This window comes from Chenopodium album, chromosome 15 (genome assembly GCF_948465745.1).
Source record: "Chenopodium album chromosome 15, dcCheAlbu1.1, whole genome shotgun sequence".
In the NCBI taxonomy this organism is placed as follows: Eukaryota; Viridiplantae; Streptophyta; class Magnoliopsida; order Caryophyllales; family Amaranthaceae; genus Chenopodium; species Chenopodium album.
Window position 1 is genome coordinate 41,705,520 of NC_137848.1, and position 72,089 is coordinate 41,777,608.

Sequence of the window (72,089 nt, forward strand, 5' to 3'; positions counted from 1 at the left end):
GAAGTTACGATGGATTTTGCTTAATTTGTCTCAATTAAAGCTATATAATTTGAAATTTTATAATTTTTCCAATACCTAGTGAGAGATATTGTTAGTAAAAAATACAACCTCCGTTTTTTATTAGTTGACACGTTTTGACTTTAGCACTATTCACACCTCCCTTTGACCATGTTTTGTGATTTATATATAAGGAAAAATATAATCAAATGGGATCTTGTTAGATTCGTTATAATGTATATTTTCATAATATCAACTTTTTATAATTTTTGTTTATCGGTAATTAATGATATTAATGATTTAATTTGTGCATTGGCAAATTTGACTAAAGAAACGTGTCAACTAAAAAGAAACGGAGGAAATATAGATTAACAAATGTGAATATACTATAAATCTTTTTTTTTTGGGGGGGGGGGGGGGGGGGGGTTAGAGAGCTACTCCCCCCGTTTTTAAATACTTGCTCCACTTTTCTTTTCCGGCCGTTTTTAAATATTTGCTCCATTTTCTTATTTGGAAAGCTTTTACAATATTTAATTAATTTCTCCTACCAAGTAGACCCAGCAATATTAATTTCATATTCTCTCTCCTTCAATTTTCTCCACTACTTTTGGTTTTTTTTATATTTTTTTTATTCTTCTACCAACCCCACTACCTCCATATTTTATTACTTTCTCCAATTTCTCCTAAAACTCCGCGCATGGAGAAATGGAGCAAATATTTAAAAGTGGAGGGAGTATAAGCTTAGGGTGAGGGTGAGAATCAATCCTATAATCTCTTGAAGGCAAGAGGGAAGCTCTAATCACTTGAGCTATCTCTCACTCTCTGATAAAAGCCGTATTTGGTCATTAACAATCTTTTAAGAACAGTGTTACGGAGTATTTTTAAAAAAGAATAATAAAAAACCTTCCTCTTGTATTAAAACTAGTTAATGCCTGGAATTTTCATTTTTTTTAACAATAATTAAATCCTCTTGCATAGTTAGGGCCTGTTCACTTTAGCTTAATTTCAATTCAGTTCAGCTCCAATCAGTTCAGTTCAGTTTCTAATTTCCTTCTCTTATAAAATATTCATTTTAGCTCTATTCAGTTCAGTTTAGCTCCAATCAGTCCAGCTCAATTCAATTCAGTTTAGCTCAATTCAGTAAATGTAAACAAGCCCTTAGTTTATCAACAAATGGAATTATCAATACGTAACAAATTAGGTTTTTATTTTTAGTTTTTTAATTTTTTAATTTTTTTTAACTCGGTCAAATTGAATAGAGGATTGTGTATGTTAAGGTTAAAATTTTCTATCTTATCTTTTACCTTGATAAATTAACATCTAGTTACCGATTGCTTTTAAATATCAACGTCAATTGGTTCAAGCTTTAAAACTAACTTCAAATTATTCATCTAAAAAAAATAATAGCATAAAAATGTGGTTGGCGAGAAAATTTTTATGTGGTGTTAACATGTGTGACCTACGAATGATTTTTAGATTATTTTAGTATAGTAGTAAAGATAGGTACTGTATCTATCTAATAACAATTTTTCTTGTGTGAGATTCATTTGTCATGGAATGGGAAGACCCCTGTGTGCTAATTAGGGGTGTTCACATTAGGTTAACCGTACTGTTAAGTCTTAACGGTACGGTTAACCGTTAGAGCGGTTACTTAAAAACACGAACCGTAACCGTGCCATTAAGGAACAGTTAACCGCAACGATTAACCATTTCTTAACGGTATGGTTACCGGTTAACCGCTAATCAATAAATAAATTATAAATCAATACTTTTTGCCCATCCAAGAGTTTCAACTCTAATACAAATTTGGATATAAATAAGAATAAACTCCAATTAGTTGATTACAAATCAATAAAGATTATGTTCGAGTTAACTTATTTAATTATACTTCACTTTTCCCTAAAAAATATATATATAAAAGTATACTTCACTTTTAATGGTTAACCATCAGTGTAACCGTAATCGTAGTGTTATATTTTATCTCTCTAGAAACGAGAGCACCTCTCACTAAGAAAGTGAGTCCAGCTTAGCTTTGCTAAGGATATCAAAATCTTCAAGCTTATCTATCTGCATGCATGCAGATTATATTTGATCTTCTGCAATTGTATTTCAGCCTAGGTGGGTAAGATTCATTAAAATCCCTTCTAGGTAGGAGGAATCTTAATATTTTGGCTTCTGTTTTGGATTACTGATAATCCTTTTTGATAACCAAGAAACTTTCTTGTTATCACAAAACTTCTCGGCTCCCAAGTTAAAGGCTGGAACCTTTCCTAAGCATTTCTCTCCTTTCAAAAAAGCTGAGCGCCTCCTTATTTCTCATGCAACCAATCTGCTCCAAGCATTTATGTTGCTTATTTTCTACTGGTGGAATTAAACATAGCTAGAGGCGGCTAACTACATTTAGTGTTTATGCTATCTAGTGTTCTTGCTCCCCACGCTCAAACTCTCCAGCTTCCAAGAACTAAGGGTTTGGCTATAAATGAGAAGTGCAGTTCAGCAAGTTAAACTCATCTGATTATACCATTCTTCTGTCCTTCTCCCTCTCTTCTGATTTCTGTCTTTTTCTATTTTCCCCTGTTATTCTCTCTGTTACTCTATGAACAATAACAACCAATACACTAACGCTCATAATGAGCATCAAAATCTGGATCTAAGAGGGGGACCGTTAATTCCTAACCCTCGAGATTTTGAAGATGAAAACATCAACATCAATTTCAACTTGAGTGTGATAGGTCTATTTGTTGGACCACGACCTCCTTCTGTTTCATATGTGCAACACATTGTTAATTCACGATGGATAAGAAGCGGTGAAATAAGGGTCCATAGATCAGGACCTTATTTCTTGTTTGAATGCACGAATGGGGCAGATCAACAAGCATTGGTGAGGGTTAGCACTGCAGTTTTTGATGGAAGGTTTATCAACTTCCGAAGGTATCAAGTGGACTACGTTCCACACCAAATGAACTTCACTTTGACGAGGCTTTGGGTCAGAGTTTATGGCCTCCCTCTAGCTTATCTCACGCCGGGATGGGCTAGGCAGATCTTTAGACACATTGGGTATATTGAGGAACTAGATCTTGAAGGCGGAGATCTACCAATCCAAGCAGAATTGAGAGCTAGAGTGCTAGTGGATTTATCCATCCCACTAATCCCTGGGTGTTTCATACCCTTGGAGGGAAATAGGGTCATTTGGGTGTATTTGAGGTATGAAGGAATTTACAGGTTCTGTAAATCATGCGGACGTGCTGGGCATGCTACGGAGCGCTGTCGTCTTCATCCAACAATAGCAAGAAGACGAGTCAGAAGGAGACTCGACGAAGTGGAGGCAGATGGCATACAGGTTCTCTACGGACCAACTGAATACCCTTTTTATTCTAATTATATTCGTGGGTTGCCAGATATATACAGGTTTCGTAACTCAGGGGTCGATTTGAGGCATCATAATCACCCGGAAGACGATCCGGTTTTTATGAGAATGCCAAGAGAAGACATGGAGTATGAGGAAGAGCACCCACTGGAAGGGCACTCATCTTCGCCAAATAGCAGTGGCAGTGACAGGTTTCACACTGGAGAAGAGGAATTTTCGACTGATGATTCGGAAATAATCGAGTTAGAAGAAATAGATCCAATCCAACCGGATCTTGCTCTTTCTCCTGGAAGAAGGCTAGGGATAGGTCATGACCCCTACGCCGAGTTCATTGCAGCGAGGCAAGCAAACCCTAACACGGGTATTTCAACAAGTAATGTGAGAAGACAACTTTTCAACGCTGATAGTGAAGCAGGAAGGAGGAGTAATGCGGGTTTGTTTCCACCTCTGATTAGCAACCCGTCACCTCCTCCAAGGCCAAATTTTGTGGGCTCAACCTTTGAGGTTGGAGAGCCATCATCGGCGCAGCAGGCTAGGGGTCAAGCTGGTGGTCCAGGAACAATCTTCCATACCCTTGGCATTTCTGAATGGGCCGCAACAAGGGGTTTTGAGAGATATCAACCAAGTTCTGGGGATGATAGGGGCGAGCAGATCAGGCCCACAGCTCACATGGCAGCACTGATGCCGCAGCAAGGCTACTCAGACTCAACAGTTATGACAACCGTGAGAAACAATGAGGAAGATCTATCTGATGGGGAATATGCGAGTATAATGCAAGCTGGTACAATTCTTGCGCTTGGTATCCGAAGTGCGAGAAGAGTAGAAATTCAGGCTATTCATCGAACAACAAGAGGCACCACTCATCCGTATTTGCAGCTATCTCCGGAAGACCTTGGGGGGCTGCCATGCCTCCCTCTCACCGAATTTGATCCGCCAAACACACCGGTATCGCATCTTAGCTCCTTCAATTTTACTGATTTGTTTAACTATGATGATAGTGCAAACAACAAAGAAAGAATAAGAGAAGCAATAGGGCATCTTCCACACTCGTGTGATGGTGACTCGGTTAGGCAAAGTGATTCGGATCACACATGGGTGGATCGTAAGAGGCTCAAGAGGTTATATAGGTGGTCCGAGAAAGGGGGCTTCAACATTTGGAGGAAATGTGACAAAGGGGCAATGAAATTTGCCTCAAAGGCATTGTCGGATCCGGATATGGCTCGTGAAATGGGGGTGGAGATTGATGAGGATATACAGAAAAGGGGAAAGAACAAAAGGCACCAAGAGTTCTCATCATCATCCTCGGAATCGGTCAAAAGGCAAAAGAGTGAAGAGGTTACTTCGGCTCTAAGGGAAGTAACGGATGACATGGATATTGACTTGCAACTTTCTATCTTCGAATCGGTGAAGATCTCGACTAATGGTGAGGTAGCTGTACCAGATCAGCTCCCAAAAGTAATATGAAGGTGGTTACTTGGAATTGTAGGGGCTTAAATGATCCACACTCCCTTGCAATTCCTTATCTAGTGTGGCTCTATCGGTCAAAATTGCCTTTGTTTATGTTTATTTCTGAAACTAAAATGGACTATGTTAGTGCGGCTAGTAAGTTATGTAGTTTGCACCCTACTTCAATTTTTGGTTGCAATTCGGATGGAAGTAGGGGAGGGCTTTTAGTATTAGGATGGTCTAATGATGTAGTTGATTGCTTGTATGCATCAAAAAACTTTATCTTTTGTAAACTCAATGAAGCTAATGGAAGTTCTAAGTATATCTTGTTTCTTTATGGAGAGCCTCAAGTAGAAAATAGAGCTATCATTTGGGAACAACTCCAATGGTTTGTGGAGGAGTATAAAAATGTGCTTATAATGGGAGATTTCAACCAAGTGGAAAGTGGAAGTGATAAAGTAGGAGGTTTAAATCAAATTAGAGGGATTAACTCCTTCTTGGATTGGAGATTTAGCAGTAATGTTACGGAAGTTCCTTTTTCGGGGCCAAGGTTCACTTGGAGCAACAAAAGGGAAGGAAATGAACTCATTTTGGAAAGACTAGATCGGGCCTACATCACTGAAGAATGGTTTGAACACTCTCCGGATGGGAAAATAGTTCATGAACCCATTATTTGTTCTGATCATGCTGCCATTACTTACAACTCAGAAAAATGCATCCATACTTCCAACAGACCTTACCAGATTGAAAATTGGTGCCTCCGTTTTCAGGAAATTAGGAACATTGTTGAAAGGGAATGGAATGTGGAAATTCAAGGTTCCTTTATGTTCCAATTAGCAAGGAAGCTGAATGGGGTTAGAACAAAGATGCAATATTGGTGTGTGGAAAACAAAAAAGTTTGGGGGATCAACTGGAGGAAAGTCACCAAGGAGCTACATGACACGGGGATGAATATCAATTCGATTCAAGAAGGGGGTGGTTACATTCAACTCATAAATAGACTCATCCCGGAGAACCAGATTAGTTTTGAATTCTGGAAACAACGAATGAAGTCAACTTGGCTCAAATATGGTGATTGCCCCACCCCCACAATGTACAGGAAAGTGAAACAACGACAGTTACACAACGAAATTGTGACTTTAAGAAATGAGAATGAAGACTGGGTTGAGGGGCAAAAAGAGGTGGAAGAAATAATTTTAACTTCCATAAAAGGCATCTATAAGCCGGTCATGCCAAACAATCATGGGGAGAATATTGACTTGGTCATAAGGGAACTGGATATCCCTCAACTCTCTGGGGAAGACAAAGACTGGCTTGACAAGCCTTTCACAGATCAAGAAATAACAAAGGCGATGTTTGGTATTCATAAATCAAAGTCACCTGGGCCGGATGGGTTCACTGCAGATTTCTTTCACATATACTGGAAGGAGGTAGGAAAATTGGTGTTGGACAGCGTCCACCAATTCTTGAGAACTGGGAACATGCTCAAAGAATGGAATCAATCCCTGCTAGTGCTAATCCCAAAGGTCAAAGTCCCAGAGCTGGCTAATCAATTCAGACCTATTAGCCTTTGCAACACGATCTACAAGTGCATCTCTAAGTGCCTTGTAAACAGAATCAAAGTCATCCTGCCAAAGCTAATCTCAGAATACCAGCATGCCTTCATCCCAGGGAGATATATGGAAGATAACATTCTCCTAAGTCATGAACTGATGCATCTTATTAACTCAAAGAAGGGGTCAAACTTCACGGCTGTAAAGATTGATATGTCAAAAGCTTATGACAGGGTGGACTGGCTCTTTCTTCTTAAAGTCCTACAGGCTTACGGCTTCTCTTGTCACTGGATCCGAATGATCTCGCAGTGCATTTCAACAGTGAGTTACAAGACAATCATCAATAGGAAAGCAACAGATCACTTTTCCCCCAATTGTGGGTTAAGGCAAGGGGACCCACTATCCCCTTACCTCTTCATTTTTTGTATGGACATTCTATCTAGAATGTTATCTTTGGCAGAAGACATCAACCAGTTTAAAGGTTTGAGGGTCTCTAGAAGGTCTCCCTCCATCTCCCACTTGTTCTTTGCGGATGATGCCATGCTTTTCTTCAAAGCAGACGAAGGATCGTGTAAATGCATCAGGGACATTCTACACAGGTTTGGTACAGTTTCGGGCCAACAATTAAACCTCCATAAGTCCTTTGTCAAATTTTCCCCATGTGTTGATAACAATACTCGTTTAGAGCTGAAAAGGATCCTGGCTATGTCTGAAACAGATAATATGGGGATCCATTTGGGGGCACCGATTGATATTCAGGGGAAGAAGAAAGATTCGTTCCAATACTTAGTGGACAAAGTTTCGGATAGAATAGTCTCTTGGGCAGCTATGCGTCTCTCACAAGCTGCAAAACTTGTTCTCATCAACACAGTATTGGTTAGTATCTCGGCTCACGTTATGAAATGCCTTAAACTCCCCCAGAGCATTGCCAACAAGCTTGACTCGCTAATTACTAGATTCTGGTGGTCAAATAACGGAAATAAGGGTATGCACTGGGTAAGTAGGACCATCACCCAGCTCCCCAAAAGCATGGGAGGACTGGGCATTAGGGGTACAACAAGTCTAAATGATGCCCTCCTGTTCAAACAAGCAACAAGGATGCACCTAAACCCGCAGTTACTTATTTCTAGAGTGCACAAAGGATTGCAATCTTGCAGCATTTGCTCAATGGCTAGCAAATATATCAGGGTGGGAACCCCCTCAATGGGAAGAGCTAGCATTCAAAAGGTCACTTGTGCTTTCAAAGAAGGTTTTGCTTGGAAAGTTGGTAACGGGGAGGATATTAAGGCCACAAGTATGCCCTGGGTTAATGGGGAAACCCCAGTTGCTAATTCAAACCAAACTCTAAGGGCCTCGATGAACTGGAAGGTAAGTGATTTTATTGACAGGAATACGGCCACTTGGAAAGCGGGAAAGGTAAGAGAATGTTTTGATTGGGATAGTGCAAGGAATATTTTGGCCATGGAGTTACCCTCGAAAAGGGAGGATGACTTTCTTTATTGGAAATTCCATCCGTCAGGAAGATATACAGTTAAAACTGGGTACTACTATCTCACCAAGGGTAATGATTTAGGCCAAGGGGCTAGCAATGATAGAGATCAGAAGCTCATAAAACTTATTTGGGGAATGAGCATCCAGCCAAAATGGAAGATCTTTTTGTGGAAATTGTATCATGATGGTATTGCGGTTAAGGCCAACCTAGCCAATAGAGGGATAGAGATAGACGAGACCTGTGGCTATTGTGGGGTGGATTTGGAAGACAGCCAACACCTTTTTCGATTCTGTAATCTAGCAAAGGAGGTCTGGGCAAGAAGTGCCCTGGCAATCTGCTCTGATATTACTGGATTCACTTCCTTGAGAAGATGGATCCAATACTTTATCCTGCTGTTCAATAGCGAGGATGGTAAGTATAGTACCCGTATTGTTTTGTTTATTGCAACATTATGGGGACTGTGGAAAACTAGGAATGCAAGAAGCTTCAACGATGCAACGGGGGGAACAAGCATGGTGATGGAATTCATCAACCAGGCAATGCAAGATCATGAAACCTTCACCCAAGCTGTAGACTTGCAGCATAATAGAGAGAACGAGGTTATTGATGGGCCTACCCTTCCTCCTGGTTTTAATTATATTCAACTAGGAAAGGAAAAGGAGGGTTTTGACAACTTCATTGTTGAAGTTGATGGCTCGTGGGATAAGAGGACTATGAGGGCAGGGATCGGGTGGTCATCAAAGGATAATGGTGGCATAACACATGAAGGGGGAAGACATGGGGCTGCGAATTCCGCTCTTCAGTGCGAAGCTTGGGCTTGCTTGGAAGCTTTGAAATGGGCCCACATGAAAGGTATGCAAGGAATTCTAGTGCTTTTAGACTCGATCTCTCTTCTCAACAACCTTCAAGACCAATTAGGTAAGGACATTGAAATTTCATGGATGATAAAAGAAATAAAGGAAGTTGGAGCCTCCTTCAAAACCTGCACCGTTCTGAAAACCCAAAGAGACCAAATCCAGAGGGCGAATGATATTGCCAGAAACTGCCGTATTAATTTGCTTAATATTTCATAGGTTTTTGTTCCTTTGCTCTTGTCAAAAAAAAAAAAAAAAAAAAAAAAAAAAGTAACCGTAATCGTAACCGTTAACTGCTATATTTAACGGTTCGGTTAACCGTAACCGTTTATTTTTAACGGTATGGTTAATTAACCTATAAAACGAGTCGTTTATATAGGTTAACGGTTACGGTAAACGGTTATGGTTTTTTTGCACACCCCTAGTGCTAATTACATGCACAAATAACCATGTAAGCTGGCCTCGGGGTATATTCGAGAAAACCCTTTCGATGTTTAATGGATGAGCAAAGAGTGATGTGGTAATGGTTGCTAGCTTAGGAGTGCAAGTACAATAACTATGAATTAGTATTAGGTCTTGTTTGGAAATATTAACAGTAGTTGGTAGCTTTTAAGGGTTGAGTAGCGAATAGTTGTCAATTAGTAATGGGTAGAGGTTAGCTATCGAAGTAACAATTGAAAGTAACAATATGAGTATTTGGCAAAAGAAGCAGTTGCAATACTAAAATAGATTAAAATTCATTCATACTGTTTTAAAAGGTAACCAAAATTTGACAAACGCTACCCGCTTACTTTTAAAACACTACTAATTTTAACGTTTGAAAAAAGCTACCTATGTAGTAAATGTTACCTCTACCTAAACAAATACCTTGACAAACACTCTTATTTTTCTCTAATAGTATTTTGACCAAATCAAAACACTAAACGCTAAATCATACTCTATCGCCAAACAAGACCTTACATAGTGGAAAATAAGAAGGATTATCCATTCACAACATAAATTTATGAAGTTGGGCCTAACGAATTGATAAAAAACCTACTAACCCAACAATGTCAAAACCCAACAAACAACATAATTGTACAGTTTCAGCCTTTTTTCCTTTAATTTTTTCCTTCCTTTCTGTCATCTTATACCCTTCCCTTAAACCCTGAACCCTAATTCACGCCACCCTCACTCCCCTCCATTTTTATTTTCTCTCTCCTCAAATCATACAACAACAATAACAATGAGACCTCCGAGAGGCGGCGGTAGCTTCAGGGGCGCTCGCGGCGGCGGTGGTCGGGGTGACCGCGGTGGTCGTGGAGGTCGTGGCAGCTTCGGCGGTCGCGGTGGTGGTTTCGGCGGTCGTGGTGGTGGTGGTTTTCGCGATGAAGGTCCACCTTCAGAAGTTGTCGGTATTTTTTCTATCTTTCTTTGTAATGACTTGCTTTTTTGTTTGATTTGTTGAAAATGATTTGAAATTTGTTGAGTTTTTGTTGATTAATTTGTGTTTTGAGCAGAAATTTCGACGTTTGTTCATGCTTGTGAGGGAGAAGCAGTTACAAAATTGACGCATGAGAAAATTCCTTACTTTAATGCTCCTATTTACCTGCAAAATAAGACTCAGATTGGCAAAGTTGAAGAAATTTTTGGTCCAATTAATGAATCTGTAATATTTCTTTTCTTTATTTCTTGTCATTTTTATTTAATTTGGGGTTTTGATTGAATGTTTGAATGTTGCAGTTTTTTTCTGTGAAAATGATGGAAGGAATAGTTGCAACTTCATATGCTCCTGGGGATAAATTCTACATTGACCCTGCAAAGCTCTTGCCTTTGGCTAGATTTCTTCCACAGCCTAAGTATGTTGATTTTTATTTCTCATTTATAAATGTTAAATTCTGGGTATTGCTTTTATTAGACATTTGTGCATGAATTAGATTTTGGACAATTTGTATTATACTATAGCTTGATTTCGATAGATATTTTGTTTCAATTCGTAGGTTTGCGACTGAACATCTTGGTTGTATGGATGATTGGATGGTAGTATGTGTTGAAAGTCCTGAAACGAAATATGATTTTACTCCCTTGAGCATGTTAGCGGAAACAGATTAGGTTTGCTGATTGAACATCGTGGTTATATGGATGGTAGTATGCGTTGAAAGTCTTGAAACAATATATGATTTTACTCTCTTGAGCATGTTAGCGGAAACAGATTAGGTTTGCTGATTGAACATCGTGGTTATATGGATGGTAGTATGTGTTGAAAGTCCTGACACGAAATATGATTTTACTCCCTAGAGCATGTTAGCGGAAACAGATTAGGTTTGCTGATTGAACATCGTGGTTATATGGATGGTAGTATGCGTTGAAAGTCTTGAAACAATATATGATTTTACTCCCTTGAGCATGTTAGCGGAAACAGATTAGGTTTGCTGACAGAACATCGTGGTTATATGGATGGTAGTATGCGTTGGAAGTCTTGAAACGAAATATGAATTTACTCCTTAGAGTGTGTTTAGATAAGCCAAATTTAGTCCTATAGATTATAGGTCATACCCTATTGGATAATTTTAACAGAAAATTTGATTAGTTTGCTTTTTGAATGTTTAGAGCTGATGGCAACTTGAATTAGTCATTTGGCATTGAGTTGTCTTGAACATTCACAGCATTTAGTTCCCTATAGTATGCTTTGTTTTTCGTTCAATGTACAGGTGAAAGGGAAATGAGGATTTTTGGGCCTAAAAATGTACTGTATGTAATAATTTATTGGAGCAAATGCTTGATTTCTTGTGATTTTTTAAGAGTTTGCAGGTCTTAACATCTGAATGTCCAGATGCCTCACAGAACTATAGTTCTGTTCATTTCATTTTGTGAACTTGTTGTAATTGGATAGTTTGGTGTTAGAATCTTTTATTTTATCGATTTGTTTTGTTCTAATATCATATCTGAGAAAGCTGATCTGATTTTTATTATATTTTCCCAGGGGAGCTTCAAGAGGAGGTAGTCGTGGTGGTGGTTTTGGAGGCAGGGGTGGTCGTGGTGGTGGTTTTGGAGGAAGAGGTGGAGGCTTTAGAGGAAGGGGTGGCCCAAGCCGCGGTAGAGGTCCTCCAAGAGGAGGCCGTGGTGGTTTTAGGGGGGGAAGAGGAGGAAGATTTTAGACTGCTAGTGACTTTAAGTTCCAGGATTTGTCTTTCATGTCCTTGTATTTGGTATTCGTAAAAAGCTCTGAATTCTGATAAGTAGTTGAATTTTGTTTAGTGCAATCCCTTGTTTTCTATCAGCATTTGCATTGTGGTACCTTTTAGCATAATGTGATGTGTATGATTGCAAACTACCGTTGTGTTATTACCTGAGTATACTAGAGCATGAAATATTTTCAATGAAGTACTGTAAGATACAGTTACTGATGTCCCTCTTCACTTCCTAAGTCCCTAGTCTCTCGCATCAGAAACACTCTCTTTCCCCTGCTCAAATTGCCTCTTTAAAACTAGAGGTGATCAACAATGGTTTAATCTTACCTAACCTGAAAAAGTGCAGTTTCGGTAACCCTATTACTATTTTTAGCAGAGCAAATACATATTGATATCCTATATCAACCAACCGCGTTGATATAAGGGCCTTATCGTCAAATCAGTCATTAAAGTAAGGGCACGATTGGAATAGTGATATCAACCCGTTATATTTCCTCCGTTTTGGGGTGCGAGGCACGTTAACAGCAGTTAACTTCTTTCACTTTTCGTTAACGTCTTTTTCTCTCTCCTCGATATTAAAGTTTGGGGGTCTTCTCTCAGTGCAGCAACCATGGTGGACTGATGTTTTTTCAGGAGTGCAACGCCGGTGTGATAGTCGGCTCCGATCGTCTAATTTTAAAAACTTCAAATTATTCCAAAGAAGGGTCCCCTGCATTAACCAATAGTCTAATTTTAAGTGTTCATTAACAAAGATCCAATAAACGATCAATCAAATTATTCCAAAAATTAGAAAACGTTCCCACTATAAAATACAAGCAGAATTCAAATATATGTACTCAAAATCAGTTTCAAAACTACACACTAGAAAGGTAGTTATCTGTTACTGAAATTTGGAAGCATAATTAACCTAAAAGAATAATCAAGATTCACCCAAAATCCCAAAAATTCAAAATGTCCAATTAAACTACAATTATGTCTGAATTACGTCCAATATAACCAAGAAGTGACCATAAGTTAACTTAATTAGCTAATTACGGAAAGAAAAGATAAGCTATAATTACTTACCTTGAGATTTCGAGTCTAAGTGGCGAAATCTAGCATAATCTCTCTCCTGCACTCCATGTATCAAGCGAAATAATGTTGCTATTTTAGTGTTTGAGCGACGTTGGTACAGTATTATCCACCGCCGACAACCATATTTCTTCCGTATGACGAGCAGCAAGCTCTGTTATTCTCTCTCCTCATCCATCTGGGAAGTTAATTGTTCAATTAGAAGGGATGGCGTTAACTATTCGTCAAATTGCAGTACCGTTATAAGTTTATATTAAACAATTACAAAAACGGAGTCCACGTCATACTTCCACTACTGAAATTGTGGAATTCAGAAAAAGTTCGCAAATATTACAAGTTTGCCATTATATCAACAACATTTGGTTGATATAGGATATCAATGGGGTGTGGCTCTTTTTAGCAGCTGTTGAAAATTGGTCTCGAGACCGGATACGTATTCATGGTCCTTTGTTCAGAAATGAACATTTACTATAACAAAATTGAACATTTTTATATTGAACATATTTTACAATAATTTTATATTTCTTAATAATTAAATGTTAATTTTCGTGCAATATGATGTTCAATCTTATAAAATGAATGTTCATGTTCAATTAATTCCTACAAAATTTGATGGATTTGTCTACGGAAATCCCAAGAAATTCAACCCAGAAAGTATTTTAGTTGAAGCTTTCTTTGATCTTATTTGCCCAGATTCTTGTGATGCTTGGCCTCCTCTTAAACAAGCTCTTCATTTTTATGATTCTAAACTCTCCCTTGTTCATCCTTTCCCTCTTCCGTAAGTCAATCCTTTCAAATTATTTTAGTGTTTATCAATGACATTATTTTCTGAGTAGTTACTTGATTTTCAATTTGATTGGCTTTTGCTCGTGCAGTGTTATGTGTGATGCATCTTATTCATTGGGGATTAATTGTTAGATTGTGTAAATGGGTTTAATTTGAAATATATAGTCCAATAATTCCAATTACAGTACTGATTATAAAAATTGGATTGATAAATAATTGAAGTAGTACGTTGTAACAGAACAATCTTTGTTGATTATCTCACTAGGAGGAGTGTGAACTAGATGAGTCAATGTGTTGATTTATGACAATAGTGTCATCATCCGATAGTATGAACATTAATATTATAAGAATGAACATTTAATTTTGTAAGAATAAATATCCTATACCAAGAAAATATTATTTTTTGTTATATTAAATGTTCGTTTTCAAAATGAGGGACCAACCATAAATGGCTAGACTCGAGACTAGCTAAAAATTTGCGTATTTTTAGTTCAAAATCTGAGCCCAATCCCAAAGAGCTTGAAAGGCCTACTTTGGCCTAATAAGCTCAACTCCATTGGCAGGATTGGGCACAAGATTTTGCGTTAAGCTCAGCCTGATATCACCTTTATTTATAGATTAATAAGTATTTTTGTTATTTTAGGAAAGTGAAAATGAAATGGTTTAGTTTGATTAAAGGTTAATAGAAAAAAGTTTTAAAATGTCGGGAGTTTGGTCATTTAAATGTAAATGACAAAAAGGAAAAAAAAAGAAGGAAAATTTGTCAAAAATAAGCCAATCTTTACACGGTTAGCTCAAAATAAGTCAATATTTTGATTAACTAAGAATAAGTTCATTTTATCAGTTCCCAAAAAGGAAGTCGACCTTTTTCTCTCGCCTCTTCCTCTCTCCCTCTCTAAAAAACCCTAAAATTTCCGGTAGCCGCTAGGGGCTACCATCATCATCTCTTTGATGATGGTAAGCCCCAATTCTTTCTTTATTTCCTTTGTTTTCTGTTTTCTAGTCATTAATAATCCTCCTTGCTCTCTCTTTATGAGAGTTTTCTTCCCAATTTTTGGGTTTGTTATCTCCTTTTGTGAGAGTTTGGTGTTTGTCTTTCTTATCTTCCCTTATGGAAGATTGGAATTTATTTTTAGGGTTAAATATGAAAGATTGGATTCATGGGTTGTTATTCGTACAATTTTGCAATTGGCGTTGGAATTGAGGATGCGATCGACATGGTCAAGTAATGAATTTTCCCGAAAGTATTTCAAGAAGATGGACTCCCTCACAGAAGGCTGCATAATTCAGCGAACAATCGGGGACTGTGCTTCATCGTCAGATCTAGTTTCTCATCATCATAGTTTCTTTAAAGAGGATTTTTACTTGATTAATTTAGATTGTATTTTACTTTTCTATATTGCTTATTGTAGATGCCGTATGGCTTTCAATTAATGATATTTTATCTTACCCTTCAAAAAAAAAAAAAAAAGAATAAGTTCATTTTTAAAGGGTGTTTTCTTTAAGCAGACCAAATAACCTACAACCTATTAAACAAGTCATTTTCTCCTTTTTTTTTTTAATTTAAAATTATTTATTTTAATTAATTAATAAAAACTTAAAAATAAAAATTAAAAAAAAATCCCACTGCTGACTTGCTGACCAGCCGCACACCCCACCATGCTCGCCACCCCAATCCCTTTCTTTCTCTACCCTCCCATGTCGTCAGTCATCCCTCCTCACCCATGACCCGTTTCTCTTACCATCCTTAAACACCAGCGACCTTCTTTCTCCCCCACATGACCCCGTTCTCTTCCCCCTCCCTAAGCGTCAACCTTTGTCTCACACCGAAACCCACCTCAAAACCACCAACCCATCTCAAAAATAGAGAGAGGGAGGAGCAATGACGACAATGGGAGTGGAGAGAGAGAGAAAGGATCGGTGTTGGGTGGGGGATGACCGGCGGTGGCCGGCGCCGGGGGAGTGGGAGGAATGTTCTCCGTTGGGGAGGGGGATTTTCTTAAGAAAAATTAACAAAAGTAATTAAAAATTTTAATTTAATTAAAATATTGAAAGAAGCCAATCATTATTACACGTGGCATATTTAACCTAAGCAACCAGTTACCTCTTAAATTAACAAGTTAAGACTCATTTTGGGAAGATATTGTATAAAGATTGACTTATTTCTCGTTAATCAAAAGATTGACTTATTTTGAGCTAATCAAACAAAGGTTGGCTTATTTTTGACAAATTTTCCAAAAAAAAATGGAATAATGGAGTTTGTTGATTAAAAGTGAATAATAGAATTGTTGATCAAAAGTGAATAATAAAATTATTGATCAGAATTGAATAATAGTGAAAAATATATAGAGGTTAGTTGATTGAAAGTTAATATATGAAAAATATCATGTTAGGAATATTAGGAAATATTATCATATCATTGTGGTTATTATCATATATTTAGTTTTATAGGCTCAAGATAATATCTTGAATATCTTTTGATATGCTTTAGGGAACTATGTACTCTATATATTCTAATTAATTGAAGGAATGAGGGTAAGCTCGAAGCCCTACTTTGACATGGTATTAGTGGCTAGGAAACTCTAAAAAATAAAAAAATAAAAAAATAAAAAAAACCTTAAATCACCATGACCGATGATGATGTTCCACCGCCACCACCACCACGAATTGACATAACTTCTCCATATTACCTAGGTCCTCATGACAGAGCTGGGGATTTCATAAGTCAGACCCGATTTCGTGGAGAAAATTACGATGAATGGGCCGGTGATGTTCAAACCGCATTGGAAGCACGTCGTAAATTTGTTTTCCTAGACGGGACAATCACAAGTCCATCCTCTCCGGGTACTCAAACGGATTGGGAATACAATTCATGTCATGTTGATTTCGTGGCTCATGAACACTATTGATCCCGAGGTAAAAAGTACTCTATCCAAGTGCAAAGATGCGAAGAGGTTGTGGGATACTCTCAAGATGCGGTTTGCCACCGTTAATGGACCTAGAATTCAACAGTTGAAGGCCTCAATAGCGAAGTGTGAGCAATCGAAGGATATGTCTGTGCCTCCTATTTTGGTAAATTGACTGCCTTGTGGGAGGAATTGAACAATCATGAGCCAATAATTAATTGTTCCTGTTGTGTAAATTGCACAGCCAGTGTGGAACATGAAAAACGTCGTGAGACCATTCGTCTTCTTGAGTTCTTGATGGGCTTATATATTGACCACTACGCTCAGACCCGCACCAACATATTATCACAAGACCCTCTGTCGTCCCTTGATAGGGCATATCAGTTGGCTTCACAAGATGAGCAAGTTCGATCTGCTAAACACGTGCCTGATGAGCAGACCCCTGAAGCCGTCGGGTTTGCCCTTCGAACGAGTACAGGGAAGCCAAAATCCGCAGCCATGGAGGACAAACCTGATAAGTTAGGTCTGCATTGTACTTACTACAAGAAAAACGGCCACCTGGTCTCTAGTTGCTTCGAATTAAAGGGCTACCCGGAGTGGTGGCCGAATCCTTCTAAACGCGGCAAATCACAACAGTCAGGCACCAAAGGGAGACCTCAAGCTCGTGCTAACGCAACAACAGCCATGTCTTCTAATGTAGGCAACATGGACTCTTCGAGTGTTCCCTCACAAACTTTTACAACCGAACAATGGAAAGCAATCGCCGGCTTACTTGGTAATACCAAAATTCCCGATGATCGCTTGAATGGTGAGTTTAAAAACGATTTGTGGATTGTTGATACAGGTGCATCTAGGCATGTCACAAGCAATGACAAATGGTTATTTGATACTCGAATCATCTCTCATTGTCCGGTAGGACTTCCGAATGGCAAAACTGTAAACGCCACAAAGGAAGGCTCGGTTTGATTATCATCAAAAATTGTTCTTAACCATGTGTTATTTGTCCCTGATTTGTGTTGCAATTTAATTTCGGTATCTCAATTGATCGATGATATAAATTACACTGTCCATTTCAACTCTAATATGTGTGCTATATAGGACCAGTTGAGGGAGCTGATTGGAACGAGGGTTAGGCGAGATGGACTGTTTTATTTCGACGGACAAGCTTCGGTGCAACATGTGGCTGTTTCCGAATCTTCAGCATTGTTAGAGTTATGGCACAAGCGTATGGGTCATCCGTCGGAAAAAGTTGTAAAACTTCTCCTTCCAATTCTTAATTGTAGGGGTAGTTTAAATAAAGCATGTGAAGTTCGTTTTCGTGCTAAACACCCTAGATCTAGTTTTCCTTTTAAGTGAGAATAAAGCCTCTAGAATATTTGAAAAAATTCATTGTGACTTATGGGGTTCTTATAGACATGCATCGTCTTGTGGTGCTTGATATTTTTTTACTATAGTTGTTGATTTCTCTCGTGTTGTTTGGATTTATTTGCTTGTTGATAAAACAGAGGTTTTCCGTATGTTTATGTCTTTTGTGGCAATGGTGGATAGACAGTTTTCTGAAACAATTAAAATAGTTCAAAGTGACAACGACACTGAATTTAATTGTTTGCGTGATTTCTTTAATGCAACTGGCCTTTTATTTCAAACTTCATATGTTGGAACCCCGCAACAAAATGGTCGAGTTGAGAGGAAACACAAACATGATTTAAATGTAGGTAGAGCTATGAGATTTCAAGCTAATTTGCCTATATATTTTTGGGGTGAAAGTGTCCTTGCTGCCGCACATTTAATAAACCGAACTCCTTCCCCTCTCTTGCACAATAAATCTCCCTATGAAATTTTATTTGGCACAAACCCATCTGACACTACCATTCGTACGTTTGGGTGTCTTTCCAGGCGAAGTTGATATCATAATGGAGAGAAGTTGATCAAAATTAAGTTAGGAATAAAAATATCATAATAGAGGTTGGTTGATTAAAAGTAAGTTGGAAAGAAAAATTGAAGTTAGTTGATTTTAAGTGTATAAAATAAACTCCCTTTGTTTCGTTCCAAAAAAAAAAAAAAAAAAAAAAAAAAAAAAACTCCCTTTGTTTAATTGTAAGAACTTATTTTCTAAATACATATCTGCAATTTAAATGCAAGATAGGCTAAAATACGATCCCTCAACTATGGTATTAGTTGCACATTTGGTTCCTCATCTTTCAAATGAGGTAAAATGGTCCCTCTACCACCCTTGCCTCACCATTTCTAATGGAGGAACTTATGAGTCAACAAAGTTTAGGGATGTCTGCTGCCAACTAAGCAAAAGTTCAAGGACTTATCCTAGTTAGAATTTGTTTAGGGACTATGAGTCATTAAACATTTTTTTTTATCAGCTATTAATATTTATTATTTATTATGTGCAAACTTTGAGTAAAATGAAAGAAAACACACCCAAACTTTTGCTTTTTTAAAAAATTAAATATGACTTTTTTTTTTAAAAAAAAAAATGACTTACAGAATCAAAGAGGAAAATTAAATATGACTTACAAAATTAAATACTTCTTTTTTGAATAGAATAGGAAAGGGTGATTTCATTAAAAATAAAAAAAATTAAATGCTTGACTTAAAGAAATATGAAAAGGAAAAATAAAGAAAATAAAAATAAAAAACACAAACAAAGGGTCAGTCCTCTCTTCTTCTCTTTCGGTTTGGTTGCTCTAATGGGGAAACAATCCCCTACTTTTCACCTTATCAGCAATCACCATCTTTTAATTCCAGATTTATCTTGTGATTTAATCTTGGCCTCTTGATTTTATTAATTCTATACAAGCTCATGCGCAATATAGTTCGCCCGAACCGAGGGTAGATTCGCTCGAACTTTTGGACAGGTTCTTTGGAGGAATTTGGATTTCCTTGGTTTTCCTGAACCCATTAAATTCTTGTTTTGTTCTATTTTTGGGCATAAATTGCCGCTACTACTTGTGTGAATCGCTAGCTGGGATTTCGTACGGCGGAGGTGGTGGATGCTGCTAATTGTTGCTGTTGGTGCGAAGTAGGGAAGGTAGGTTGAGGTTTGTGTTGCGTGGTTGATTAGTGACGATGGTGAGGCTGCAGACTAGTGGAGATGGGGCTGTGTGTTTGTGGCATGTTGTTGTTGGTGATGTGGGGTGAGAGAAGGTGGAAAATTTTGTAGCTTTTTTTTTTATTTCTTTTTACAGAAATTCTATAGTTTTATTGATGCAAATCATAATCAAAATATTAATGTTGATGAAAAAAAAAATTAATGTCAGTTAAAAGATTCCTTTTTAAATAAAAAAAAAACTGACAAAAAAAAAATGAATCATGATCCCTAAACTTTTGCTAACTAAGACATATCCCTAAATTTTCTTTAAAATATTATTTTATTTTTTGCCACATGGGCACTTTGGTCCATAAACTTTGGTAACTCATTTTTTTTCCACCGGAAAAGTAAGTTATGGGTTGTTGAGGGACCAATTTGCTTCATTTGAAAGATGAGGGACCAAAATGCTACATATACTAAAGTTGAGGGACCAAAATGCTACATATACTAAAGTTGAGGGACAGTATTTTAGATTAACTCATTTAAATGTTGCCTGATATGTATTTGGTATTCGTGAAAAGCTCTGAATGCTAATATGTATTTGGTATTCGTAAGAAGCTCTAAATGCTGATATGTAGTTGAAATGTGTTACATGCTAACACGCTTATCATTGGAGAGAGGGAAAAAAAAAGGCAGCTATTGTGCCTAAGCAAGCTACATGCTTGATTGGAAAAGAGACGAACTAAATTTGATTCTCATATATTGACATGCTTACATGTGTACATCCATTTAATTTTTTTTTTTAATTGTATTTTATTTTTTGCAAGTTACAATATATTTTATCTCTCCATTGAAACACTTTATACCTAAAAAGGGTTGTAGCTTAAAAATTAATACATCAAATCAAACTACAAGACATTATTGTTGGGGTTTGGTGAGTCCGACTCACCGCGGAAACAACCCCTCCCAAGGAACCACTCGCAATAATTAAAATCACAAAGCATAAATAAATATTCACAAAGAAAAGATAACGAATCTTACCCTCGAAGCGAGCTTCGCCCAAAACCCGGGGCTCTTACTTGAAAGCTACTAGCACGTCAAGCGCCGCGCCTCCGACGGTATCCACCCACAAATGGGCGAACACAACTTTAAGGTCTACTACCTTGGGGTTAGCAAGGTCCGACCCAAACCCGAGTGTTATGTGAGTTTAAGAGTTTTCCCAAAAATTATGGAATGCTCTTTTTAACTCCCACTCAAGCACTTTTCTCCAAAACCCAAAGCTTGGTATTTATAGAGGAAAGTATGAGTAGGAATTTCTATCCCATCAATGTGGGATCATGAAATTCCACAAATTAATTTAAAGCTAAATTAAATTAAAATTGCAAACTAATAATAAATCTACAAGTGGCATTACCATGTGAGATGGGTTGGTGAGGACCACATGGAGAGTAGGGGACCATACTTGCTCCCCACTCAATACTCTCCTTGTGCCACATGTCCTTTCCCACTTACTCCCATATTCCAAGCTTCCCCTTTATTCATGGCCCTATGGCCCGAGCCAAGCCCGAGCCCGGCCCGCACCAGCTGCTGCTGTGCGTGGCTGCTGCTGCGGTTTGGTGCGGCTGCGGCTGCGGCTGCTGCTGTGCCTAGCCACGGCTGGCCGGGGCTGCTAGCACGGTGTGCTAGCTCGTCTTGCCCCTAGCATTCGGATGCTCGGGGCACACCGATGCTAGGGGTATTTTCGAGAATATGGTCGATTTATTATTATTTTGCGCGTCTCGTCTTTTATCATTTTAGACTCGACTTCCGACGATCGGTTTCGACGCTCTAAGCTCGAATTACCGACGTCTAAATATTTAACACTCAGGCGACGAATTAATTTCTTCCGAATTAATTCGTCGAGTTGGTTCGCATATATTTGCTTGGGTGTGACCCGAAGGGTTCAGTCAAGATTAAGCTGTAATATTAATTATATTAATATTACTGATCGGAAGCGGCCTCCACCCAGGCATTCCGATCACTTGACCTTACTGAATATATTAGCTTTCTAATAATTCTGAACCCGCTATCAGAATAATACACTTGTTCGAAGGACACCATTCCTTTCAATCTCCCACTTGTCCTTCCGGACAAGTGTGCATTTAGTGTATAGCCCTTATCCTATGTCTCTTCATGTCTCTTCATGAACTACAGAGTAAGATTACTAGTCATCTCTGTTACGTCCAGAAGTGTTTCTCGAAATCCGAGTTTGACTGTCAATAAGCAGATGATTTCTAAAATCCATCTGAGCACGGCCATGCATTTTTCACAGTCTCGCTCTTCGAGAGGCCTTGTAAACAACAAGACATGTTCCCTATTGTTAGTAGGGGGACATTTCCAGTCTTGTAATGTAGCTTCTCTTACTAAGAGGACTCACCCGCCCGATATCTGTCGTTATAATCCCCAGTTACGGCAGACGTTTGGCGGATACCAAAGCGGACCAGTACTCAAACAAGAGATCTCCCACTACTCATGGTCAAAGGAAAAGAGTTCCGATAGTAATAATGAGAAAATACTTATGACGATTTTTTAATCTCTTAAAGCATCCTCATAGGTCTGTCCAGTATGGTTCTAAACCAATACCTGTGCAAATGATTTGTATCCTCATAGAACAAGAAACGGTGCTAGAAATCATACTACACACTAATCTCTAATGGTCATTATTCGTCCACAAAATACGACCTTGATTAGGGATAATTTTCGATTAAAATATTCAACGTTCACTTAATAGGTGTTTCTTTATCCAAGCCATTGACTTGATACCCTATTTTGAATATTTATTAAAATCGAATGGACTCATTATTTAATTCTAAACCACAATTAAATAGTTTTGTGGAATATTTAGAAATATTTTATTCCACTATGAAACTTCACAATGTTTCATCTTATGATAAATGGTTTTTCCCAAATGTTTTAAGAGTAGTACTCTTCATAAAACATTCATAGAAATCACACTCATATTTGATATGCTTGATTTCTTTCATGCAATTATGAATGTTGTCGTTCACTTATTGCATAGGTTTAGTTATAATTACTTTGCAAACCTTAGCATCTTCATTATCCACCATTTCCATAATAAGATGATAAAATTTTGAGAGTGTTAATGGATTACATGTGATTCAGGATTTATTGTCCAAGCAATGGCTCCCACTCATTTTCATGATTTGAGACCTTCTACTTGACAACCTACAATCATTAATGCTCAACAACGAACCTTTCCATTTAACATCTATCTTATTATTGCCTTTAAGGCAACAATATTCTCAACATATATTTTAGTAGACTCCCCGATGATGCCTTGCTTGGGTTTCACTCCAAGCGACTCACAACGATTTAGGATACCCTAATCACTTGTGAGCATGGAAATTTTCCTTAAATTCCCGCACATCATATATGGATGCACATCCATGTTACCATTCTCAAGCCACAACGCTTCTTGCCTCGTGCTTATAAATGGTTTCCTTGCTAAGGATCTAATCCTTGTTAAGGTTTGTGCTTGCAACATCAAAACTCAAATTATATTTGTTTCCATGCGTCAAGAACTCATCCAACTACTTATCTAAGTTCTTTGGATGTTCTTGACTATAATCTAATGATCTAATACTTAGATTAACGTCGATTGGTATTATATACGTACTTCACATGCTCTAAGCAAGTAAGTCGTCTGACGATTCCATATCATAGCTTTACATGATGGATTTAATTCTAGAATGATTCTCAATTTTATTCCATCCATGTGACATTCAGCTGATACAGTTACACTGAGTCTTGCCAAATTGTTCGCTATATGATATGGTTGAAAGTCTCTTACTAGAGTCTTTCTTGTTTGATTTAGTACTTAGCCTAGCTTATACTTAGTTCAAACATTTACTTAGCTTCATACATATGGGTCGAAAGCCTTTCAAAGTCCTTCATGTTTAACATGGTAATTTCCTTTACTCATTCAAACATTTTAATTAAGTCTATACCATAGAACTTAATTCCCAACATGTACTAAGTATCGTCTTTAGCTCGGTCCATTGTCGAAAATACTTTCAAATCTAAGCATTTAGCATTTGATAGTTGTTTCACAATAGAGTTCGTAAACATCTTGTTGGACCATTACTTTTGCTCCCACTAAACTTCTTGTTCATCAGAATTTCTATGTTTCTCCATAAGTCAATCCTCTTATTAACTTTATGAGAAAACACGTTCCAATTTCTTCATGCAATGCTTTCTTTAATCCCATGACGGATTCCATGTGCTTGCTTTCAAATCTAGCATTATTTAGATTTTCAAAACCCTTAGACTATTCCATAGTCACTTCCAAAATTCCATTTTGGGAAGGCGGTTTTGGTATCTATTTTGCCATATTTCATATGCGCAATTTTGCTAGATCAATCACGAAAAGACTTGAGCATTCCGATTGGTGAATGGGATTTTATTAAAATCAACTCCTTGAAATTAATTATATCCTTTACAACCAATCTAGCTATGTATGCACATACATTTCCACATTTGTTAGTTTTCTCCTTGAAAACTTATTTGCAATCGATGGGTCTTTCACCTTTCATGCAAATTAATCAAGTTTCAAACATGATTTTCAAACATGGAGTCTATTTCGGATTTTCATGGCTTTTAACCATTATTCGGAATTTGGATTTGTCGTAGCTATCTTACAAGACATTATTCCTTTACTATCTAATAGTAAATAGTATGCTTGTAAGTCTTAGGTTTGTTTCTAAATTAATAGAAAATTTATAGGATTCAATCCAAGCCTTTGGTGAATTCTATACCTATACGGGGCAATTGCATCAAACACTGAGTTTTAAGGCGCTTTCAAAGCCCTTTTATTATGTTGATCTTACTCCAACATCTTTAATGTTTAGTGAGTAATGAATTCTCTTTTAAGGCACTTGTAAAGTCCTTTTGAGTATTCTTGATCAAGCATTCTCATGAAGTCCTTTAAGGTCTTCCGAAATTCTCAGTTCTAGTTTGTTGCTAAGCTCGATGGTCATCGAGTTCATTTTCCTCCCACTTGTCGTTTTGGAAACATGTTACTTTCCAGAAAGACACCACTTAGAGAAATAACCATTATGTTCTCAATTAGGATGTGGAGGTAATGCCCGTAGTCTCACTTGAATGCTTACAAAGAGACATGTATATTGTCTTTGGGTAAAAGTTCGTTGTGAAACAAACAGTTAGCTCCTACTTGAGCTATCTTAGTCTTTATTGAGCCATTCAGCTCCCACTGAGTCACCTAGCTCCCACTGAGCCACTTTGCTCCCACTGAGCTAGTGAACTCCCACTGAGACTAAGAGCCTTAGACATATACTTGAAAAGACTTTTAGAAGTTATTTCTATCCATAACTAAATATGGCGTCCTTTCTTAGCTTCGACATTTTGCTTAGTGTAACATTAGTCATTTGTGCAAATCTTTAAGAACTTTATAGGAAGGGTTGTGAACCATCATCGTTCAAGTCATTTTCAAATGACACCGAGGTCTCCGTGAAGACACACCATGTTCTTTGTGGAGTTATTTATGAAAATTTCTATTCATAACTTTGAGATAATCACGATTGGCTCAAGCAAACATCACTCGATCTAATCTAGACGTTTTGATATCTTGCCAAGTTGATTATGTACTTCACTGAACTCTTGAGCTACTCAAGTCAAGTTTGTTCACATTTGATGAATATAGCCATATCCTTTCAATTTTTTTGTGAAACGTTGAAGTAATTGAATCCTCTTTAGCCTTCGGAGTCAATTGTCTATACCGAGAACAATAGCTCTCTGCTTTGTCAGTTTCAACAAGTAAGACTTTCTTGTCTTAGAACGATTCCAATTCGAGAAACTATCAAGAGCCTATCTAATAGAGCCTTGAGTACGTTCTTGTTGATGTGACATTTCTAAAGATGTTTGGAACGCAAATCAAGCCCATAACTTGAGCTTAGTGAGTTTATCATGTTAGGGAAATGTTTGTTTATAATCAAGCATTCTTGACTCAACGCTTGGATAGCCATCCATTCAAATAAATCTCGCAACTATTGCTCATTATTTTGAATGTGAGTCTTTCCGTGTGTAAACGGATCAATTGCTGATTATGGAACATAATAACCATTACTTGTTCCAGCCTTTGGCTTAAAAGGTCTTTAAACAAAACATACAACCTTACAACTGATGTAGCTCTTCTTGCTTCATTCTAAGCTTGTAAGTCGATAACTTAGCTTAACTTCAATAGTTTGAGGTCATTATCATAGTGGAACACTCAAGCAGTATCCGATACTTGTGAAGATAACGAATTGCTAAGTAAACTACAATAACATGAACTCATGAGTTGAAATGAAATCTAATTCCTTTTCTTCGTTCCTTCTTTCCTATATTTCTTATCATACAATATCTCATAATCTTACTTTAAAAATTATTTCTTTAAGTACCTTGACTCTTATACTTTGTTAGGCATAATCAAGCACCTAGTGCGCCGTAAAACAAAGTTCCATCTTTTCCATTAATTCTTACTCGAATTACTACATCAATGAGTCCTACTCAAATATGTATGATGCGAAAAGATACGTTGGTTGTCAAACATTAACAATCTTGAGTTTTCAACTCAATACCTCATGTTTTATCAAAACTACCTAGTATTTTGATTACATGATGTCCAACCGTCCTTTCGGACTTAGTTATAAAAGTCATTTATGAGAATTGTATTTTAGAAATGCTTTTCCTGTCTTTGAGAACTATTCTCAAGGATTTCCTTTACCAATCATGAAAACAATATTATTTGATTTAGAGTACTATGAATATAAGTGCAAAGTATAACCATTTATCAAGAACATAATAAGTTTGAAATTTAATAGCATTCATGCAAACTTCAATCTTATTAAACGTCTTATTTACGCATAAAAATTGTCCCTATTTGGCGAAAATAAGGCGATTCCAAGATCCGAAGAAACAAAGAGTGGTTAAGCATGCTTTGGCTTGTCTTAAACACTCAATCTTCTAGGTAAGCATTGCCTTGCTAATGGCTCTAAGCCACTCTTGGTTAGACAATCGTTGCATCTAATGCATCTTTGACGATGTGTCTCTTTTGCCACGGTATGTGAGGACTCCTCACTCATACCGATGAGTTAAACCAAAACCAACGTGCACACCCGGTGTGCCTTATGCCCCTTAGAGGAGTGATGGCACCTCGCTTTGGCGTAGCCTACCATCACCATCGTCTGGATAGTAAGTGTTGTTTTGGAAAGGCAAGTTTTACTCAATATTATTAGGGACCTAGGATTTCTATGTTGGTTGATTTAAGTGAACTTAACTAATCATCGCAACATCAAGAAAACCTAAACATGCATCTAACGAATATTTCACACACATATATATAACCATAAAATATAAAGCGAAATAATAGATGCATATTGGCAACTAGCATGACCCCTTGAAATCTTCATATCTTCAAAAGGTCTTCATTTGCATTTCAAGGCTTTGTCTTCCAAGATACGTCGTCTTCAAGACTTAACCAAACTATGCAAAAACTAGTGTCTACAACTAGGAATAATCTAAATATTAAAGTACAAAAATACTTAACGGTGCGTAGACCGTATTTAGATTTACAAAAATACATAACGGCACGTAGTCCGTATTTTCTATCCTAGTCGGGTCCCACTAGTTGCCATTTCATAAAACCTGTGTGAGAGAGAGAGAGAATATATATATTTCATTCATCCATTCACTATTTGTGAATGGCCCATGCAATTTACAAAATTAACAACAAGTAAAATGCATTCAAACAACGCGCGCACTAGTAACTAATCTAGGTGGTTAATCCGATTAACACGCCTAATTAAAACTAGTCATAGTTGTTTAACCGATTATATAAATTACGTCATTAATAATTGAAGCTCCCACTAAATTCCGCATTTCCTTAATTAATCCAATTAATTAAGTCGGTAGCACCCAAACTTGTCAAAATGAAATTTTGCCAATGCTGCTAAATAAACCCGAGGCCTAGCCTCCCAAAATTTTAATTAAAAGGAACAAAATTAATTAAAATAAATAAACGGCAAAATGATTAACTTCAAGCCTAGTACGACTAGTCACCTCACCGCACCAAGCATACGCACATGCCAAGACCACGAACACACGACCCACGGCACACGGCCGCGAGCCGCTGCCACAGCACAGCCACGCGTGGCTGCTGCTGCCGTGCGTGAGCTGCTACTGTGCGTGGCTGCTGCCGCGCGTGTGGCCCACCATCGAGGCGGCGCAACCACCGTGGCAGCCACATGCGGGCTGCTGTGCAGCCCGGCTCGCCATGGTGTTGCATTGCCTCGTTTTGCGTGCCACTACCTTGGGATTTGATCCCTTTTTCCGCGAGACAAAAATAATTAATTCTAAATTAATTTTAGAACTAATTTGGTGAGCAAAATAAAATTTTAAACAAGTCTAACTTAATAAAATTTTCAAAGTGCAATAACCAAAATAATTCCAAGAACCATCTTTAATTAAATTGGTTTAGCTTGGTGCAAAATAAATTGAGGCAATTTCTCACTTTCAATTTAATCAATTTAAATTAAACTTGAGAATTTGACAAAGTAAAGGGAAGTTGGAAAAATATGAACTTTAATGTTCAAATGAAAATTCCAACATCTAAAATTTGTGAATCCTTGAAAATTATATCTTCCAACATGAAGATAACCAAATTTCTATCACAAAAATCGAAACTTTATGTTTCTAATCAACTCAAAATGATTAAAACAACAAAGTTCAACTCAAAATAACATGGAATTTAGTGGTTTTCAAAGTTTCAATCACTTATCACAAATAAAGATTGAATCTTTAACACTTAGGAAGCCTCAAAAATAAAATTTTCACACTAAAAGGCAATTAGTTTGCAATTATGTGAAAATAAATCAACCTTTAAGCATCAAATACTACCAAGTAAGTGTGCTTTAAGGAGACATAAAAGTGCAGAAAAATATGCAAATAATCAACCATATAATCAACAATTTATGCCATTAATTTCAAGGTTAGAAAAGACTTAAAATTTTTCGTCAAAAATGAAAACCCCTCGAAAAAGGCATTTCTGGTCAGAATTTGGCTAAAATCACAGTCCCAACGGGGTAAAACCATTTCCAGAACACGTTTTCCACCCAAAATTCACTAGTCTTGAGCGAAAATCTGGGTTCTGGGCCAAATTCGACATTAAAAACGGGATTAAATAAATAAAACCGAGCTACTAATCTAATTAGCAACATAAACCAGAAAAAATAAGCCAAAAAATAAACCTTGAATATCATGATTATAAAAATAAACGAGCGGGGCTCCGATACCGCTGTTGTGGTTTGGTGAGTCCGACTCACCGCGGAAACAAACCCTCCCAAGGAACCACTCGCAATAATTAAAATCACAAAGCATAAATAAATATTCACAAAGAAAAGATAACGAATCTTACCCTCGAAGCGAGCTTCGCCCAAAAACCCGGGGCTCTTACTTGAAAGCTACTAGCACGTCAAGCGTTGCGCCTCCGACGGTATCCACCCACAAATGGGCGAACACAACTTTAAGGTCTACTACCTTGGGGTTAGCAAGGTCCGACCCAAACCCGAGTGTTATGTGAGTTTAAGAGTTTTCCCAAAAATTATGGAATGCTCTTTTTAACTCCCACTCAAGCACTTTTCTCCAAAACCCAAAGCTTGGTATTTATAGAGGAAAGTATGAGTGGGAATTTCTATCCCATCAATGTGGGATCATGAAATTCCACAAATTAATTTAAAGCTAAATTAAATTAAAATTGCAAACTAATAATAAATCTACAAGTGGCATTACCATGTGAGATGGGTTGGTGAGGACCACATGGAGAGTAGGGGACCATACTTGCTCCCCACTCAATACTCTCCTTGTGCCACATGTCCTTTCCCACTTACTCCCATATTCCAAGCTTCCCCTTTATTCATGGCCCTATGGCTCGAGCCAAGCCCGAGCCCGGCCCGCACCTGGCCCGAGCCCAGCCCGCACCAGCTGCTGCTGTGCGTGGCTGCTGCTGCGGTTTGGTGCGGCTGCGGCTGCTGCTGTGCCTAGCCGCGGCTGGCCGGGGCTGCTAGCACGGTGTGCTAGCTCGTCTTGCCCCTAGCATTCGGATGCTCGGGGCACACCGATGCTAGGGGTATTTTCGGGAATATGGTCGATTTATTATTATTTTGCGCGTCTCGTCTTTTATCATTTTAGACTCGACTTCCGACGATCGGTTTCGACGCTCTAAGCTCGAATTACCGACGTCTAAATATTTAACACTCATGCGACGAATTAATTTCTTCCGAATTAATTCGTCGAGTTGGTTCGCATATATTTGCTTGGGTGTGACCCGAAGGGTTCAGTCAAGATTAAGCTGTAATATTAATTATATTAATATTACTGATCGGAAGCGGCCTCCACCCAGGCATTCCGATCACTTGACCTTACTGAATATATTAGCTTTCTAATAATTCTGAACCCGCTATCAGAATAATACACTTGTTCGAAGGACACCATTCCTTTCAATTATAGCTTACCATTAGAGATGCTCTAATATAGTTTGTCACTTTATCAAACCATATAGGGTTTGGTGGAGTTTGTTCATATGATAATCAGTTTTAATTGGTAAATTTATTATAATCCAATAATTTTATTTACTTTTTTATTTTGGAAAATTCTCTATAGTAACCATCAATTTCTTCTTTTGTAAATTGGATAAATACTTACCTTTTTTTTTTTTTATACTTACAACACTTCTCTTTGCCAATATATTATTTCAATCGTTAATATCTTTAATTACCAATATGTAAAAAATTATACATATGATATTAAAATAATCCCTCCATTACATATTACCCGCAACAAAGGAATATTTTATGTCTCACAATAATACCCTTTTGTTGCGAGTAATATGTATCGGAGGGAGTAGTATCAATCGAGTCGAATCTAACAAGATCTCGCTTGATTATAATTTTGCTTAGCTATAAATCATCAAACTAGTCAGAGTGAAACATATGAATAGTGAACAGTCAAACTGTTGCAAGTATTAAAAAACGGAGGAAGTATTATCTTTGGTAATTTTGTACTCCCTTCGTAATTTAGTTGTTCCAAATCTCCATGCACAGAGTTTTAGGATAAATAATACTAAAAAGTAATAAAATATGAAGAAAGTAGGGTTATGGGAAGCATTAAGTATGATAATTGGGAGGAGAGAGAATCTATAAATATTAAAGTATGCTAGTTGAGGGGTCTACTATGAGAAAAAAAATTAGTAAAATATTGTGAAAAGTTAAAAAAAAATTGGAGTACGTTGTTTAGGGTAAAAATTACCCAACACGTAGCCCAATCGAATAGCGACACGTGTCCCTATAGGAAGATGACACGTGTAAAAACCTTAAAAAGAGCACCTGAAAAAGAGAGTAAAGGGCCTCCTTACATCAGAAGGCCCAAATCCCGAAAAATCCGTAAAACGGCGCCCCCATTAGGACACGTATCAACACTTGATTGCGCCGCCAATTAGAGCACGGTATTCTAGGGCATTAACCCTAAAGGGGCACAATTCCCACCCCTATAAATACCCCAATCATTTATGATGGGAGGGGCGATTGTGACATAACATTAAAAAAGAGCATTAAGAATTCCAACTTCCCTCTACTTTCTCTCTCTAGCTTTTCCGTTTTCCAGTCACTAACTTGATCATTGGAGGCGAATATTCCGGTAAACGGAATATTCGTTGTTTTGCAGGTGTCTGTGTTTGTCCGGCTAAGAGCACGACCAGTATTTCGAGGAATTCACAAAAAAAAACCCCGAAACATATGTAATTAAATACAGCCGCAAAAGAAAAGTGGAGCAAGTAATACGAAGAGAGTATTATTGATTACCAAAGATAATAATAATTAATTTAATTAAAATGGACATTAATTTTAATTATCACACTTTCTTTTGACATTGGTTGGGAGGGGTGGATTAATATGATTTGTCACTCAGCACTAGCTAGAGAACTATTTTTTCCGTGGCAATGTGGCATATGTGGAAAGCTAGGAACCAAATAGTTTTTAAGCTAGCTATGCCACACCCTATTTCTATGTTTAATAGATACATGGTGAACTTGGCGGCAAATGTTAATACATTTCAAGACAAAGGCATGACACTAGCAAAGAGGCATGCTACTACTAGCTGGAAAAGACCAAGGGAAGACCTAAAAATTAACACAAATGGCGCTTGGAAGGGAGATGGTATTGCAGGAGCTCAAGGTGTCATCAAGGATTAGGATGGAGTTTAAATAATGGGCAAGACCTCAAAAACTAGGGGTAGAAACCCAGCTGGCAGAACTACTAGCTATTAGAGGAGGGATACAAATGACAATTGATGCGAAATTCAAAAGCACAATTATAAAGACTCACGCTCTTTCCCTCAAAAGCACCATTGAAGATGTTGGAAAGTAAACCATTAATGAATTGATTACTATACTTAGAGACATGCAGGGGTTGCTTGATAAGGGATGCAGCTTCAAGTTTAGTTACATCCCGAGAAAGCGAATGGAGTGGCGCACTACCTTGTCAAACTTACTGTGGACAAAGATGGTATTGATGGAATGGAAAAGTTTTTCGATGCTCCTCCCTAAAGTGCAAGAGATGTATATGAAGCGGAAATTAACGACAATGCTTATTAGTGTTGCTATCTGCTATTGTATTGCTATAAACCCGATTTTTTGCCTAACTATACTAGCTATTAGTGTTAGTTTGTTGCTATCTAGACTTCCTGTTAATGTTGATCTATTGCTTCCAAATTAGGAAGTCTTAAGTTTATGCTTAAACTTCGGTTGTATTGGTGCACACAGAGTAGTCTCGTGGGTCTTTTGCTAAATTTTGGCAACGAGTTGTATTTGGATTGTTGTTTAGTTTAATCTAATTTCAGAAAGATTTGTATGTATCAAATCATTACAAAATGATATTGTTACTACGTACCTAATTACTTTCATGTGATTTATTAATTTATAAACCATGTAATTTGTAAAATGTCTCAATCCTATTTACTAATATTGTTTCTACTACAAATTTATAGCAGTGTAGTGCACGAAATCTATTACACAATTATACAAATCTTTAAATAAGATCTCATTTGATATACTTATCTATACATACAGATATATATAACGTTAAAATTAAAATAATAGACCGACAACAGAAAGATAAATAATAATTCTCATGCTCACATTTAATGATAAATAATTAGAGTTACAATCTGGTTGAAAATCGAAACAATAACATCACATGAAAAATCTAAACAGGTAAAAATTACATTAATTTAACCGGGTAAAGATAATAACCCGCGTTTTTTATAAAGTCGAGTATAAACTATAAAGAGATTACATAATATCGAAATGCAAAGATCAAATGACCTAGAAGCAAAGAGAGGTTTTATTAAACAAAATGACAAGTTCATGATAATTAAGCTTCCCAGCCTCTAAGAACAGTTGCTCGTGCAACACGATTTAGTCCAAGGGTGAAGGCTCCCATACGAAGATCACAATTATGTGTATTACACATTTCCTTTACATTCTTCAATCCTTTAGTCATATATGTCTTCAGTTCATTGTTCACTCTCTCTTCTTCCCACATAAAACCTTGAATGTTCTGCAATTAATAAACATACTCTTATATTTACATAATGAATGTATTCATTGTGTATTTCCTTTCAAATAAACTAACTATTTACAAAAATGGACAATCTCAAATTTGTACTCTTAATACTACCTCCGCTTCAAATTATTTGTAACGATTTGACCTAAAGAATGAGTTAAAAATGTATTATCGTTGCAAATAATTTGAAATGAATGTAGTATGTGATGATTGCATTAGAGGAAGTAATGCCTTTAGCCCTTTATACAGTAGAGCACAAATGTGTCCAGCATTTTTAAATATTATGGATTAGACCTTAATTTCAATACACTCTTAACACATTCAATTATTCAATTTTCAAGTTAAGAATAGAACCTTGTAGAAAAAATGTAGAACATGAAAAGATTTCAAGATTTGAAAGAAAATAATACGGAGTAATAGTTATAATAAAACATAGAACAAAGAAATAACCAACCAAGTTTTAAGCAACTAAACTCTACCAGAATCACTTTATAGTGGAGGATTTCATACCTGAACCCACTCAAAGTAACTAACAGTAACACCACCAGAGTTCGCATATATGTCGGGAAGGATGACAACACCTTTCTTTTTAAGTATCTGAAAATAAATAAATAAATAAATAATAACTCGTTATAACAACTCAACTACAACATCATAGTACAAAATATTAATACAGTTTAAACAAACCTCATCTGCTTCTGGATCAGTAGGATGGTTTGCAGCCTCCACAATAAATTTGGCCTTGATTTCATTTGCATTATCCCTTCAATCATAACAAACAAATTTTTAATCCGGCAATCCAAGTTGGAAAAATATATGAATTGAAATTCAGGTCATGAATATTTCTTCAAAAGCAAGAAAATACAGCGCAATCAACTCACAAGACTTAAGTATTAGTTGGTCTGCATAAAAAATACTACGTAGTTCATGAACTGAACTGAAAGTCCTGGGGAAAGAGGGGGGGGGGGGGGGGGGGGGGGGTGGGGGGGGGGGGTGGGGGGGGGGGGGAATCCTCCTATACTTAAAATTTGAAGGCAATTTTTAGTTAACTAAAATTCAGGCCATGAAATCCTCTTTGCCACTATCATGAACCATTTCAACATTAGAATCTGATAACCAATGAAGAATTTCAGCCATTGTAAATTCATATTAAAGAATTGACACCAATATAAAATACTTCGAAAGAATTAATTAGAAATGGAGATTTGATTGTCATTTATCCTTCACACCTAGTGTTTAGATAATATGGAGTGATTCATTTCTTCCCTCAACATCAAATATCAATTTATTTACATACAAGGTGAAAAGTTAAAGGCACTTGAAGATGAACCTGTTAATAACTCCACCAAGGGCTGCAGGGATTAGCACGTCACAATCTTCAACCAATATTGAATTGGTGTCTATTGCATCTGCATCATGGAAACCTTTGACTCCACGATTCTCTTGGACATGTTTGAGTAAGCTGTCAATGTCTAGTCCGTTCTTGTTTTTAATTGCTCCAGTAATATCACTTACAGCAACAACCTTCCCTCCTAATTCACTGATGAGCCGTGCAGCCCATGAACCCACATTCCCAAACCCCTGAGATTAGTGTAGTTAGGATCAATTGTGACGGACAAACATCATAATGGAATATAATTAAAGTTCTCTTTTCACATTAATGCATACCTGTATCACAAATCTCTGACCAGATACAGTCTTTCCATACTCATTTAAAAGGGCTTCTGTAGCAAACAAAACCCCTCTTCCTGTAGCCGCATCTCTACCAAGAGATCCACCAAGGTCCTAATATCACATCAAGATCAAATTATTTTATTTTTTAGAAAATGAAAATTTAGTAATCAAAAACATGAATTAATTCATTCTATTGCTAACAATTTAAAGCATAATAGTCAATAGGCATGCTTAATGTATTGTCAATCGCATCACTATGCATCTAAACTGAAGGCCTGGAGCACACAATACCATCAAATTATAAGGTTACTACAAATAAACATAATCACAATTATCAACACACTTACAATAGGCTTTCCAGTAACAACTGCAGGTGAATGACCATGGAACTTAGAGTACTCATCCAATATCCAAGCCATTGTCTGTTCAATGACAGTAAGATTAACAATTAAATTCTATACATATATGTCAATACCATTACAGAGACCTTTTCACAAACAAATAACTGATTTCACCTGTGAATTAGTCCCCATATCAGGAGCGGGTACATCGGTGTGAATTCCAATGAGATCATGAATCCTCTGGGTGAAAACTCGTGTCAAGCGTTCAAGTTCAGAAGCACTCAAGTCTGATGGGTTACATCCTATGCCACCCTTGGCACCACCATAAGGAATATTTGCTACTGCTGTCTTCCATGTCATTAATTGTGCCAAAGCATTAACCTCATCTGGATCAACCTACAATATTGATTAACAAAATTATTCATCACAGTTATCAAATATTATAGATTACGCAATTTATAATGTCTTTATTTTGTAGAACGCAATGACAAATTATAATTGAGTTATCAGGTGATAGTACAATTTATAGACAAAAAGGGGAAATCCAATGTAGTACAGTTATACAGATACAATAATGACTTTGTTAGACAAATACAAAATAAGTTTTTTCTTTTCCTCAATAAATGAGGCAAGAAATAACAGAAAAGACATGGGAACCAACCTCTGGGTGGTATCTGATTCCACCCTTCATGGGGCCTCTAGAATTGTCATGCTGAACTCTGAATCCAATAAAAGAAGCCAAAGTGCCATCATCTTTGGGTATAGTACACTCAACCTGCAATTTTTTGTTAAAATTCTGAATCATTATTTTAGCAAAATACGAGCTGTAGGTGACATATTATTGCATATGATGGCCCATATGAAATTTTACCCGCAAAAACAAAAAAAAATAAAAAATAAAAAGTAAATAAATAAATAAATAAATAAAATAAAAGGTGCTTGCATGAACACGAGTACTGCCAATAATAGTATATTAGATAAACCAACCAAAAGTAATCTGTTTCTTGCAAAACATATTGACAGGTAATTTGAAGCTATAGCTCACATAACACTGTCATATATAAACATAGAATCATATATACGCATACTTAGCCCAATGCAAAGGTTTGACAGTTTGAGTTAGAGAAGCTAATTTGGAAAACAAAAAAAAAAAAAATCTAAAGACCCCAGAACAAGATACAAACTAAAAGATGACAAGTACTCACTTAGAGAGTTATCTCAATTTCCAGATACTGACGATGTACCTAGTACTATTAGTCTAGTACACATGTTTGATAACAATAATCTGCACTATACTACTACATTTAAATTGTCTGATTACTTTTTCATAGACAAATTTATGAGAATTCTAGAGACTATTAATGAATTCCAGACTCTTGCTCTTTCAGCAATGAAATGAGCAACTAGTAACAAAATTGGGTTGGTATATAACTTCTAGAAACATAGTTGATAGTAAGTGATTAAAGAAAAGCATCATCCACCTTGATTTCCCTAAATGGGATGAGAAGACTCTTTTCAAGTTTAGCATCCAACCCCAAAAGTCGGGATGCAAGCTTAAAATTTCTATTAGTTGCTGCGAGTGCGTTCATGATTTTACTGCTTCAGAGTAAGCTGAAATTTGAGATAAATGGTATTATAAACTCTTCAAAATCCAAAATTAAAATCAAATAAAAATAAAATTAAAGGAATTAAATAAATCAAAGCTCATCTACTGAGAAGGACAGGAAGAAGAGCAACTGCTCAACCTAACAATAATAATAATAAATAAATACCAGAAAGATAGAAGTCAAGATCAAACAAATTAAGCAAATATATTAAAACAGCTCAAGATAAACGTGGCCATATGCAAGCATGGTCAAATGACCCGGTAATCATCGCTGCAATGAACTTTCTACTACATGAAAACTCTGCACTGGCATATGCATCACTAGCTATTTTACTAACTTCATACGTTGGATTGCCATATTTGCAATTCACTGTTTGAGACAAGATAGAGGGCGATAAATATGCATAAAGCTCGAAGATTGAGCAACACTGCTCATTCATCGTAATTATAAGTCTTAATTACCCTATCCAAGGTTTTAGCCAACACTTGTAACCCAATCCTTAAGAAAAATTTCATATCACAGCATACACGATGGAAGCAATTAAACTAATGGATTATTTTTGGGAGCATCTACCTAAGAAAGCGACAATTAGCATTTTCTTCGGCTTCAATCAAAGCAACGCAATGTGTGTGCAAACATTAGATTACAAATTCTAAAAGGCATAAAGGGATCACTCATATTACCACTCAAGCCTCAACTTATTGGTCATGTAATATGTATGATATAGTGATCAAATGGTCAACTAGCAACCTTCTTCACCATTTCACACAATAAATAAAACCTCAATTTAACTAAAGTTGTAAGACATACTCAACTACTATACAATCAATGTGTTAGATCTCGGGTTCGAATCATTTCAAAGCTAACAAATAAACACAACTCATAAATGTCGCGATCAAGACTTTTAACAAACAACTAAACAACAATTAGTTGACTTAATTGGATTATTTGCTCAAATTGCAGAAATTAAAGCAATGCCAGCACCTTGCCAGCCTATTCATTTTTACCTATAGAAATTGAGTAAATTTGAAGTGACAAACACAATCTGTAATTTGAAATATAATTCCAAAATTAATCTGGATTTAATGGACCTAAAGCAACCCACATAAACAAAGACTTTTCACAGTTGAATCTGAGTAAAATGGATAGGATTGTCAGCATAAAACAATTCTAATATATAATCTTGGAAATGGTAAAATTGGAATTTGGAATTTACAATTTAAAAATCATCAATTTTACAGTATAAACAAACAATGAAACAGACAAAAAGCACTAACAATTTTGAAAGCCTCGATCTTGCACAAAACCCATGTGAATTCGATCAAAAAAAATCATAATACTAATTAATTAAACCAAAAACCTAAGAAAAAAATACCCAGATCAAAATATCTAAAATATCATAAAATGTAAATTGAAAACAATTAAACCCGCGATTAATCAGCAAAATGTAATGCAAACCCAAATCATAAAGATTCACAAAAAGTTAAAAAAAAAAAAAATCGGATTTTGCGGAAATTACTAACCAGAGAAGGTGGCAAGTGGGGAAGAACAAATTGAACTAGAGGAGAGAGAAAATTGAAAATTGAAAAAATGAAGAATTTGGGTAGAATTGGGGAAGGTGAAACGTAAGAGCAGAGAGCAAGGTGAAAGGTAGAGAGCAGAGCACGAATTTCAGGAATTTATTTATAGGGGAGAAGAAATTGAGGGAAGAATCAATACTTTATTATTATAAATTAAATAAATATACAACAATAAAGTTGAAAATGAAATTTGTAAAATGTGTTAGTTTTTGAAATGTATTTAGACACGTCAAGCTTACACGTCAACTGTACCTTTGGTCTTTAATATATAAAAAAAATAAAAAATAAAAAAAAACGATGTCTAATTTTTTCAACATAAAAATTGTCAATGAGAAACCGATAGATATTGAATTTATTTGAGCATGTTATCCAAGAATCGAATTGGTAAACCCCTTGTCTTATTCCGTATGACGTGCTACACGTTCAACTAATCAATGCATTAAAGCATCATTATTATGAGTAATGTTTTTGTTAAACGTTATCGATAACTCATTGCACCGTGTGTGATTCACGGTTTTTTTTCTGCATGTTTTTTTTTTTTTTTTTTTTGAGAAACGTTACATATTGAGATTATTGACATCACTAAAAAAAAAAAAAAAAAAAAAAAAAAAAAAGAAAGAAAAAGAAGTCTCTATATGTAGTCGTTAGTGTTATAAATAAGCATTTAATAACCTTCTTATTTGGTACTCGTATTAGTTTTAAAATGCATGGCAAAATTACGCAATGTTATATTTTCATTTGTTTTTTCCATTTTAATTTCTTATATGTAGCCCTAAGGGCTTAGTATATCATTCTTCTGTTTTTTTTTTTTTGGTACTCCCTCCATTTCTTTTATTTGCATCACTTGGTCATGCGCGGAGTTTTACGAGTGTAATATTATATTGTGAGTGGATTAATAATTTATTATTGTAAAAGTAAGATGGGACCATGTAAGAGAAAGTGGTGAGGAAGAGTATATTTTTTTATTATATAATAAGTGGGGAGCATGAAAGAGAGAGAAATGATAAAATAATTTAAGTGGAGTTCAAATTAAGAGAGAATAGTGATGAAATATAGTATAAAGTTACTAAATAAGGAAGTGATGCAATTAAAAAAAAACGCCCATAAAATATAAATAATGCATTTAAAAAAAACGGAGGGAGTACTATATTTCTTGTGAAATCTATTTTTTTTAAAATAAAATTATACCCCTTACTAGTTTTTACCTACTCCCTCCGTCCCCGAAAGAACGACCCATTTGGGTTGATTACGCGGGCATTAAGAAAGTTAAATAAAAAGAAGTAAAAGTATATTGAAAATATAAATTTACATGGGATTTATAAAAATATAGAGAGAGAAAGTAATAAAATTACATGGAAAATCAAATTTTTATATGGGGAAGTTAATTTTGCACAAATATTGTTGCAAATTGGTGGGTGTTTTAATGCAAATGGGTCATTCTTTTTGGGACTAAAATTAGGTCAAATGGGTTATTCTTTCGGGGACGGAGGCAGTACTATAATATCTTTTTGGGTATATATAAGCATTAAAAATCCTTTTGAAAATTGTATAAAATTAGGAATTCATGACCAAAACACGCGTAGATCAGTGTAATTAGTGTATTTTTGTCATGATTTTCTAAATTTAAACCATTTTCAAGAGTGTTTTTAATGCTTATATATATAGCCCTAAGGGCTATGTAAGCACTTTCCTGAACTAAAATTATTTTTACTGAGCTAAAATTATTTTTACGAAAACAAAATTATATTTGCTGAAGTTAAATTATTTTTACTGAACTAAAATTATTTTTGCTGAACTGAAATTATTTTTACTAATTTTCTATTGTAATTCTTCTTTAAGATAACTGAATTTAACTGAACTAAAATTATTTTTACTGAACTGAAAGTAATTTTACTGAACTGAAAGTAATTTTACTTAACTGAACTTATTTTTACTGAACTGAAATTATTTTTACTTAATATTATTTTAAGGTGAAGTGAACAGGGCCTAAGAGTCTATTTTATTCACCTTATTTTCACTTATTTCTGATTTGATAAATTCAACTAAATTCAGGTAATTTTAGATAAGTTAAGTGTTAAAAGACCAATTCTACCAGAAGCTTAACCTAATGATTGAGGTCCAAGGATCTATCACGCCCCTTCACATGAGAGCTCTTTGGGCTTGAAATGTAGATGCAGCATGGGCCCTCCGCATACCCTGCGAGAAATATTTCACTTTGAAAAGAGGCGTGGATAAGATGCTTTATACTCTATCATTAAGGATATTTTATGTTCATCTTATTTTCACTTATTTCAATTTTAATAAGTTTAGATAAGTTCAGATCAGGAAAACTAAGTTCTTATAAGGGTTACTCAAGTTCAAATTACAACAAATATAAGTTTTATTAAGGTCTAATAAGTTCATGTAAGTTTGAATAAGTAAAAAAAATCAGGTGAATAGAACACGCTCGTGTAGGAAAAAATAAGTACTAATAAGGGTTATCCAAGTTCAAATTATAATTAAAATAAGTTCATTTAAGTTCATATAATTAAGTTAAGTTAAGTTTAGATAATTTTAGGGCTTCTTCTATCCACCTTATTTCACTTAATTCAGGTCTAACAAGTTCAGATAAGTTCAATTAAGTTAAGATAACTTTAGATAAGTTAAGTTCAATAAGGCTTCATTCACTTCACCATATTTTTGCTGAATTGAAATTATTTTTACTAAACAGAAATTATTTTTGCTAATATTTTTACTCATCTGAAAATAATTTTACTGACCTAAAATTATTTTTACTGATTTTCTATTATATTTCTTCTTTAAAGTTACTGATTTTCACTAAATTGGAATTATTTTTACTGAACTGAACTTATTTTTACTAAACTGAACTTATTTTTGCTCAACTGGAATTATTTTTACTGAATATATTTTTTTTAAGTTCAGATAAGTTTAGTTCATGAAAAATAAGTTCTGATAAGGGTTACGAAGTTCAAATTACAACTAAAATAAGTTCAGTTAAGTTTAGTTAATTAGTTCAGATTAGTGAAAATCGGATAAATAGAATATACCCTTAGATAATGAAAACTAGGTGAATAAAACACAACATAAATTAAAGTCGTAATACACTCTATAATAGTATCTCAAATCTCTATTACTGTACAATTTCATTTATATAAGGTCAAAACCAGTATGTATTGTTAATTTATCATTCTGGGCCTGTTCATATTTACTGAATTGAGCTGAACTGAACTGAACTGAACTGATTGGAACTGACCTGAACTGAACTGAACTGAACTGAACTGAACTGAATTGAGCTGAAATGAATATTTTATGTGAGAGAGAAATTAAGAGTTGAACTGAACTGAACTGATTGGAACTGAACTGAACTGAAATTAAGTAAATGTGAACAGGCCCTCTGTCTATAACAACGTTGGAATGTGTCACGCTTTTTCAAATCTTCAATGAATGATATTCTGTAAATAATAATTCGTTGTCAGCAAATAATCCTTTTTCTCCCTTACATAAAGTAGGGTTGAAACTTGTAACTATTTTGAGTAATAAATTGGTTGTATAGTTCCTATATATATATATATATATATATATATATATATATATATATATATATATATATATATATATATATATATATATATATATATATATATATATATATATATATATAATTGGATTGTTAGCCAAAAAAATATGGATAAAAGAAAATTCACATGATGTAAGATAGTAAGATACACACTTAAAATATCTGAAAATTCTACAATGTCATTCTTTAAAAATGACACCACAATTTACTGATGTGGTAAAATCTGATTGGCATTATTTTTATTTTTTAATTATTTTTAGGAAAAATTAGAAATAATAATCCCAACTTTCATGAATTTTACTACAATAATCCAAAAATCCCAACTTTGGATTATTGTAGAATAATCCGAACATTGGGGGTTGTTTTTTTTCTTAACTTCCAAAAATCAGTGACCGGTTGAATGGATCATTTTTTTTAAAAAAAGTGATACGTGTCACAAGTGAATTGGCTAAAACAAGTTATTAAAAAAAAATAAAAAAATATAAAAAAAAACACCAACCAAACCCCAAAATCTCGACCACCAACCAAACCCCAAAAACCACCGGCCTTACCCCAAACAGCAGCGGTTATTGCCCTTCCCCCCTCCCCCTGCGCCGCTAATTCCCCTCCCCTTGCGCCGGTTTCTCCCCTCCCCACTCGCGCGGTCCCCCTTTTCCCGTTTTCCGGCTACCTTTAATCGAAAACCCCCAACCTCCTCCCCTCGAAAATCGCTTCCAACCACATTTCTCCACAAAACCACCACTCCCGAAAACCCCCAAAAACTCCTTCCCACCGTCGAAAACCCTAGGGTTTTAGGGTGGAGGAATGATTTGAGGTTTTTGGCAGTGGGAAGGGGTTTCATTAGTGGATTTGGGGTTTGGGGTGGTGGTTTTGTGGGGAAAGGAGGGTGTTTCGAGGAGGGAGAAAGACGGCAACATGGCGGATTGTTTCACAAGCCTGGCCGGCGAGAAAAGGGCGGTAGGCTGGGTAGTGGGGTGGTGGTTAGGGTGGGCCGGTGGGGGAAGGAGAGGCTGACTAGTGGTTTGGTGATTTTTGGGGGTTTTTTTTTCTAATTTTTTGAACCATCAAGGGTTGACACGTGTCAAGTGACTTGATATAATATGTCATAGACTTTTGTTGACCGGTTAGGGATTGAAGAAAAAGAAGAACCCCTAAAGTTCGGTTTATTCCAAAATAATCCAAAGTTTGTATTATCGTAGCAAAATTCATGAAAGTTGGGATTATTATTTCTAATTTTTCCTTATTTTTAATGTCCATAATGTATTAAAATTGTAACTTTTTATGTATTCTTTTTAATACATGTATTTTTTTAAGAAATACATAATTATAAATTATGAACATCTATTTTATAATATTAATTAATTTTTGAATTTATAATTATAATAAAAAATCAAAAAATAAAAATTGTTCATCAATGTTCATCAACCATGTCATAGATTAGCCCCACTCCCAAAATCAATGTAGTTGTTAATAAATTCGTAAATCAGGAGTAAAATCGGGATAAAAATTCAAAAACAAAATGTGTTTTTGCTTTTTTTTTATTTTTTATTTTTATTATTATTTTTTTTTTTTGCAGTTTGTGATTTTAGGTTTTTGTTCATAAAAAAATTTGAACAACAATCTCATTTATAAGTATTTGCAAAAGACGAATTTCAATTTGAATGGTTTGAAAATATCATTTATGTGACTCGAATTGTGCAATTTTGTCAAAGAACAATGAGTATCAAGTTTGTAGAAGATGAAGTGGTCGCATTTTTTATTTTGTTCGTAACCCCTGTTTGATCCGATAAATGTAATTAATTTTTTTCGAACTTGTTTGCAGGTTAGGTAATGACCTAACTAAAGATAGGTAATTACCTAACTAAAGACAGATAATTACCTAATTAAATAAAGGTAATTACCTAACTACAAACAGATTGAAAAAAATCGCAAATCTCGATTCTGGATCAAAGAAGTTTGCAAAAAAAAATTTGAACTCTAAATTGTAGAGCACACCCTCATTATCCATTGATCGTTAAAAAAAATTAAAATATTTGTGTTTTAGATCATCACAATACACGTTCCCAAGACTATTTTCATCCTCAAAACTATGAAACAACTTAATTTTTTACATAAATCAAAATTATCAATCGAACCCTAAAACGAAATTTGTATACGAATCATGGAAGAAGATTTGAAACCCAATAAATCCGATCTTTGGACGGAATTTTGGTATGAGTTCCGAATAGATTATACAAGATTTTGGGGGTTGTTAATTAAGATCGTGAATGAAGAATGATGATAATTTTTTTATTTTCTAAATTTAATTATAATTTAATTTTCAAAAATTATTTTAAAAAGATAAAAATAGATTTTAAAAAAACTATAATTATGTATTCTTTAAAAAAAATACACGTATTTACAATTATACATACATATATAGCATTTAGGCTTTAAAATAAATAAAAAATTGACCAATCATAACATGACACATCATTATGTTATGGTGTCATTTTTTAAAATATGACACAGTAAAAACATCGTAAAATATTGAGTACTTCATATGATGTATATGCATGTATCTCATTGCATTACACTTGTATGAAAACCGAGTTTTTTGTTTTTTTTTTTTTTTTTTTTTGAAAGATTATGAAAACCAAGTTTGGGTGAGCCTGTATCACGATGAATCCACCCATCCAAGCAAAACATATTAAAAAGTCCAATAACTTGTATGAAAATAATTTTCAAAAACTGAGCATAAATCAAGTAATTGTTTTTAAACTTTTGTAAAATATTGCTGATTGATTAATCTTTTCTTCTTTTTTTCACCACTGATTGTTTATATTTTTTAATTACTTTATTCCTATTCCAAAGGAAAAGGGTATTGTGGTCTATTTAAGTAGACACCACTTATCCCATATTTGCTTATGTAATAGAGATCATGCCCTCCCTTGATATATATTCATTATTCACACAATTTCATTTACAAAACCAGTGAGTAGTCCAGGCATTATCCCAAGTTACTACTGTTGTAAACGTGCATTCGAAAATTATTTTAAAGGCTTTTCTAAACTGAAATTATCACTGTCAAACCAAAATTGAGTTATTCTTTAAATATTTTTTTTAATTGAATCTTGTGGTTTTATAAAAAAATTTACATATTAATTACATAGTTGATGATTCGCTTTAATGGTTAAATAGTCATTTTTGTTATAAAAGGTTGAGGGTTCAAATCTCCTTATCCTTATATGGGAAGGTGACATGGCACAATAAAAAAGGGACTACGTGGGAAATAAGAAATAAAAATAATAATATATCTATATATGTACTAAAATAACAACTGTTGATGTCATCATTGCCTACGTGTCACTTTTTTATTTAATTTTTTTCCTTCAAAATGCAAGGATGATGTCACAATTTTTTTCCTTTTTAAGTTACCCTATTTAACATAGCTTTGAAAATATATTCTATTTGAATTTTTAAATTTTAGATTTTGGGTTTTCTACACATATTATGCTATTTAGTTATTTACGAGTTGTTAACAATAGTTAATAGTATAATTTAATTGAAATTTCTTAATTAAATATGAAATTATGCACTTTCGGGAATTGTATATTCATATTTAATTATAAATTAGTTAGGAAAAATGAGGAAATTATTTTCTTTCAGTACGTGTTAAAAGTCTATAATTCAATTCTTATTTTAAAACCGTGCATCGCAGGGGGTTAATCTAGTGGTAATATTAAAATGGAAACCCTAATCAACACATATGAATTAAATTTTCCCTGAGTTTGAATAAACCCTAGCCTCTCCCCTCTCTCTTCAACCCTAGCCCCCGTTGTTAATTTTTGAGGGGCTTCCGTCGGATCTTGCCGGTGGAAAGCCCCAATCTAAGTTTTTTTTGCCTTTTTTTTGTTTTTAACTTATAATAATGGTTCCTCTGTTCGAGAGGAACTTGTCTCCCTCGAAAGAAAGGGTTTTTTCTCCTTCGAAAGACGAGATTTTTTTTTATCTCCTTCGAAAGACAAGGTGTTCTCCGCGCTTGGAATAGTATCAGGTTGTGCAGGGCTACGATTGATATTGGTTACTCCGATTCAGAATACAAAATTGTCACAAGAATTTTCTTCCTCCAAAAATTACAAAGCGATGACAGATCCACTCAAAAAATTATATGAGACAACGAATCGAGATGTGTAGAATTTTTATATCTATATATTTGGATTCTTAGTCCTTCTCCAATTAATTCTTGTTTGGCTTTGTTAAATCTATTTTCTTTGTCGTTAATCATCAATTGTAGATACCGTTGACTTTCATCAATGAAATTAGTGTCCTATGCAACTTCTTTAAAAAAAAAAAAAAAGGAATGGAAACCCCAATCAATCATAATAATATTATGGTAATATTAAAATGGAAACCCCAATCAAGTATATCATAGTGAAAGTCAGTTTGGAAAAAAAAAAATTAAATCAGGCAATTCAACCAAACTTGAAATATTATTGGTGTTCAAAAATCGATACCAAATACTTTTTACAACTTTCGTTTTTTTAATTGACACATTTCTTTTTTTCATGCTTGCTAATATATAATTTCAACGAATAATATCTCTAATTACATACAGAGTATAAAAAGAAATTTTGCCAACAACTATCATTTAAATGACTACTTTTGAGAACATCTACTATTTATTTATTTTATTTTTTTTTGAAAAAATTACCATAATAACCCAAAAACTTTGACTACCATCCCGTGAGAATCACATTAGGGGGCCTACTTTATACGGTACTCCATATTTAATACTGATTTAATTGTGTTAAAGGTATTCACCACTACCATTAACATAATTTATTACATACTCCCATTGTTTAAGTGCTCCATAGTGACATGACACGCATGCCGATGTAAAACTTTGACCAATAATATCTTTAATTATCATTAACTATAAATTATAACAATTGAATATTAATAATCTACTCATTGAGACGATTCCAACAAATACCCATAACTAAAGATGACATTGGGTCAGGCCGACCCGAAGCCCGGCACAGCCCAACATGAAAAAAGCACAGCATGGCCGGTGCTGTGTGTGTGGGCCATGGGCCGCCTTTATTTGGGAGAAGCATGATAAGGCACGTCACAACAAAGCATGCTTAAATAATCAATGCAATTTTGCTTAGGCACGAAAGCTTGGCACATGGGTCTAGGTCGTGCATGGGCCAACCTTTTGAAAAATTCGGCCTGACATGATACGACACGAAACTCGTGGGCCAAGTTTTAGGTCGGGCCTAACTAAGCCCAAAGCACATGGGTCTGGCACGACCCGGCACGACCCAAAGCCATCTTTACCCACAAGACTATATTTTTTCTTATGTATAATTCACAAACATTGGTCAAAAGTAAATATAATGAATAGTGTCAAAATCCCAAATGGGGGCACTTATAAAAACAAAGGGAGTAAAGTATATTGTATGAGTCCGGGCTCGCGACGAGACAAATATAAGTTTTTGGACATATCTTCTCGATTTTTGAAATTTCAATGTAAATTTTTGGACATTTCATATAAGTTTTTGAAAATTTCATATAAACTATTTAGAAATTTATGTATTGGGTGGACGAATGACTCACGATGAAACAGACTAATCAGACACACTCAATCCTTTGTAAAGTTACCCTTAAATTGGTTAAAATTACCTTCAAATTGTCCATCTTTCAATAAAAATAAAATTCGTTTTATAGAAGATTTAGAGCTTATTTAGTTCACCTTATTTTTGCTTATATGAACTTATCTGGTTTGGTCTGGTTTGGTTTGATCTGATCTGATTTTATTTGGTCTGATCTGATCTGATTGATTTGATCTAAATGTCATATTTGAGCAAACTTTGACCTTAAATGTACGATAATTTATAAGAAAAAATATATCAAGTAGGGTCTTGTTTGATTCGTAATAATGTGTAATTTTATTAATATGTGATTTTCATAAATTTTCATCACGAAATTTAAAAATATTTAGCGATAAAAAACGATGATTTGATTTGTACTTGGCCTTATTAATGATGGATACGATCATACGCCATAGGTTAAAGTATTATGGAGCAGATGTAATAAAAGCTGCTTTTCTATTCATTTTTCATAACTTTATTATTATTTTTTCTTTGAATAAATTCTTTATAATTTTATGAGTGTAAATAATTCAATTTCTTATTACTCCATATAATTACTTTAGTGAGGTGGAGTCACTTTTTTATTCGATGGAAATTTTTGTTGAGAGAATCTAATGATACTTACTTAGGTTATGGAATTCTGTCTCAGATTCTACAATACTGCAAGAATCCAAGATTCCTTATCACCTAGATAAAGCATTGCCATTAGATTATGTACTTCTGTAAGCGAATCATGGAATACTGTACATTTTACACTCGTCTACTTTAATTTTTCCCACAGGATGCCTACATTATTGGATTTGTCTTCACGATATTGACGGATATCGACTTTTCATATTTCGAACAAAAAAAGTTAGAGGTATCTATAGTTTAAATTATGTGTTTGCAGATGATGGCAATTAAAATTAAACAATTATTTAGGTACCATTTGGTTGTTGTGATAATTTATTTTTAATAAAAATTTGTATTTCATGGAAATTAAATACCTACATCAGATTTCTAAAATTGCATAAAGTTGTTTGGTTGACATAAAGGAAGTTGCAAATCATGACAATTTTGACTTACCAGGGGAGGGGGGTTTGGGGTTTTTACTTTTTAATTTCCCATGTTTTGTGAGAAGTCACAATTTCTATGAATTTGCAATTCTCTCATTTATGCTTTTTGTTGTCAATCAAATAACCTTTTCATTTTCAAATTCTCGTGATTACTTTTTACTTCTTTTATTTTCTTTGTGAAACCAAACAAGTCTTAAAATGTTGGTAAAATAATTTCTCCTTCCACCCGTTCGCTTTAAATTAAATAATTTAAAACTAGAAAATAATGGATTATTTTGCGAAAGAAATTTTGTGCGTATAATAGTGAGAATTGTCCTTGTGAGAATCGTCGAGTTTTTGAATTATTATAAAATAATTTGAACTTTAGGGATCATTAGTTTTTATTTTTATTTTTTTTCATTTTTTGTCACAACCAATCACTAACTTATGGTAACTAGTTACTAAGACATGTGTTATCACTTGATTAATCCATTTTTTTTTTAAAAAAAATGTAAAACCTCTCTAACCTAGCCACCATTGTACCATCACTCTTCCTCATCCACCATTACCACTTTTCCCTTCCAAACCACTGCCACCACTGCCTCACCACAACCTTCGTCATCGACCACCCTTTCCTCGCACCCACCACCTAATTTAGAGGGTCATTCGCTTTCTTTAGTCCTATTTGAACAGTAACCTGTTGTAAAAGTAATTTATTGTAATTTATTGTCAAAGGTTTCAACATTTGACTCGATTATTGGTAATAGGGAAAAAAAATTAGGAACGGAGGCAGGGAGCACTTAGAGCAATTCCAATGGTTGTAGCTAGAGACTTGCTTACAATATTTAATAATCTCTATAATTACTAGCTTAACCATTGGAGTTAGAAGATGCAACTAGTTTGGCCAAACAAATTAGTTTGACCAAAAACTTGCTAAAATAAAACAATTTAGAATAAATAAAATGAAATTTATCAACGTAAATTAAGGAGGTGTGATCCATTTAAATAGTAAGCTATTAGCTAGCCATTAGCCATTGAAACTAAAATGACAATTAGCTTAAAAGCTTATGTGGCATGACAAGCTAATTTGACAATTAGCTTGCCATTGGAGTTGCTCTAAGGGCCTGTTCACATTTACTTAATTTCAGTTTAGTTCATTTCAGCTCTAATCAGTTCAGTTCAGTTTAGTTCAGCTCCAATCAGTTCAGTTCAGTTCAGCTCCTAATTTCCCTCTCTCATAAAATATTCATTTCAGCTCAGTTCAGTTTAGTTCAGTTCAGTTCAGCTCAGCTCCAATTAGTTCAGTTTAGTTCATTTTAGCTCCAATCAGTTCAGTTCAGTTCATTTCAACTCCAATCAGTTCAATTCAGTTCACTTTAGCTCACTTCAGTAAATGTGAACAGGCCATAAGAATCCTCATCTTTAGCTTTTATTTGCTACAAGACTTACAACACGTGTTTCATTTGGTGTATAGGCAATAAGTGTTTTAAGGCTAAAATAAACAAATACCTTACCTTTTAAAAGTATGAGTAGCTAGATACAATAGTATTGAGACAATTATGCTCCTTAAATTATTTATTTACATATTATCATTATATTACATTTGTTAAATTTTTTACTAATGTTGAGATAATTATGCCCCTTAATAATTTATTTACATACTTACTTCTAAATATATTTGTTTTATTTTTACCAATATTGTTGAGACAGTTATACCTCTTAATATGTTTACTTATTTGCCCCATTAATATTAATTGCCTCCTTTTTTAAACTCTTAAAAATAGTATGTGAACATTTATACGTTAAAAACATTTGTTTACGTATTTTCCCTTTCTAATGATGGCTATAACTAAAGTTGTGACATAAGGCCAAAAAGCTACCGAGTATGACTAGCTCACTATGATGCACGCATCGCGCGTGTTAGCCACCCTAATCACAAGAAAGTTTTGAATTTGGAATTGTTTTTATGTTGAACAAAATACATGTAGCAAGTTGACTTTTAATGAGTAATAATAAAGTCAACTTGTTGCATGTATATTAATTATAAAATATTACTTAATCCTAATTCTACTTTAATTTTACAAAGTTGGGCACACTAGATACTTCTTTTTCTCAATAAAATATATATTGGTATGAGTTTTTTTTTTTTAGAAAGAAAGATATACAAAAATACCATTAGGTCTGTCTTCTGTCAAGACTTAATTAGTTTGACTTGCTTTTAACATAATTTTTTTTTATAATCATTATTTAAATCAAATTTATGTATTGCTATGTAAACGTAACTGTAACACCCCCAAATCTCCCTCTACGGAAATACTAGTATAATACGTATAATTATACCATAGAGATAGATTTAGGCATATTACCGCCGTGTGATTACGCAAGGCTACTCAAACTCACTAAACAAAACCAATACTTTGCAGCGGAAACTTCAAAACTCTTCTTTATTAATAATAACTATAAATAGAAACCAATGTCATGAGTACTCAATTTAAATACAAGACCAAAAACTCCTAATTTAGATGAAACCAAATCCTGGGACTCCAATGCATCAATTTATTCACTCCACCTGAAATAACACTACTTACCATTACGGTAAACAGGGCGAACCAAAACAAATAAGAAGTACGGGTTAGCAAAATATGCTAAGTACGGTAAGTGCAAGATAATTAAACTCAATTTATTTGCAAACATGCTTTTGAAATCAATTTCAATAGTCAATCCAAGAATTCCAAACTCATGATTCAATCAAACCGATTCTCAATATTCCAATATCAATAATCAATAAAACCAATTCCAATTATGTTAAAACCAATTCCTCATATTAAAACCAATTCCTCATAATAAACTAATAAAACCAATTAAATCAATTCCTCTCCCAAGTGTGCACACCCCTCAAGCTAGTCTCCTTATGTTACAAGGCTATTCTTGAGGAAAGACCCGATTATACAAAGTCCAAGGCCTTATCAATATACCAAATCCGCATAGTGGGATTACTAACATGCTTATAAAGCATAAATAATAAATTTAATTCAATGCTTCAATAAATCCCTTTAAATCCAATAAATCCAACCTTTAATAATAATAATTCAAACCCTTTTTTTTTTTTATAAATCCAACATGCTTTCAAAACCAATCCTTCTTAAACATGAATAATAAATTAATTAATCAAAACATGTTATAAAAATCGACACTCCAATTTAATTATTAAAACCAATCTTTTAAACATACTTTTATTTCATAAACCATAATTCAAGTCAATTTAATTCAATCACCATAAAATCATTCAAACATGCTCATTCAAATCAATCTTTTTTTCAAGGTATCTAACCACCTAACGTACCTTGATCCTCGCTTAGCCAAAAACACTTCAAAAGAACTCTCAAGTAGCTTGATCAAAAACACCCTACAAATAAATATAACCTTAATTAATATAAGGTTAACAAATAATCACAACAATGAAATTAAAAACCCCCAACTATATGTACATGAACCTTTTAAATTAATTTTCATAAACATCATTAAAAATCTAATTTTATATAATTAAAACTACTCATAATAATTTTTATAAATCCCCCATAATAATAATAATAATAATAATAATAATAATAATAATAATAATAATAATAATAATAATTGAATAGGAGAAGAGAAGAAGAAAAGATAAGAAACCAAGGAAAAGAGAAGAATTGGATTTTCGTTGGAAAGAATAGGCAGAACTTGTAGAGGCTATAACTCCTTCGATATAACTCCGAATTGGATGATTCTTGAGCCTAACCTCAAGGATTTTTCGAGAGGAACAATCTTCTGTGAAACAAAAATACCCCAAAAACTGACCAGAAGTGCCAAAAAATTGGCTTCAAAGATAAACGGGATGATTTGTGTAAAAAGAAGAGAAGAAAAGAAGAGAATTAGTGTGAAGAATGTGAGAGGTATGGAGGGGTATTATAGGCTAGCTCATGCAAGAATTATGGCAAGAGAATTTGGGAAGAATTATGGTAAGTAGGGTTTAAGGGATTACTTGGAGAAGTGAGTAAAGATTTAAGGAAAGTTTTGATATTAAAGAGATTGTGTATAATTGAATATAGAAGGTATGTATGTCATGAAAAATATTAAGGAAATTGGAATTACTTGGGGAATAATTAAGAAGAATGAATGGTAAGAAAATATGATGATTGGATATTAAAAAGATGGAGAATTAGAATTAAGGAAAATAGGAGATTTTGGGAGATAATTAAAAATATAATTTTACCAATTAAATTCCCCCAAAAAAATTTCATGAGGGCCGAAAATATGGAGCTTACCATAGCTCTAATTTTCGGATTCCTCTAGATATATTTAGGAATATTTTGCTCGGTTTTTAAGGAATAAAATAATTGTATAAATAATATAGAATAATAATTTAATAATTAATTAATTAAATACCAATTATTTACCAATAAATAACCAAGAAAAATCAGATTTTCCATACATGGAAAATCCGAAAATCCTAGCTAGTTATTAGGTAATTTCGGCCATAATAATTAATTAATTAAAAAAATTATTTTGCTTTAATTAAAATATCCGAAATATGTAAATAATCCGATTTTTAAAATAGGATAAATGGATAATAAATCTTATCCAAAATAAAAATTTGTTTTTAAAATACTTTTGGCGCCAAAATTCAAATATCATTTTGGCTCCAAGATTTAAATAGTAAGTTGAATTACTAAAATACCCTTTTTAGAAAATAATAATTAATTAATTAATTAGGAAAATACGTATAAAAATACGGGGTATTACAGTAACTGTTAATATTTTGTAATTTCTGGATTAATCTCAATATATATTTTCATAGTATTTTTTGAAACCCGTTAAGCTAGTATTAATCAAGAGATAAAATATCCATTGTTACATAAGGAGAGATCTCGTTTGGGACACGATACTCCCAAATCTGTTCAACTCCAAAAGGAACTAGCTTAGCAAGATTATGAGCGACTACATTACCATCGCGTTTAACATGAGACCAAAAGATAGAATTAAAACAAGTACTCGAATGTAGAATATCATCTAAGACCGTGTCCAAATCAGAGTAGAAGATAGCCCCCTTCGAAAGGCAGTTGATCACAGCTTGGCAGTCGGACTCCACAATCACATTCTCCACCCTATATCTTTTCCCAAGTCTTAAAGCCATATCAACAGCTTTTGCTTCTGCAATTTCAGGAGGCCAGTGCACTATTACTCTTCTCGTGGCAGCAAAAACAACCCCACCAGTGTGATCTCTAGCCACAACGCCTATCCCAATCCAACCTTCAACTGTTAGGGAGGCATCCAGATTGATCTTTATGCAGCCAGAGGGGGGAGCCTTCCAGGTTTTGGCACTTGCAAGTTTCCTAGCAATGGAGTTCTTGTACACATGAGCAGCATACAACCCATATTCCTCAGCCAGACGTGCAGCACGGGACAGCAAAAGCGCATTTGGAGTCATTTTATTCTCGAAAACCTTCATATTTCTATCATACCAAATACCCCACGCAAGGAAAGCCCCTCGTTGCACTAGCTTTTTATCAAGAGTACTCCACTTCTCAATCAAATCACACATGGAGCTAGCATCCTCCCATCTGGACATGGCTAAGCAGCCACTGTCCTCCCACAATTCACGCACTCTGACACATCCAAAAATCACATGGCCATCTGACTCAATCTCATTGGTGCACCAAGGACATACAGGGGTGTCAATCATATCGCGATAATGCAGCGATTTTTGGACAGGTAGTGTACCTGTGCAAAGACGCCACAAAAAATGTTTGACCTTCCGACTGACTTCAAGCTTCCAAAATCAACAAAGGCCCTGTGAAAGTTGTCAAAATTGCATCCCTTTCCTAACATATATGCAGTTTTGACGGAGTAAACTCCATCCATTGAGAAAGCCCATGTTAATTTATCCCTTTTAGTGCGCCAGCTTAGAGGAATACTAAGTATACATTTAGCATCCCTCTCATTAAAACACTTCTCAATCATATCAACCCTCCACTCCCTTGTCTCACCGTCAATGATATCAGCCACTGTCTCCAAGCCATTCACTTCCAAGCTAGAGATAAATCTTCCTTCCCCATCCGCCACCCATGGATCCCTCCAAATTTTAGTAGTCACCCCATCACCGATTTGCCAAATGTAGCCCTCTAAAATCAACGCTTTCGAGCTCCAAATGCTTCTCCAAGAGAAGCTGCTCAAAAATCCTAGACTAGCTTCTAAGAATGTTTGGTTTGGGTAGTGTTTTGCTACACAACCCAAGATGGAATCCGGCTTACGAAGCAATCTCCAAGCTTGTCCCCCCAACAATGCATCATTGAAAACCGCTAGATCTCTAAACCCCATACCACTGAGGCACTTCAGAGCACACATATCCTCCCAATTCTTCCAATGTACTTTTCGCTTTGCCTCACTCTGTCCCCACCAAAATCTCGCCATAGTGGACTTCAGACTTCAAATCACTTTTCCCGGAAATTTGTAGACCCCATCAAATAATTTGGGATAGCTTGAATAACCGATTTGAGAAGAATCTCCTTCCCGGGGCGAGACAAAAAATTTTCCTTCCATCCCTGCAATTTCTTCCAAACTCTGTTAATTATGGCATCAAATGTGGACCTTTTTTATCTATCAATTGGAATTCCGAGATACTTGTCATGTTTATCTACCAGTCGTATATTCAAAAGACTCAACAATTCATCTCTTTGCCCAGTTCTGACCCCTTTACTGAAAGAAACTTCCGACTTCTCGTAGTTAATTTTCTGCCCGGATGCTGCTTCATATTGGTTGAGCATATCAACTACTTCTGCACATTTTTGTCGGTTAGGCTCTGGTAAAGAGTAAACTATCATCTGCAAATAAGAGGTGTGAGATTTCCGGTCCGTTGCGACTGGCTCTGGCTCCATGTATCTTTCTATTTCCAACTTTATTCTGAATCATTCTGGAAAAAACATCAGCAATAAGAATAAACAGATATGGAGAGAGGGGGTCTCTCTGTCTAAGGCCCCTCGACGGAGTCATCGAGCCACATACTCCTCCATTGATGACAAAGGAGTATGACATTGAGGAAACACAATCCATGATCAGATTCACCCATCTACCATCAAATCCCATCGTGAGTAACAAACGTCGCAAAAATCCCCATGCTACCCTATCATAGGCCTTACTCATGTCTAAATTCATGCCAATCCAACCCTTCCGACCCTTGCTCCTTTTCTTCATGGTGTGAAAAATCTCAAGAGCAACGAGAGCATTGTCAGTAATCAGTCTTCCAGGAACAAAGGCACTCTGATTTTAGGTAACAACGTCAGGAGGATGTTTTTTAGACGGAGCAAAATAACTTTCGTCACCAGCTTATACATACATTACAAAGAGCAATAGGGCGGTACTCCGAAGTGGAAGTTGGAGAATCCACTTTCGGGATTAGTACGATGTTTGTCATGTTAACAGTGCTAGGGGAAATAGTGCCATGAAGAATACCACAAACAAAAGCAGTTACACTATCACCAATAAGATGCCAGAAACGTTGATAAAATATTACGTGCATACCATCAGGTCCTGGCGCTTTACAGGGATGCATTTGGGATAGAGCACTGATGATTTCCTCCTTCGTAAACGGGGCCATCAGAGTATCATTATTTTCTGCTAAAATAACTGACTGGACATGTTGCAACACTCTGGAAAAATCATCTTCTGTCGGTCTAGCTGAGGTGAATAAATCATGATAAAAATCACACATAATGCTCTTAATATCCTGCTTATTAGTTTTCCAGCTACCCGAATCATCATAGTGACCTTTGATAAAAATTTTCTTTTTTTCTCTGTGAGGCCTTATGATGAAAATACTGAGTGTTTTTGTCTCCGCCTCTGATTTCCGCCACCCTTGACCTTGTGTACCAGTAGGCCTCTTGTTTCTCATTAAGATCATCAAGCTTCTTTTCACGTTCATTACACTTTTCACAACTCTACTTTGAAATTAGCAGCCTCCGTGCAGCTCAAAGAACCTCCTCGGTGCTTTCAATTTGTTTTCCTAGTGCCTCAAACTTGTCTGCACTCCACTCAACTAAGCCCGGACCAACAGCTGCAATTCTCTCCACCATATTAAATCCCATAGAGGACTCCCATGCTTTTTTGACAGCCATCTCGCAAGAGTCGTCAAGCCGCCAGCTTATCTCGAATCTGAAGCTCTTTTTCTTTTTAGCTTTCTTTTTCTTTACTCTATCAAAAGGTCTAATAAGAATGGGTGTGTGATCAGACTTGTAGTGGGTTAGATGCTCGACTTTCGATTGTGGGAACAAGTCGGACCATGGGGTTGAAGCCAGAAAACGATCAAGCCTCTCTTTTACTCGGGTTTCAACTGTTCCCCCACGTTCCCAAGTGTACCATTGGCCTTCAAAACCAATGTCTCGAAGCCTACAGTCATCAATCACATTGCGGAAGTTGGCAATCTCCTTCCGTTCCCTGTCAGCTCTACCTTCTTTTTCAATATAGCTGAGTGGCTCATTAAAATCACCACCGAGGAGTAAAGTAAGGTCGGTCTCACCACATAGGTGACGTATCAGATTCCAGGTTCTAAATTTCTCTTCCTCATTCGGCCAGCCATAGACCCCCAAGAATCTCCAAGCTATTGCCCCATTTCGACTTATGTCCACACTAATGTGATGCTGTGAAAATGATACAATGGAGCATTGAATTCCTTCCTTCAAGTAAAGGCATAAACCACCTGCTTTGCCCTTGCTTGACACCCCAAAAGCATTTGTACAACCAAATCTATCCTTCAAATTCTCTGCTATGTTCTTGTTCATCATAGTTTCCGACAAAAAGATAATGTCGGGGGCATAAAAAGTACTCCATTTATGGAGTTGACAAAATGCCTAGGGGTTGCCCATACCCCGGCAGTTCCAACAGAGGGTACTCATGGCTCCCGGCGGGGTTGGTCAATGCCAACCATCGCTGATCTCATATCACCACTTAAGGCATCAGACTTCAAACGCTCCGTGCCTGCTTCTTCTTCTTCTTCTATGTTCTCACTTACCTCCTCTCTCCTTTTTTGTTTTTCTCCCACCCTTTACCATGAAGTGTCCCCTTCTAACTCCCTATCCCTGGTCCCTGAGTCTATCTTCTCTTCAATCTCCATACGCGCTACTCCCCTCCCCCTCACTAACTTCTTATGCTTCTTTACTACCCCTTTAGGTCCCATGTCAGCAGTACCTAAAGCAAAAGTGTTCTCATGGTCAGAAGGCTTACTCCCATCACCAATACTCTCAGTGCCCACGACGTTTGTGCTTTGGTTTAGGACTACAAGGTCCCCATCCTAGGAAGGGACTTTAGGCACATCTTGCTTGAGATTAGTCATGTCCTCCTTCTGTCTCAAAGGTTTCTGGATTGTTGTTACACTGAGCTCATTCTCAGCAGGTTTCGCCACAAACAGAACCTTCCTGCTACTCTTCACTTCCATTGCTTCATCAATAATTTTCTGTCTGCCTTTTCTTGGGGTTGCTTGAAGTCTCAAACTCCATCCCATGTCATGATTCTGTTCTTCTTCCATGGTGTTTGGGCAGTCCTTCTCACTATGGCCTATGATGCCACACATTAAGCAGAAGAAAGGAAGCCTTTCATACTTGAGTTTAACTTTGAACACCTTCCCATCTCTCCCTTTTATGCTCAGGAATCTACTCAAGGGTTTTGTGATGTCCAGGTTAATTTTAACTCTTCTATATTTGTCAAGGCAAAAGTCATTCGGTTCACTTTCAAGCAATTCCCCCAAAGGGGCTGTTATCACCCGCACCACCGCATCTGATCGTCGATTGAACGGAATATTTTCCAATCGTATCCAGAACGGTGAGTGTTACATCCGAAGGTTGTTCATCCCCAATCACCTCATTCAACACCAGCAAATTGTTTTCAAAGCACCAAGGGCGCCCCTCAAGAACTTTCTCCTTGTCCCTCCAATGGAAGAATTGGAAAGCAAAAAGGTTGGTTTCGATTACCCTAATTAAAAATTTCTTCGATGCCGCCTAGACTTGGGTCATGGTCCTTTTGAAAGCATCTAGATTGAAGCTTCGATAGGAGATTAATTTCCCCACTAGCATTAGCGAGACTCGATTCTCGGATTCACCATCCTTTACGTCGCCAATGTCCACGATTTCATTCTCTGGTTTAGTGATTCGCAAATTAGAGCACTTGTCAATCAGGTCGTCGACCATAATTAGCCGGAGAATCAACTTCTCTCGCAAGGTAGTATCACCCTCTCTTTCAAGGGAGAATTTTCATTACATTAATTATATTTTCATAGTATCAATTTGTATAATTTTAACTATTCTATTATCGATGGTCAAAGTTAATATATGTTGTTGAAAATAATATGGGCTACGTACCAAGGTTACAAATACAAGTATTCTAATGAAAAATATATATAGGGTGAATTTTTGGTGGAGAATGAAGTCGCACAATATTTTAGAAATATTAGGTATGTCTGTCCGAGATACAAAATACTATGGTCGATTCCTTCTCCGAGGTTAGCATCAATCTCACACACTCATGTAGGTGAGGGAGAAGGATTTGAGTCAAACAAATTCTTGCCCAAAATTAGAAGTATTGTATGCATGGGTTATTCAAAAAGAAGAACACAATAATGTAATTATTATATTACTTATTATCAACAGTATATGACTTGTTGTATAGATCTAGTTATTGGTTTGGGTGATGCCTCAATATAATGGCAGAGCCAGAGATTTTCATTCGGGAGGACAAATTTCAAATTTTTATAATTTGACAAAAATATTTATTTATTTTTTTAAAAATGATCATATAAATTGTTTAATATATATTTAAAATCATATATGAAAACTATTCTTATATGGAATTAAAAAGTTTCATCGCATTTATTTTAAGAAATTTATCCAAAAAAGAATAGGTTTTTGTTTAATTTACAAACCCCAATTCCAAGTTATGTAAACTAAAAATCGATAAATATGAATCAATTACCTTATCATAAAGTCAAATAATTAGCTTTTATAAATAATTAAATATGGTAATAGACATGAAGGGGTTTGGATTATTACATTCGAAAAAAATAAATGCAACTTTCACTAACTATTCATATTAGGGTCTGTTCTCTTCAGCTTATTTTTAGTTCAGTTCAGTTCAACTCCAATCAGTTCAGTTGAGTTTCTAATTTTCTTTTCTCGTAAAATATTCAGTTTAGTTCAGTCCAATTCAGCTCCAATCAGTTGTGGTACCTGGTTTTTAGTGGACAAAGATTAGTCTATAAAGGTTCCACTTAAGTGTCTGATAAGACTTATAAACAAAACTTAGAGTCGCCACCTTATTTTTATCCGAATAAGGACGGATTTTAAATTAGTCAATTTTAAGAAATAAAACTAAAAGAAATCAACTGTTAACTCCATAAAGATATAAGGCACAGGGTTCGGGGTTTAGGTTAAGAGAATCGAACGTCTGGAACTCGTCTTCCCTTCCGTTCTAAGGAACGGGCTCTTACTATTGCGTTGTTAAAAATCAAGTTTTAAGACATGTTAATCACAAAAAAAAATGATATAATAATTAATATAAGGTAGGTTTGAGCACCAAAATTGCACTACGTACCGATCATAGTGAGATTTTAAATTCACTCACGGATCAAAACCTTCGTAGTTCGGACTGATGCCATGTTTTAAGTAACCAATTCCATTGGGTTTTTAATTTGGGTAGTTGACATAAATGTCATTTTTTGTAAGCGGGATTTTTGTGACCTTTGACGGATTCACTCATAAAAGTAAAATGAACCACCTTGGTTGAGGAAAATCACCCCGATTAGTGATCACCAAAAATGTCTTTTGAACAAGGCAATTCAACAAATGCGTCCCAATTGACGACTTTTTGGTGGGTCAAGGTATTTTTTGAGTGAAGCTGGAAGGGTTCACTGTATATTTGTATAATCTCACTCAAGGGTAATTTTTGTTAGGTTTTAAGAGTTATGTGTTTAGGCTTAATGGAACTGACCAAATAAAACACTACACTTGTCAAGGCCTTACTTCCAAATAAAAGGGAACAATAAACTATTTAATCATATCCGATTGTCAATTAATCCATCGGGTAATTATAATAGGATATAAGCTTATTTTTATGGAGATGGATAAATGTTACAACCTTATACAACTAAATAATTAATCTTAAACCTCATGTTTGGAAATGAGGCCATAACCTTATATTAACTATCATTAGTTATTAAAACAAACAAGCAAAGTTACGATTGATTCTTGTGTCGCGAAAGGGTTTGAAATAAGAAGGTTCACAAAATTATAAAATATTTTAAAGTTTGTTAAAACTCTTATTTTTGAAGTCGTCTTAAAATAAAATTAAAGTCCTTAAGACATCACTTATTTCAAAAGTCATTTTTTAAATAATATTAAAGATTAAACAACAACATTTTGAATTAAATTTGGTTAATAACTCTTATTTCTAAAGTCATCTTTAAAATAAGATTAAAGATTTTAAAACATTTTTTTAGAATTAAAGCTTGTGAAAAACTCTTATTTCTAAAGCCATCTCTAGATAAAATTAAAGTTACTTAAAACTCTTAATAATTAAAGTTAAATAGAAATACATGATATAGTGTAATATTGGTTCCATGACACCATTAGTTTCTTGAAAATAAATTAATACAATTTTTTTAAAAAAAAAAATTAAGAGAAAAACGTGCATATTTCATCTCTTTGACAGTTTAACCTAAAAAAATCATTAAAAATCGTGGAAAAATCGAAAAAATTATTGTGAGATACGGTTGAAAAGCTCTTGAAAATTTCTATCACTTGAGCTAAAGAAATAGAACTTCTTTTGGACGTAAGGGTTGTTTTATAGGCCATCTTTGGAACGTAGTAAGTAACTCTTCACTATTGAACATCCTTTACATAAACTCTTAATTCCTTAGGTCTTTAAGCTCACTTTAAGAAGGAAATTATTTTTAAAAAATATATCTTAGACAAAAAGATGAATGTATTAACCTTTCATGTTTAAAATGTATTAGAAAGAAATGCAATGCAAAATGCAATTAACCCCCATCTTTGTAACCTATCACCTCACCAATAGGCTTGGCTTTCTAATTTGGAGTAATGAAAGATTTAGGGCTAATTTATCACCTAATATCGTCATTACCCTTATTGGTATCATCACATGGAAACAAACACATTAGTTAGCATAATAATAATAATTAAGGAAATTAAGAAAGGAATAAAGATAATACCTTGAGCTAGATGTAGCAATTTTTGGATAACCTCTTTTGTTTATCAAGGATGAAAAGGTGATAACTCCTTAATTAAAATACAATGAAAGAGACTAAGTGATATTTTTTGGAATATTGAGATATTAAAAGAAATTAGTGCAAAATAAAGCTAATGAACTCTTTTTTTTTTTATTATAGAAAATAAACTTGAAAAATAAAACTAAATCTTAAGAAATAAACTTTATTTTTGGTTTTAATATAGAATAGGAATACTTAAATAATTAACTAAATTTTTAACAAAGATGAAAATAACAACAATACTTGAACTTGAAATATTTTCTTTTTATAGGAATTGAAGATAATAACAATACTTAAAAATAAAAATAAAAATAACAACTTAATTATATGATGCTTTTTATAAGCTAATAACTTAAAAATAAAGCTAAATTAGAGAGATTTTAACTAAAGCAAAATATTAGAGGAGAATTTTTTAGAGAGAATTTTTAGAGAGAGAATTTGTAGGAAATTTTTGGTGTCCTAAAATGAGAAAATTTGGGGGGTATTTATAGGAATATAAAGGGGTTAATTTTTAAATAAAAAAAATAAATAAAATATAATTCAAGGATTATTTTGGTAATATCAAGATTTTGGTAATAATGAGAATCTTGATATTAAATTCTCTCGTTTTATATGTAACAAACTATTTAATCTGTTTTGCAACACTTAAACTGATAATATAAAGAAAACCGTAATAAAATCAACTCCAATATTCATATAATAAAAAGGTTCTAAATGCCATGGTATTACAAAAAAGAAAATATATGACCAAGTCATGTCACAACTCAAAAATAATACTCACATGGTATACGATAACAAAATGCCTAAATTTATTTAGTGACTATTATACTCACCAAGGTACTAAAATAGCACTTATAAAATAAATATCACCTCTGAGATGTCAGGTCTGAATGTTACACAAAGACATTAGGTTACAATACTAGTAGGGTTGGACATAATATTTCAAAGTTTATATAAAAAGTAAAAAAAAAATAAAAAAATAACTTCTGCCCTTATTAGACAGTACATATAAATTTAACCAAGAACATCACCACACGACAAAACCTTATAAATACGAGCATTACAAATAATAACTCTTACTAAAAGTATAAATTAAGGTAAATCATATAAAATCATAAGATTGACATGATCAAAGTGAAAATACACCATGTAAAATCACACAATATTAAGTCATATGACATAAATTTAAGGTAGTCTAGAGTAAAATATATTCCCTTAACCGAATGACCTTAAAAAAAGGGTAAACTCTTATCTTACCTCACTCTACTAAAACACAAATTTATATTTATCATAGTCGTAAGGAGAAAAAAAAATGTACAAAACTAGATCAAAACAACAAGCTAACGAATAAAACAGAAGACCAAATTCACGTCGGCAACGTAACGGAAAATACTATTTGAATAGTGTCAAATAGTGTTTGAATAGTGTCAAATAGTGTTTTAAATAGTGATATGCAATATGTGACGCGTATGAAATCTAGCTGTCCCAATTAGCGTCAGATAATTATTGATACAATTGATCCAAATTGAAATTTATTGGATACAATATTAACCACGGGGGATAAAAAAAGGTAACGTTAATTCACTATTGACGATTGTTTATCAAAATTGACAAAAGAATACACAAACTAGACTGAATAAACAAATCATAAAAAAAAATAAGATAAAAGACAAAAAAAAAAAAAGAAAAAAAAAAGTAATACAAAACAACAAAACGAAATGGCCAAAACAATATGTTAGAAAGCCATGCATTTAATCAGCGAAGAGAAAGAATGAATAAGCTCGATCCTAAAATAACGCTGAAAATATACTATTCATCTAAAGCTACGCGTAACAAACATACACAATTATACATACATATCCCTCTTTTACTCTCGTCCATACAACACCTAGATAAATATCAACGGGTTTGGTCCGAACTTGTATTTATCGAAACAAGTATTAACCGTGGAATAAAAAGACAATGACATTTTAACAAGCGTATATAAAAGGAGGTCCCTTTAGCACTACAACATGTAGTACCTATTTAGGTGTGGGAATGTTTGTCATTTCCCTACATTGGTTGGGCATGAGTCTTTAGAGTAGCGGACTTTATAGGTAAACTGGTCATATAATAGGGTATTGTACAAATCGCAAAAATCACTGGATAAAATAATAAAAAAAAAATAAAAAATACTCTAACAATCTAAGTGAACATACGAATATACTTATTATACTCTAAAGGAGTAAATAATGCTTGTTTATAAAGAAAATGACATATTCCCCTAGCGAGACAAAAAATATTGTACTTTATACTTATACGATTATTATACATATACATGTATAAAAATACAGTATAAATTGCCTACTTTTTACTATAAAAAGAAAATTACCCTTATCCAAAATCTCCAGTCACCACTTAATTCTTATCTTCTTCTATCTTCCTCCTTACCCGAAAAAACCAAACAAAAACCACCATTAATTTCGGCCACCATGTTTCAAGATAACCAAGAAGATCAGTCCATCTTTACTTTTGAGGAAGACATGAGGATGATACGGGTGTACTTCATGTACATTTTGGGGCTAGTGGTCCTCCTAATGGCTGCATTAATTTACTTGCTAATTCACAAGTAAAGCCCGAAAATTACTTCGGTGGAGTAGAGTAAAAATGCATGTCGTGTTAGCTGTACTTCAATATTTTGTAATTTAGTAGCTTAGAAGTTCAAATTGTAACATGTATTTTGGAAATTATGAATAAAAATCATTATTATTGCTCGTTTTCTTTGTCTTTTTTTTTAAAAAAAACGTCATTAAGTTTATAAAAATATTTAGAAAAATAATAATTATTATTTACAAAAACAATAAAGATAATAATAGTAATAATTACAAAAGTAGGATCAAAATTTGGTGTCTACATCAGTTCAGTTCAGTTCAGCCCAGTTCAGTAAATTAGAACAAACCCTTATTACAATGTATTCTATATAAATAAAATTTGAAACTCAGTCACAAATAATTAATTAATGGCAAGTTTTTTAAAAAATAAAGGGAAAAAAAAAATTACTCCCTCCATCCTTTTATTAGAGTCCACTATTCCTTTTTTGACAAATCAAAATTTAAGTCCCATTCTTAGAATCTTTCCTTTTTTAGTAAGTGTTTTTTTTTTCTTTTTCTTTTTATTTTTTATTTTTATTTACAATTTTAACATCATTCTTCTAATTTAATCCCTAAATTATCCTGAATTTTTACTAATTTTTTGTGCCAATATTTTTAATCCTCAATTTTTACTGATTTTTTGTGCCAAATATTTATGAGCACGCTATTTATTCTCTTTTTTCTTTTTCTCTCACTTGTTATTTAATGTACTTTGGTACTTCCAATCACATGGTTTAACTAATCTACAAAAACCTTAATTCCTGTGAAAAATGAGAAATGGGACTCTAATAAAAGAATGGAGGAGTAGAATTTAAATACACATATTTAAAAGATATAAAATATGGATAGATGTATTCATCAATAAATTGTATGAAGAAGTAGCCCATTAGTACTTAATCAAATAGTTAAATGAGAGTAGTTGAGGGCTTATATTTTTTTTAAAAAAAAAAAACTATTAAATGTGAGAGTTAAGAATTTTAACTTGGGACCAAAGACAAAGAATATGCCTTAGAACATCCGCAATGAATAGCTACATCCCTTGTAGCTTTGAGTTGCCACATATTTTTCCTAAACAATAAAAGTTACAACCTTCACAATGGCAAGTTATTACTAAATTTTATAATTTTATAATTTTAATAGGAAAAAATAAATACAAAAAAAAATAAATCACAAAAAATATAATCACTTTAAGTGGATAATATATGCTTTGGGTATAGTGAAACTACATAGCTTGATGAAACTACAACTCTTGTAATTTCACAGTGGCGAGCTACTTGTTCCAATTATTTAATAATTACAAACAAGGACCTATTTTACACCATTTAGGATGGTCTAATATCCACCGCTCAACCAGCAAAGCACAACCATCTTAGTGTTATAATTTGCAAGTGTAATTACTTTATACGTAGTACCTTTTTACAGTAATTTTTTTAACTAACGAAAATCAATTTTTTTTTAAAAAAAAAAAAAAAAAAAAAAATTGGAGGACAGCTGTCCGCCTTCCAATGTGGCTCTGGCACTGCCTCGCTACATTACAAATATATAAGTATGATCAAAATTAATTAAGAAAGCTTAATAATGAACAATATTTAATAATTATCAATATTTATAAGTGAATGAAAAATATAATAATTTATATTATCATTAATATAAGATATGTCAAATTTAAATTGCGAGGTTATATATACATATGAAGAGTTTTCAAGTATATTAAATTTTTATTATGGAGAATTAAGTCATGTCAGTGAAGAGTTTTCAAAGTGACTAAATATTATTATAATTCATTGTGGTGAGAAAAGGGTGATGACACATGGGTGGCACATGACGTACATGTGGCACCAAATATTAAGGAAGGGTGACACATGACGTTAGCATCTTGTCCCTATGAGTATCTATTAACTATTACCAAAACAAAACGTTGTTGATGTCATCACTGTCCACATGTCACTCATATAATATATTTTTTTCCCGACTAAATGCAAGGATGGTGTCATTTTTTTTAGAACTATCATATTTAACAATGTTGAAATTTGAATATTAAAAGTTTCTACATTACAACTACAACCTATCAATTTATTTAAAAAAAAAATGATATAATTACTTCTACATTACAACTACAACCTATCAATTAATTTTTTAAAAATGATACAATTATAAATATCACACTAATAAATGAACTCCTACATTAAAATATGTATTAGGCGACGTTGAACAAGTATTATATCATAACTTTGATGTATAAGATTACAAATTATTTTTGTATATGATGCATAAATTCTTATTTATATTTATCAATTTTTTAAAAATGTATAAATTATAAAAATGAATTTTATATAAATCGTGCATTGCACGAGTTTTAACATACTATATAATATTATAGATACTTGTAACCGATCCGAAAAAAGATGATATAACAGTTAATAACCTCCAAAATAAGTAGACAAACTCTCCATCAATTAGGGGGTTACAAGTTGTTATAAACAACTCATAACAACAAATTAAATAAAGAATTTATTAATGAAGGCTTTAAAAGCCATTAATCCAACATTTTTTTTATTAATAAGAAGGGTCCTAGGTATCAGGTCAAAATCATCTCATAGGACAACTCAATCCGGGTTTGCTAGCTACGTCGTTTGGGAGTTGGGGGAATGGAATCCCCAACCCAAATATCTCTTATTTTGACTTATTTTTTAATTTATTTCAGTTTACTTCGATTCAATTCATTATTATTGTTATATTCCCTCCTTTTAAAATGACGAACTTAATTTCTTTTTTACCGTTATGAAAACGTATCTTTGACCATCAATATTTATAATTATGTATTTAAAAAATTATAGAAATTTGATACTTGTTATTAGAGCTGGAATTTGGGTCGTGCCGCGCCAGCTCGAGCCGAAGGAAGGGGCGGGTCATGTTGTGCCATGCTGAGATGATGGCCTGCTGTGCCGGGCCGTCAAATTACACACCCTAGCCCACGACATGGCATGGCCCAAGTGCCTTGCAAGCCGTGTTGTGCCAGGCGGCGCGCCAGCCCATTTTTTTTTTTAAAAAAAAATCGATTTATTATTAACTAAATAATATTATTATTTATATTATTATTTTTATTACTTATAGTTCTTTATATTTTGTTAATTTTTAATATTAATTTATTATAGTTCTTTTTTTATTATTATTATTATTATATTTCTTTATTTTATTACTAGCTTAAGTCCCGTGCCATGCACGGTTTTACTAAATTTTATAGTGAATTATATTGCAATAATTATATACCAAAAAAATATTACAAAGTATTTTTTAAACGAAAGAAAATAGCAAGAATTTGAATTTATACCCATGCCATGCAAAAGTCTTAACAAATAAAATAGAATAAAAGAATTTTTATGGACTTTGAGGTTTTATACTACCCCTTATAAAAAATGATAATTTTAGATTAGGACCTATACGATACACACATACATAAATATACCTTTCGTCCCTAATTTGTAACATACTTTGTTTGACACAATGTTTTATGCTAATTTATTTTATTTTATTTTACTTTGTGATAACTAATAACTATTTTTTTTAAATAGAGTCATTAAGTTTTCAGGGCTTTTTTACATAGTATATATATATATATATATATATTTGATATAATAACATTTGTTTAATTAATTTTTTTATAGGTTATTGTGAACATTATTATGTTGAAGTAGAGAAGGAAAAATTGTATTCCTGACAAATTATACGTAGTATATATTTTTTTATTGATAAGTTGAGATTGTGTACATGTTGTATTATTTTAGTTTTCTCAGTTGAAAATATTTTTGTACAAAATTTTGACACATGATATAATTTATATGAAAAGTAGAAAATTAAAGAATATACATTTATATATATTATTAAAATATCTCTTCTCTAATTGTAATAGAATTTATTGCCAAAAATAATAGAGTTGGAGGAAAAAAAAATGATTATACATAGTCTTTGGATAAACCTACTATTCTAATTATAAAAAAAAAATATGAAAAGAAAATATTAAAATTATTGTGGTTTGATCAAAAGAAGAAAAAAAAAATTAAAAGGCTGGAAAATATTTAATCAGGAGATGACACGTGTCATTCCTGATTCTCTTTTAGCCTAAGTTATAGATTATAGATAGATAAGATTATTTCGGGCCGTGCTGGCGAGCCAAATTTCTATGTTGCTCGCGGGCTCGTGGATTTTTTTGTGAAAATTTTACCTTACACCCTAGTGTAGGGTGTTCTACCTACACCCCCTCAAGCTACGTCGTTTTGTAGCTGGCGGGGAGTACTCACGAGCTGCTTTCATGCTTGCTTCTTTCCTTTTTTTTTTTCTTTTTTTTTTCCATTTTTTAATTCCTTCCTTTCTTATCATTCAAGCTTTGTATATATATGATTTTAAACCCTATATTTTCTCTCTCCTCAATTGATCAACTTCAATTGATTTTAGTACCTACATTCTCTCTGCTCAATTCATCTTCTTCATTTAATTTTTATACTAATTTTCCAGTTTATTTTTTACAATTTTGATAATCGTTGTTGATCATCAATGGCTAATTCTTCCTTTGCTGATTTCAATCGTGATTGCGAAATTGTGTTTCCATCTGGAGTTCGATTGATTGATTCGTTTGTTCAACAATATGAGTAAATAATTTTGTAATTTTTTATTATCAATACTCTGTTATGTCAATGCTCTGTTTATAACAACTTCATTTTGTTACTCGATTTGGTGCTTCAATTTATGTATTATTATTCGTTTTCGTTGCTTCAATTTTCATATTTTGATTATGATGATGATGAACATTTTTGGATTGTTAATCTCCGTTATGATGATAAAAAAACATTCTTGGATTGTTAACAAACATAAATAATTGTTAATACTTTGTTATGAACATTTCGTTGCTTCAATTTATTTCATTGCTCTGTGTTTGAGAATTGCTTGTTTTTGTTTATATATATATATATATATATATATATATATATATATATATATATATATATTATCATTTTTGTATTTTAAATTAATCATTTATGTTTTATCATTTGGACTTATTAATTTATTTATGTTCACTTTCAAAGTCGTGTATGATCAATTTGATTTTTACATTTTTTTTTCCTGATAATATTATGTGTTAAAATTTTTCAAGTTGATCATGTGCAGTTTTGTTATTGAACATTTTATGTATTATTTTTGAAACCCTTTATGTTCATTTATAATTGTATATTAAAACTTTGTGCAGTGGAAAAAAAAGGATGATATTGTTTATGAAGAAGCAGCTAAGTCTGAATTAAAGGGTAAACAAATATTCAAACTTCAATCCAGAAATGTTCAGACCTGTAGGCGTCTTTTGAAGTGCGCCTACGTTAAGCACGTTGTGAATATGCTTGGCACTCATAGAAGTGGGAATTGACATAATACGATTAGGGACAAGGAAAGTGGGGAGCCGCCAACAAGTTTTTAAGGAACTTGTAAACCGTTCACGGATCATAAAAAGCAACCACGATTAAGGGACAACCAAAGGCAACAACGATTGACCCGTGAAGGTTACACCCCATTCATAATCCATGAGATTACTAACTCCATATGGTTCGGAACCACAAAAGGAGGATCGGGGATGATGGTACGAAGTGAGTCATGGAGTCACATTCGCCCGTATTGGCCTCTACTTGATTCTTATAGTGAAAAGTGATTCTTGCGATCTCAAAAGCATGCAAACAAAGATTCAATTTGCTCCAAACTATTATTAAGCTAAATTGGTTGAATATTAATGCAATACATAATTCTAAAATATCGTGATCACTTGAATTAATAACAAGATTAAAAAGGAACCTAAACCAGTTGTCCAAATTATCTTATTAGGCGTGATTTTCAATTACATATTCCCTTTACACATGCAATATGGTGATCAATAATAATAGAATTAACATTAATATTGGAAGCAATTCAACAATAATAGCGTTAGTCAAATCAAATATAAATTAACCTAATCATGATACTAGAAATATTAAAATAAAATAAGTAATTAAATTAATTAATTACTCACATTCCGCGCGTTCCTTTAAATTGCTACATCATGAATAAATTGTTAGTAACTTCAAAAAATTATAAATCAAATGGAAATTAAATTAAATAAATGTAAATTTGATTTGGTCCAAACCCTCGGTTTTTTGTACCTTTCACACCTTGGTTTAAGGAAGGAACCTCGGGTTAAGTATGGACTCCTTAGAGTGCTTAAGGGAAGAATGGTGTAATTAGGAATATAGGTTTAAGGCTTAGAATACGAGAGAGAGAGAGAGAGAGAGAGAGAAGAGAATGATTTTTGGTGTAAAAGAGAGGAAGGGAGAATGATTTGGTGCCCCGAAGTGTAGAAAAGAGGGGGGGTATTTATAGAGGCAATGAGTAGGGGATTACACAAAACCCTAGAAAAGATAAAAACCCTAAAAAACACTGCCGCGACACGGCAAAGCATGCCGCGACACGGCATAGTTTAGTGTGACGCGGTGCAATCTGGAGTGACGCGGGAAATAATTAACCTATGGAAGATAAAAACGCGTGAAGGGTTTACGCGGAGAAAACACGGAACAACCCCGTGTCACGGAATGGGCACCATGACACAGGAAATTGTATTGTGACGCGGTGCAAAATCCCGTGGCGCGGCAACTATTCCCGTGACACGGTGGATTTTCACGCGGAAAAAACATGGAAAAAAGCACCGTGACACATTGGGAATTACCGTGTCACGGCACCAAGCACCGTGCCACGTCAGATTTTGCCGTGACACGGTGTTTTTACACTGTGCGCGGTAATTCCAGTTTTGTACGCGTTTTTAAAACCATAATAACTTTTGATCCGTAACTCGGAATAAGACATATAATATATCATTGGAAATATTATCAAGTCTACTTTCCAACCCAATTAGAATCAGGTCAAAATCATTTAATTTTAATATATGGCCGTTTTAGTAGAAGGGTATCGGTTTTGGGCCGAGTTTAGTATTTTGTTCATATCTTTTTTATTTAAAATCGGAATTGGGCTTATGATATATGGTTGGAAAGCTTATTTCAAGGCCTATACAACAAAATAATAATTGGATCAAAATTATTTGGCCAAAAAATCAGTTTCTCTCTGTTACGAAAAGAGGAAAACAAGTTATGGTTTAGGGAAATGAGCTAGGAAATGGATTGGTTTATGAAATGTATTGAATGGAAACATGGATCTAAGCACTCCAAAGATTAAATACTCAACCCCCGACCAATAATGGAAGTGAAAGGTTGTTCATCATAGAGTTTGGTTTTGGGGAGACATTTTTAGGTGTCTACAAGACCCCATTCCAGAAATGTTTAATC

At 34.3% G+C, this 72,089-nt stretch overlaps 3 protein-coding genes across 3 annotated transcripts; 1 reads left to right on the top strand and 2 right to left on the bottom strand.

Annotated features, from left to right (window-relative positions):
• The first annotated feature begins 9,848 nt into the window (after positions 1–9,848).
• LOC145582250 (putative H/ACA ribonucleoprotein complex subunit 1-like protein 1) lies at positions 9,849–12,068 on the top strand. Its single transcript, XM_081639254.1, has 4 exons — positions 9,849–10,103; positions 10,209–10,357; positions 10,432–10,547; positions 11,672–12,068. Exons 1-4 carry the CDS (start codon positions 9,935–9,937, stop codon positions 11,844–11,846), a joined length of 609 nt encoding a protein of 202 aa, XP_081495380.1. The 5' UTR covers positions 9,849–9,934; the 3' UTR covers positions 11,847–12,068.
• Positions 12,069–32,905: 20,837 nt separating this feature from the next.
• LOC145583164 (glutamate dehydrogenase B) lies at positions 32,906–38,660 on the bottom strand. The gene is made up of 10 exons (XM_081640334.1): positions 38,501–38,660; positions 36,852–36,981; positions 36,032–36,145; positions 35,545–35,766; positions 35,377–35,451; positions 35,024–35,140; positions 34,686–34,936; positions 34,043–34,118; positions 33,866–33,952; positions 32,906–33,349 (listed from the first exon to the last, which is right to left on the bottom strand). The coding sequence occupies exons 2-10, from the start codon at positions 36,957–36,959 to the stop codon at positions 33,164–33,166; spliced, it is 1,236 nt and encodes a 411-aa protein (XP_081496460.1). The 5' UTR covers positions 36,960–36,981; positions 38,501–38,660; the 3' UTR covers positions 32,906–33,163.
• A 15,008-nt stretch (positions 38,661–53,668) lies between these two features.
• Positions 53,669–55,254, bottom strand: LOC145581195 (uncharacterized). Its single transcript, XM_081638248.1, has 2 exons — positions 54,768–55,254; positions 53,669–54,564 (listed from the first exon to the last, which is right to left on the bottom strand). Exons 1-2 carry the CDS (start codon positions 55,252–55,254, stop codon positions 53,669–53,671), a joined length of 1,383 nt encoding a protein of 460 aa, XP_081494374.1.
• Positions 55,255–72,089: the final 16,835 nt, after the last annotated feature.

What these genes read in the sequence shown, in the direction of transcription:
- LOC145581195 (XM_081638248.1), bottom strand. Translation starts at nt 55,254, where the DNA reads ATGGCGAGATTTTGGTGGGGACAGAGTGAGGCAAAGCGAAAAGTACAT. An exon ending in TAATGAGAGGGATGCTAAAT is followed by an intron (nt 54,565 to 54,767) that starts GTATACTTAGTA and finishes GTCTTTGCACAG; the next exon opens with GTACACTACCTGTCCAAAAA.
- LOC145582250 (XM_081639254.1), top strand. Translation starts at nt 9,935, where the DNA reads ATGAGACCTCCGAGAGGCGGCGGTAGCTTCAGGGGCGCTCGCGGCGGC. An exon ending in TCCACCTTCAGAAGTTGTCG is followed by an intron (nt 10,104 to 10,208) that starts GTATTTTTTCTA and finishes TGTTTTGAGCAG; the next exon opens with AAATTTCGACGTTTGTTCAT. An exon ending in TTGGTCCAATTAATGAATCT is followed by an intron (nt 10,358 to 10,431) that starts GTAATATTTCTT and finishes TGAATGTTGCAG; the next exon opens with TTTTTTTCTGTGAAAATGAT.
- LOC145583164 (XM_081640334.1), bottom strand. Translation starts at nt 36,959, where the DNA reads ATGAACGCACTCGCAGCAACTAATAGAAATTTTAAGCTTGCATCCCGA. An exon ending in GAATCAGATACCACCCAGAG is followed by an intron (nt 35,767 to 36,031) that starts GTTGGTTCCCAT and finishes TCAATATTGTAG; the next exon opens with GTTGATCCAGATGAGGTTAA. An exon ending in GTCAGAGATTTGTGATACAG is followed by an intron (nt 34,937 to 35,023) that starts GTATGCATTAAT and finishes CACTAATCTCAG; the next exon opens with GGGTTTGGGAATGTGGGTTC.